Source organism: Mytilus californianus, unplaced genomic scaffold (genome assembly GCF_021869535.1).
Source record: "Mytilus californianus isolate M0D057914Y unplaced genomic scaffold, xbMytCali1.0.p SCAF_9, whole genome shotgun sequence".
In the NCBI taxonomy this organism is placed as follows: domain Eukaryota; kingdom Metazoa; phylum Mollusca; class Bivalvia; order Mytilida; family Mytilidae; genus Mytilus; species Mytilus californianus.
The window spans coordinates 49191846-49263934 of NW_026262745.1; the positions used below are offsets into that span (position 1 = coordinate 49191846).

At 33.0% G+C, this 72089-nt stretch overlaps 3 protein-coding genes across 4 annotated transcripts; 1 reads left to right on the plus strand and 2 right to left on the minus strand.

The window, feature by feature from the left end:
• Window positions 1-7867: 7867 nt before the first annotated feature.
• On the plus strand, window positions 7868-34755 carry LOC127715943 (uncharacterized). The gene is made up of 14 exons (XM_052222049.1): window positions 7868-8064; window positions 10569-10728; window positions 12144-12244; window positions 14915-15040; window positions 16868-17047; window positions 18259-18374; window positions 19289-19410; window positions 20503-20515; window positions 20807-20815; window positions 21478-22320; window positions 23398-23478; window positions 25786-26115; window positions 27589-27693; window positions 33568-34755. The coding sequence occupies exons 1-14, from the start codon at window positions 7992-7994 to the stop codon at window positions 33775-33777; spliced, it is 2469 nt and encodes an 822-aa protein (XP_052078009.1). The 5' UTR covers window positions 7868-7991; the 3' UTR covers window positions 33778-34755.
• Window positions 34756-41747: 6992 nt separating this feature from the next.
• Window positions 41748-45123, minus strand: LOC127714589 (membrane progestin receptor alpha-like). The gene is made up of 2 exons (XM_052220663.1): window positions 45056-45123; window positions 41748-43522 (listed from the first exon to the last, which is right to left on the minus strand). Exon 2 carries the CDS (start codon window positions 43491-43493, stop codon window positions 42519-42521), a length of 975 nt encoding a protein of 324 aa, XP_052076623.1. The 5' UTR covers window positions 43494-43522; window positions 45056-45123; the 3' UTR covers window positions 41748-42518.
• A 6824-nt stretch (window positions 45124-51947) lies between these two features.
• LOC127714587 (membrane progestin receptor alpha-like) lies at window positions 51948-58592 on the minus strand. Of its 2 annotated transcripts, none has more exons than XM_052220661.1 (2): window positions 58449-58592; window positions 51948-54613 (listed from the first exon to the last, which is right to left on the minus strand). In XM_052220661.1, the coding sequence occupies exon 2, from the start codon at window positions 54583-54585 to the stop codon at window positions 53611-53613; it is 975 nt and encodes a 324-aa protein (XP_052076621.1). In that variant the 5' UTR covers window positions 54586-54613; window positions 58449-58592; the 3' UTR covers window positions 51948-53610. The 2 variants fall into 2 exon arrangements, with proteins under 2 accessions (XP_052076621.1, XP_052076622.1); XM_052220662.1 differs by lacking the exon at window positions 58449-58592 and adding an exon at window positions 56642-56789.
• Window positions 58593-72089: the final 13497 nt, after the last annotated feature.

Genomic DNA, 72089 nt, shown 5'->3' on the forward strand with positions numbered 1-72089 from the left:
GTCATTTTGGTTTTGTTAACAGTGGTTCGGTTTTTCTGTTTACTCCGTTTCAGTTGATCGTTTTCGTCGTCACTGTTCTGTTTACGCTGCTTTGGTTTTTTTCTGTTTAGAAATACGCCATTTACGTTGTTCTGTTTGCGCCGTTTTGGTTGTTATGTTTACGCCATTTTGGTTGGTCTGTTTACGCCGTTTTGGTTGGTCTGTTTACGTCATTTTAGATTGTTCTGTTTACGCCATTTTGGTTGTTCTGTTTACGCCATTTTAGTGGTTCTGTTTGCGCCCTTTTGGTTGTTCTGCTTGCGCCGTTTAGGTTTTTCTGTTTACGCCATTTTAGTTGTTCTGTTTTCGCCGTTTTTGTTGTTCTATTTATGTTGTTTCGGTTTTCCTGTTAACGCCGTTTTAGTTGTTCTGATTACGCCGTTTTGGTTGTTTCGTTTACGCCGTTGTTGTTGTTCTGTTTAGGCCGGTTTGCTTGTTCTGTTTACGTCGTTTTAGTTGTTATATTTTTGTTTTTTCGGGTTTTCTGTTTACGCCGTTTCAGTTGTTCAGTTTATTTCGTTTTCGTTGTCACTGTTCTGATGACGCCGCTTGGGTTTTTCTGTTTACGCCATTTAAGTTGATCAGTTTATGTCGTTTTGGTTGTTCTTTTTTCGCCGTTTTGGTTGATCAGTTTACGTAGATACATTATAGTAGGATTTTTGAAAATTATCTTTTTCGGTCCTACCATTTATTGTCTGCAATAGTTTAATACATAATAAACAGGTATTGCTATCTGGATATAACACTTATAGTCCTTCATCTTGTCGATTGTGATATTTTGGCATTGTAAAAAGGCATGTTTTCCGCACACCCGTATTGATGTCAAATGCAAAATCCGTTAGGGATAGTTCTGATTGATATTTTAGACTTGGAAGACGCGATTAATGTATTAGTAGGTAATATATTTGATTTCATTAGCTGCGAGTGTTCTTAGATTGGTACATTGACGTGTCTATTGTCATTTTGTTAGTTTTTTTAACCTTTGTGCTAATCTAACAAGTCAATACCTTTCCAACTGATTAGTACACCGTTTTTATGTTTTGCTGTCACTCCACTGTCCATGGTTAGAGGAGTATTGAGTATTGAGTGCTGTCAAACAATTTAACCCCAATGCATTTTATATGTACCCTTTCTAAGCCTCTTTCTGATTGTTTGCCATGTTTGATTTTCGTTAGAAGCTTAAATAATGCTTTTAGTTTTACCTGTTGTTTTGGTTCACATTTTGAAAAGCCGGTATGACTTTATCTCATTGTTGAAGTTCGTAAGGTAACCTCTGTATATTCACATCCTTGTCATTTTATCTTTCAGTTGAACATTAATTAGAAATGATCGATCCTTGTACTACGACTGTTCATTGTTTTATATTTTAGATGAAATCACAAGTTTGTCACTGTACCCATCGTGTGAGAGATATACTTACATCACTTATATGATACACACCCTCCTGCTTTGTGCTGCATATTACTATTCATCTTGCTATTTCCGTTTTCCAACTTCAAAAATTTTATATATTATCACTTTTAATCCAATTTACAAACAGGTGTAGAAATTAAAGGATATAAACAGATGAAGTACGGCTTGACAACTGAAAGTGAAATACCATTGACGTGCACTAGACTGAATACCATTGGCCATCTTGAGTGCGCAATGTTTTGCGCAATAAAGAGTAGTTCTGGATGTGAAGCAATAGAAATTAGAAGTGAATTAGACTGTTGCTTATTCTCCTCTGACAAGATGGTGAAAAAGGAAAACAGTGTGTCTTCATTGATCAAATATGGTGAGTTTAATTATACATTCTAACTAGTTGCAGTAGTATTTATATTTAGATCTGTTAAAGGAATATTAACATGGAATACAAAAATATGATATTAACTTCTATGATGATTAAATGAAATTTGTTGTTCTGTTTACATTTAATTTTCGACATAGTTTCCTCTATTTCACGGGATACATGCACAATGTACGTCTCCATTATTGTATTTTTTATCTGACTGTCCCCTAAGACGTTTAGCTACAAATAAAGGTGTTTTGGCGGGATGTGAACTCGCTTTAACATCCCGTTCTATCTGTTTTCAATACAGAATGTTGGACACAATTATAAGAATAGCTGCATAAAACAAATGTATATTTGTGTTGGCTCAACTGTAATATACGGTATTTCTTTACCCAGCCTTTGTTTTAATTAAATTAAACAGTTTATTTTATTGATTATCTTTTTTTTTCAAATTCCAGGTGGCCCTTTACATTTCTTTACAACAAACACATATGATTATTTACCTGTTTTTGATGCTGGAATATCATTCGCTGACAATTCATCTATAGTCTTTGAGGTCAAAACATGTAGAGGGGCTCATATTGCGCTGATGACAGAACAGACTGATACTGGACCATTGTATGAAGTTGTCATAGGGGGAGAAAAAAATACAAAAGTTATTATACGTAGAGGAAAGTTTTTTCCTGCAGTACTGTCGGAATGGGCACCCTCGCTGGTAGACTGTGACTCCTATCAAGCTTTCAAAATACAAATAGATGGAGGCTATATTGAAGTCAAACACATTGAAAGTAATAAAGTCTATAACTGGACCGATCCTAATCCATTAAATGTATCATATGTTGCAATTGCTTCTTGGTGGAATGCGACTGGAGAATGGAAGTTTAATGTTTGACTCAACATTGATAGTATACGACATTTACGATGACGTAATACCGATCAACAAATATAATTATTATACTTCACGTTAAAATGCCATATTTTGATTGGCTAATACGAGGGTGTTAATTTACTCTAGTACCCTTCAAGGAGACGCTTGATCAAGTGTGCGCTTTATTAAATACGACTCTATCATATGGCAAATACTCTATTACCCTTCACGGAGACGCTTGATCAAGCGTGCGCTTTACTAGATACGACTCTATTCTATGGCAAATACTCTATTACCCTTCACGGAGACGCTTGATCAAGTGTGCGCTTTATTAAATACGGATGGTTGTTATGTACAAGACGTCATAGTTTATTACTTTGGATTTGAAATTTAATCGACAGTAATAACAGAACATTCAGTATAATAAATTAAATAACACATATCTGAGAGGGTGATAGAGCAGATTGTTACCCCTCGAAAAGACATTGTCAACCTCAGCTTCGCCTCAGTTGACAATGTTTTCTCGGGGTAACAATCTGCTTTATCACCCTCTCAGCTATGTGTTATTTATATAATGTATCTGTTATTTCAACTCTGTTAATGAATTCGCAATTTTAACTGATGAAAAAAAATTGACCACTACTCAATGTTTGTACACAGTTTTTGTTAATGGAATAAAAATGATTTTTGTTTGTTAATGTTTTATCTTCTTAACTAATATTACCTCGGAGTCCATTACCTTCTTAATTCATTTAGCGAGATTTAAACATCGGTAAAATGTTAACATTTACTGTTATTTGTAAATATGGAAGGTATGAGTCCACGACAGGTGCCTTATCTTGAGCAGGATTTTTTCACCCTTTTCACACCTTTTTTCTATGAACCGCAGGTGGTTAAAAAAATATTTTCAGTGTAGTCATTAAAAAAATGACTGATTCTAGTAATTGGAAAGTCGATCCACTTTTAATGTTAGTGATATTGTCTCCCTTTGCCTGGACACAGTTTTATGATCAAATATACACATGTAACAAATTTCAAAATGGTATAATCGATTTCCTCATTTTCGTTCGCAATTATTTTAACACCTTGTGTACGGATACTAGTACAGTGTTTTAAAAAACATGTGTTTTTTATCTCTGATTAAAATATATGTAGGGTCATAAATGAGGCAGCTTTACGAATCGACGTAAAGAACCAAAAGACAACCAAAAGACATTCAAACCTCCCGCCTTCATCTCGAACCTGTTAAAAAGACATAATTATAATTATATGAAAGATTTTAAAAAAAATAAGTACAGAAATGCATTAAACTTTAAATTTTTCGAAAAAACTAAGGATTGTCTACCCCCAGGAATAGATTACCTTAGCTGAATTTGGGAAAACCTTTCGGAATGAATTTGTGTGTTCTCAATTCTCTTCAACTTCGTATTTTATTTGACTTTTTAACGTTTTTTATTCGAGCGTCACTGATGAATCGTTTGTAGACGAAGGCGTCTGGCCTACACAATTTTAAGGCTGCGGTATCTACGATGTGTTTATTTAAACTCTTTGATATAGTCATAAAATATAACACAAAAACACAAGAGGTATCAGCAATTATAAATGAAAATAATAACTAGAATTGCTATTGCTTAATAGCGGATGTCAACACGGTCCTCCAATTACCACGGTAATTGCAGCTAATTTGAAAATTCCAAAGTCGAATAACACAGCTCCACATGCAAGTTAGCATCTCTATAAAGTTTTAATAAGTTTGAAGCATTTAAATTTTTCTACATGTTTGCAGTTTTCATAGCAACAGCGCCCATCTGCATATGCCAGTACAAATTTCTGTAAATTTTCAATGAATCTAAAGCGTTTTGAAATTTTGTTTTTTCCATAGCAACCATGGCCATTTTGAAAAATTTCATAACTTACTCGACAACTACACATTAAAGATTGTTACATTTGATCTTGTGATCTTTAAGAAAATAATACTTTTGTGATTTCACATAGGGTTCTATATTTAACATAGAAAATGTCGCTGCGGTGTAGTTCCGAAGATCCCCAAAATCACAAAAAAACTGTATTTAGTGGACACCTACTTTGTATAAAATTTTTATGATTTTTAGTTCAGGCATATCAAACTCATAATCCTTAAAACTCAAACATTTTATTTTTCACATTGTTAAGTTTCCATGGTTACAGCGGCCTTTTGAAAATTCAAAAGATGCCGTGCACATCTACTGATGGTGATCCTCATTATGGTAAACGATCATCAAGATTGGTCCAATAGTCCCCGAGTAATGTCGCGGACAAAAAAAGTTGGAAGAATAAAAATAATAGTGAAGAAATGGAGGAAGAGCAATATTCTATGCGATTGTCATACAAGTGAGAGATTTAGCTAGCTATAAAACCAGGTTTAATCCACCATTTTTTACATAAGGGAATGCCTGTACCAAGTCAGGAATATGACAGCTGTTTTCCATTCGTTTGATGTGTTTGAGCTTTTGATAATTCCATTTGATAAAAGACTTTCCGTTTTGAATTTTCCTTGGGGTTCGGTATTTTTGTTTTTTTTTCTTTTCACCCGACATTCGTTCTGGGTGGGGTGGGGAGTTGACATAATAATAAATTTTACGGTTGGTAACCGTATCAGTGAATGCTCGCACTGGTATTTTCCTACAATACTTTTCCGGTTGATGATAAATCAAGGTCCTACATTCGTATATCGGCGACTTTACTCTGGTATACACAGCAACATCATAAAACGTAAAATATGATATGATATTGTACTACGCTAAGTTAAAAACTGTCCAAATGTCCAATGAAGAAAAAACAAAAGAAACACTCTTTAGGTCTTGTTTGGAGACGTCGCTTCAACATGCCCATATCCAACCAATGTCAAAAATCATCACGAAGGAAAGGAAGTAAAGAGTAGGAAAATGTGTCCCCTTTGTTAATTTTCATAGTACGAAGGTCATAATATGTACCGATTATCGGGTTGTCTGCATATTGATATTGTAAAATATTAGCTGCGAGTCACAATATGAAGCATTTTGTCGAGTGAGCTCAGCGAACGATTTTAAAAAGGCTTCATATTGTGTCGGGCAGCTGATATTTCACAATATCAATATGCAGACATCCAGATAATCTATTTATTGGGTTGAATTTCCGCATTTTGCATGAGAGAAACAAGTGTTTTCTTTGTTTCACCAGCAAACCGAACTTATCAACGTCGGTTCATTCAAAGCCGTGATGTGCAATTTTATGAAGAGCTGAGCAGAGTGATACAGACAGTGCATGGGAAGAAGTAATATCATGCAAGGTCTAAAACTTTAGAGATAAGAGTAATTTGAGGTGGATAACTTTATTTTACCTTACTTAGTAATATATACATGCACATCTTAAAAATATCATATCTAAAAAATGTGTTTTTAAAATTTAATTAACATTTTCGGATGTACACATTACTAAACTAAGCTGACTGTTAATGGCGTCTTTACACTAAATCCATTGGATGTTGGATGCGTACTGATTGATATTTTAGTCTTAGATACATGATTGTTGTCATTAGTTGTAATGGGCTTTGAACTAGTTGTCAGTAACTGCTACTACTCTCAGATCTGTACTTAGTGTCTTTTTGTTTTTGGGATGTACAAGTACCCGTCCACGTCCACTCTGTGTTTTTGTTAGATGTATTTCTATTTGTAACCATCTGACGAGTTAAGCCTTTTTCAACAGATTTTTATAGTTTGTTCTTATGTTGTACTGTTACACCACTGTCCCAGGTTAGGGGAGGGTTGATCGCTCACAAACATATTTAACCCCGTCACATTCTTCGTGTGCCTGACCCAAGTCAGGAGCCTGTAGTTCAGTGATGGTCGTTGGTTCATGTCTGTCATATTTGTTTTTCGTAAATTGTTTTGTTATAAATTAGGCCGTTAGTTTTCTCAATTGAATTGATTCATATTTTTCATGTCGGGGCCTTTTATAGCCGACCATACGGCATGGCTTTTTCTCATTGTTGAAGGCTGTAATTTGTTGCCTATAATTGCTTACATCCACTTCATTTGAACTTTGGTGGATAGTTGTCTCATTGGCAATCATACCACATCTCCTTATTTTTATACAGTATATATGCGTAGATCTTAACATATTTCAAAATTGTATCTCACTTTAATTCCGAAAATTATGATTGAGATTTGAAATGTTCTGTGAGGGTCTGGATGAGGTGTACAGAATAGATAATTAAGGACAAAATGTGCAAAAAATAAAAAGACAAAATATATGAAGAATAGAAAAATAGGCCACAAAATAAATAATAGAGAATGATGGGGTGCTAAAATATAAAGAATAGAGAATTAGGGTCTAAAAATTTAACGAATGCAACAATGAAGGATCCTCCATCTTGACCCTCTTCTATTGAAACTGTAGATCATTGAGGTGCTAGGTATTTTAATACAACTGGCAAAGTGAGCTTTCAACTGTTCTTCGATAGTATGAAATGAAACATACACGTATTGCATAATTTTATTCTTCACCATAATGACTTATGGTAGGAAATATATTGAAATCATCTCAAATCAATTTTATAAGAATATCATACTTAAATAGTTAGAATATCACATTTAATTAAGTTTTAGATTTTCAAATATTTCCGCCTCGAGCATCACTGAAGAGACATTAATTGTCGGAATGCGCATCTGGTGCATACACATTGGTAACGTTAATTTTATTAATGTGTATGATTAATCAACACTATATTTCAAGTTCATTTAATTATGTATGCACTTTTTTAATTTTCAATTTTATTAGTATTTAATTGATACATATGACTGTGTCAGCGTGAATTGTACAGCTAAAGCAAGCTTATTACCTTTAAGCACATTGCGATTTGATTAAAAAAGACATACAGTTTTACATGTACACCTGCCTTCTAGATTGAAATCGAAAAATACATTTATACGATGTAGAAGTATAAAATTAATTCATAAACAATTTGACATAATAATGTAGCCTCAAATTTGATTGATATAATTTATTAATCCATATTTAAAAGAACGTTAATACACTAATCCTAATGTCGGTGAAATTTGTTCTATTTCCAAAAATCGGCTTAGTCATTAAAAGTTTTAGACTTTGTCTTGGTAAAATTTTATTGTTTATGCATCCGTGACAATACTATTGCTAGGTAGATTAAAACAATGGCCGACACTATAACGTAACTCGTTAACTTTTATGTACAAAACATGAGAAAATGGTTAATTTTCAGAAGATGATTAGAAAATATGGAAGTTCTTCAAGGAAAAGTGAAATTTCCAACATAAAATGATTGTTTGTCAACAGGTGTCCTTCTGGATCTTCTCTTTTATTCTTCTTCTTCAGAATCATGACGTCATAGGTAAGTCTTATTTATTTCTAATCTATGAAAACTTTGATCAATTATTTGGTATTTGTATTTCAAAACAAATGTACAGAAAGACAAGAGTTTACTCTATCCATATATGAGGAGTGGACAGGGGCTCGTACCCCCAACTCCAAATTCACTCCCCCATCTCCCAATTCCCTCAACTACTCCCACTTCCATATCCCATAATTGCCAGACGAAAATCGGTCAAAATCTGTTTTCCAGTAAATTCATATTTTTACTCCACCTTTTCCCTCGGTTCCCACCCCTGACTCCCGCTTCCCTCACCCTGACTCCGGCTTCCCGCACACTCATTTCCATGTTCCCTTACCCCTGTCCACCCTCATATATAAATGTTATTCTGACACCATTATTCTCTGATTTATATCTTCGTTCACACTGGAGCTCATTGTATGTAAACACTTAAGAGTTGCATTAATATCAAAAGAAATACTCCTTCAATTAAGTTATGGACTTTTTTTTGTCCGACAAAAGGTTATAGGCTACCCAAACTTTGCTTGCCAGACAAAGGACCATCAACGTCCGTCCGTCTAGCTGATTGTATAAAGATGTACCAATATTTGTTCGGAATGAAAACGTTAAATCCAATGTCTCATTTCGGGATAATGTCGACACCTTAGGGAAAACTTCCAACAGCTTTGTGGAGGTCCGTAGTGGTTTTTTCCAACCTTAACGAAGATGACCTCATTTTAAAATGGCTTTTGGAAGTTCCAACTATACTACCGTTCCATTCACATGCAAATCGATTTATTGTATAACTGGCTGTAGTCATGAATATATAAAACAAATATTTGACACTGACCGTTAAGAAAAGAACAATCAATTATCATTGTCTTAGAGAAAGAAAGTTCTAATTTTACCACAAACCAAGAAATCAAAAGTGCATGAAACAGACATCTATTTGTCATTTCGGGGCCTTTTATAGCCCACTATGTGGTATTGGTTTTACTCATTATTAAAGGCCGTACGGTGACCTATAGTTGTTAATATCTGTGTCATTTTGGTCTCTTGTGGAGAGTTGTCTCATTGGCAATCATACCACATCTTCTTATTTTATATCTAATATTAAGATGAATCAATAGAAATGATATCCGATTCCACTTAAAAGCGACTTTTAAACACCTGATATTCAAGTTTTGATGATGGTATTCATCAGATTATAGCTGTCTATGTAGTCTTTTGTATAGACTTGTTTAGTCTCTTTTTTCTTTCTCTTGGACATAATTGTAATTCTTCTTTTTATTGTCCTCTTCAACCTATGTTATCTTATATCACACCGGCTCTCAGTGGTCAGACGATCAATTTGAGCTCGCATCTCCTATGACAAAATTGGATGATTTATATTAATTGATTGCTGATTGCTAAACGTCCAGTGACAAATATTTCATGCATATTTGGCAATACATCAAATAATTAATCAAATAGGTAGGTTTTGAAAAGTGGTTGGGCTGCTGTTATGGTCTAGACTGTCACTGAAAATGACTGGGCCTAGAAACGGGGTATCGATTTAACCTCGGCTTCACAATCTGATAGGAAATAGAAGCTTACGATGCTGGTCGGTCAGTTCGTTCGTTCTTAAGTCCGTTCATATAACATTGTGTTGCCGATATTAACAGACAAAGTCAAACGGACGCCCTCCTTATCATGGATGTTACTATAGACCAGGATAAGTCGGGGAAATCATATTGCTATACTTCAGTTAAATTTGATGTAAAAAGACATTTAGTTCTTCACGGTAAAATAGGCTTAATCTCTTTAAAAGTATACCCTTTGTCTAGCTATAAGAAGCAATTCATAAATTGAGTTATTGGATAGTTATATATATAGTTGGAAGTCAAGTGACCATTAAGGCAGCCACTGGATTTAGGAAGGTGAAATAATTGCAAAATCCTTGATCTACCACGTCTCAATGACAATATTGTTGTTTCGTGTAGAGAAAGTACCACGCTCTCTGCACATTAAGAACCCTTGCAACAACTCTTTGTGGCGTCCAAAGGTGGCGTGTTGCAAGGTTATTTTTCTGTCTCTATCCAGTAAAGATACATTTTCCCAGTGACATTTCAAATTTCCCATCTAACAATCCGGTCGATTCCCTATTGTAGAACCTAATCATTGTAATTATTGTCAATGTATCATAAACATGCATGTTATATTTGCCACTGGACGTTAACCAAATAACAACATCAATCAATTAATTATTTTCATGATTGAATTAATAGTTTTCATTTGTTTTACAACGTAACCAGTTAATATAACCTGGTATGTTTGAGACGTATCAGCTCTTGTTTGAACATATATCATATATGACGTCAGTAAAAGGTCGAGTCAGGGTTATTCACTGCAGATCAAACAAATTTGAGTCATATGGCCGACACATTGAATTTTTTAAGACCTCACATGACCGATACAATAATAAAGAAACTCGAGCGTATTTACATTTCTTTCAATTTCTGATTTTCATATCATATCTATTTTAGATGGAGCTTGTCTATTTCCTATGAATAGTGGGACATGGCTGTCGACAGACAAAGGATCGCTTTCCATTACGTCCTCTATAATAATTGACTATCAAACATCAACATTTGGTAGCCTTAGTTTTGAATGCTATACAAGTTCTGGAACTAAATATGTAGCAAGGTAATTAACGTGTTTTTCAGTATAATGAAGAGTTAACTTGTGTGTAAGCCTATTATGTATCTCGTTATATAAAGTTGTATAATGCATTTAAAATGAGTCCATTTCTCACGAAATCTCATCAAATACATGTTTGTATCAAACTAAAGATATGAGATACACGCGCAGTTAATTGGGGTTCTAAATAATGATTATTGTCTCATTGTACAGCAAAATTAATATGATAAACGTACCCTCTTTCCTATTATGGGACGAGAAGCATTGTACTACACAGAAATGAGACCGATTGCTATGCGGTATGGGTTTTGCTAATTGTTTCAGACCGTACGGTGACCTATAGTTCCTAGCATCTACATCATTTGGTCCCTCGTGGAGACTTGTCTCATTGGTAATCATACCACAACTTTTTATGTTTATATTAATTATTTTGACCAGCACGTACGGTATAATATCTAGAGACAAGTTTGAATTAATTTAGATTAAATTATTATTGACATATACCTAACCCCTTTTATTCACATCCATAAATCTATGAAATATTAAAAAAAAGATCTATGTAAATACACGCATATACATGTAAATATGTGATAAAATCAATACAATTTAACCTTGTCTCATCCTGGAGAACAATAACGGAATGAGAAAGACTTCTTTCATTTCAACAGTATCAAACTTCGTCATACTTTAAACAAAGTAAAGTTACCACCAAAATTTTGACAAACTTAACAATAATTGAAAGAAAGTAGCTTGAAATAATGGTGCGAAACTAAGATAATAAAAATGGTGGGAAACTCTATGGTGTGCTATTATGGTTTTATTGATAGATAGTTGGTGAAAAGGCAGACAAAAAATCGTTAAGTAGTGGATAAATTTATTTAATCTCGAACAAAAAAATCATTTCAGCTCGAACAAAAAATCATCTCAGAAGGAAGAAAAAGAGAGTAGTTACAAAGGAATTACCAATAAAACAAGGAAACATCTTATCATAATGAAGTAAAATAAAGATTTTACTTTGATGACGATAACTGTAGACGGGTTTTTTTTTTCTGTTCTTTTCAGGCCAATTATTAGATGCTTTCAAACGTTTAATGTATTTGTTTCTGAATTTTTTTGTTTCTTTTTAGATAGTTTTTAGAAATCTGTTTATATAAGATAAAGGAATTTACTTACCAATATATTTACAAAATGTAATTCATTTTTTCAATGAATCGAATTCGAAGACAAACTGACATCGCCATGGAAAAAAAACGGACAACGTCGAAAAGACAAACAAACAGTCTACACTAAATAGACAGCACAAAAAACAGTGGTTATCTCTGGATCTCTAGAATAATTACCAGATCCTGCTCTACACGTGGCACTTGTCGTGTTGCTCGTTTTAGTGGACAAAAAGCTGCATGCATTTTTTTCTGTTTTAGGTCAACCACGTTTACGCGTTATGGTGTGGACGTTCGAGCTTATGTATGCTTCAAACTTGTTAAAGTCACCACGTTCCAATACTATTACTATGAAGATTCGGGTAGGTCGTTCTTGGTTCAATGTAAGGAAAATAATCCACATGTCCTTGATAAATCCTTAAGTCAACTTATGATTGTAAAAGGTTACCAATTCAACACTCTAATTAGATCTTTGAATATTGTTTTTATTGGTATAAATATTGATTTGTTATCAGTAAATTAAAACCATACTAAATAGAATTTTAATATACATATGCACTTTCACGGTAATACAATCTGTCGATACCTATATTTTGGCATTGTACAAGGTCATGTTTTTCTCTGACTGTTAATGACATCTTTACACTAAATACATTGGATGTTGGATGTGTACTGATTGATATTTTAGACTTATATACATGATTTTTTATGAGTTGTTATTGGCTTTGAACTAGCTGTTATTAACTGCGAGTCCTTTGTGTCTTTTTTGTTGTGAGGGATGTATAAATACCCTGCCACGTCCGGTCTGCGTTTTTGTTAGATGTTTTTCTGCTTTGTATCGATCTGATGAGTTAGGCCCTTTTCAACTGATTTTAATAGTTTGTTCATATGTTGTACTGATACAACCACTGTCCTATGCTTCGGGAAGGGGTGGAACCTTCAAACATGTTTAACCCCGCCACATTCTGTATGTGCCTGTCCCAAGTCCAGAGCCTGTAGTTCAGTGGTTGTTGTTGGTTTATTTCTGTCATATTTGTTTTTCGTGAATTGTTTTGTTATAAATCAGGCCGTTAATTTTTTGTCATTTCGGGGCCTTTTAATGCCGTCTATACGGTATGAGTTTTTCTCATTGTTGAAGGCCGTATGATTGTCTATAATTGCTTACATCCACTTCATATGAATATTTATGGATAGTTGTCTCATTGCCAATCATACCAAATATCCTTATTTCTTTACACATATCCTTATTTTATATACAATGAGTGATTAAAGCATTGAAGAGGCGCACTTTGCTTCCTAAACTGGTTAGTCGTTTCAGAATCTAAACATGCATGTATAAAAAAATATGAAGATGTGGACAATGATACAACTCTCCACAAGAGACCAAATGACATAGAAATTAACAACTATGGGTCTTCAACAATGAGTAAAACCCATACTGCATATTCAGCTATAAAAGGCCCCGAAATGACAAATGTATAACAATTCAAACGAGAAAACTAACGGCCTGATTTATGTACAAAGTAGTGAACGAAAAACAAATATGATAAACAGCAATAAACGACAACCACTGAATTACAGGATCCTGACTTGGGACAGCCACATACAGAATGTGGCGGGGTTAAACTAGTTTGAAGGCGCGCCAACCCTCCCCATGTACATTGTAGCAACGTCCAAAACAATGAACATGAACCAATTGCGTAATGTTATTGTTATGAAAAAAACTCTTATTTTATAGTGTTGAATTGTCCGATGCGAAAACTTTGAGCTGAAAAAAGTTATTGTTGTTCCATTTCAAATTTATTTCTTTTATTTGGTATTTCTTCTGTAGTTACTGCAGTTTGGGTACTATCAAGAAGTAACTCTATCCTAGTATATTCATTTTAACAAGCATGACGGGGACATTTCTTATAATCAATGCTTTGGTGACAAGTCCATGATTATGAATTTTAGTTTGGCTCGACTACCTGTTTAAAAACTAAATTTTCAGAGCATGTGGCTGTTTTATTTCATCAGAATTGCATATAGATTAAATGTCTCCTTGAGATAACCAGATTACCTCTTTTGAATCTTCTCCCACATTTTCCTATAAAGCCTCTGTTTGTAAGAAAATAATTCGTTCGTTTTTATATATTGTATGCTCTTCTATATACCTTATGTTACATACATTATAAATAAGGATGTTTTAGCTAGCTATGAAAACTGGTGTAATCCACCATTTGTTACATAAGGAAATGCCTGTACCAAGTCAGGAATATGACAATTGTTTTCCATTCGTTTGATGTGTTTTGAGTTTTTGATTTTGCCATTTGATAAAGGGCTTTCCGTTTTGAATTTTCCTTAGAGTTCGGTATTTTTGTTATTTTACTTTTTAGTTCTCACAAAGAACTCTTTTAACTCCGTCACATATGCACATGCGTGACACAAGCCAACAAACTCCTCAGTGGTTGTCATAAGTCATAATACATAAAATCGTGGAATATTTACCATTAGACGTTTAGCAAACAACAATCAATCAATCAGTCTTAAGTAATGCCTTTATGAAATTGTGGCAATTTTCAGCTTGACAAAATGTATCGACACATCATTGAAAACCATTCAGGTAATACCTAAAGATGTCATTTTTTTAGTCGTCTGTCTCGTCGATGTTTAACACACAAAGTCTTTTATGCGGGTCTGGGTGGAGTTTATATAATAGATATTAATGGGCAAAGAGTGCAGAAAAAAGGGCAATGAATATATAGATATAGAGAAAAAATACCAGAAAAAAATAGAGAAAATGGGGTACTCATATATAAAGAGTAGAAAATAATAGGCTAAAAATAGAGAATAGAGAAAATTTACAAAAAAAAGAATACAGAAATGAAGAACACCCATCCAGATCCTCTTTTATTCATATTACTTTCATGAATGGGAGGTTCATTGAATGTAAATAATTAAATACAAAAAAGGGGGAACTGTAAATGAGTAAATAGTTATAAGTTGCAAAAAACGATATTTTGTGTTACTTTAAAAAAAATCTGTATTTACAGTCGAAGAATCAACATTAAACAACGAACGAATGAAGACAGTAGCAAATACTGCAACTGTAACGGTCGATGATATCTGTGACAGAACGGCGTACGCATATGGTTCATATAACATTATGGTGCAAGATGGTAAGTCATTCGAGTGAGTGAGTGATTAGTGAATGACTGGTTGGTTGAATGGCCTGGAAGACATATTGACTGTATTTGAATAAAAATGCTGTATCTAATAAGTGCAAGTCATCTTCCAGGGTTGATCTACATAATATTGGTTGTGGTTTAAAGAGGAAACTAAGGCCATATTCACCCTGAATTGGTTTCACTCATATCTGCAAAATCAGAAAGTTGTTTAAAAAAACGTCTCGAATTTGAATATAAAAGAGATTAATTTATTTATATACTCAAAACATTTTTCAGCACTTTTACATTTTCCAATAAAGTCAAATTAATATTAAGTGATGAAAATTGCCGTTGAAGGCAATATTGCAGATTTATATAAAAATAAGGAGATTTGGAATGATTGCCAATGAGACAACTAGAAAACCAGAGTTCAAATGAAGTGGATATAAACAATTATAGGTCACCGTACGGCTTTCGACAACCCATCCCGTATAGTCGGCTACAAAAAACTCTAAAATGAAGTATGTGAAACATGTTAAAAATAAATCCATCGAAGGACACATTTAACCAAAATGCATTAAACATAATGTAGTTAAGGATGCCTCATTGTCCTTTTAATAAAGTTTTTTTAGGTTGAAGGTATGATTATTAAAATGTTTGCCAAACTCTATCAAACTATTTTAGTAAAGATTCAAGAACTTTTACAAAATGGTACTTGTGTGAAATATCATCATTAAAACTAGTCCCTACTTCTTTGAAATGGCTAAATAAAAGTACGAAAACATTGACGTACAAACCAAAACGAGACTATTCTAACATATGGCAACTTAATTGTCATGTTTTGGCACCTTAGCTGTCGCAAAAATTACTTCAGTCGTAGTTTGAACTACTTTATTACATGTAAACGATGTCAACGGCGACGACCTGTTTCAAAGAAAATGACATCATATGAAACATCCATCATAAGAGAGAAGCGAAAGATACCAAAGGGACATTCAAACTCATAAGAAGAAAAAACGAAGTGCATGACAACGCCATGGCAAAAATCCAAAAACGAAGTGACAACGAAGTGAAAAACGACCAAAAGACCAACAACAATACTCAAAACACAACATAGAAAACTAAAGACTGAGTAGCACGAACCCCACCAAAAATCGGAGGTGATCTCCGGGGCTATGGAAGGTAAAGGAGATCCTGCTCCAAAGTGATTCAAAATCAGTAGTCTAACTTTTAAAGTCAGTTATCCTTTCTTTCAGCGTACTCTGGATTATTCTCTATTTGCTTCATATTTGAAAAGCCACTTAACTGTAAATGTATTTAATAGTTTTAGTCTGATATTAAAATGCATTTGATGTGATTTCATGGAGTACGGATTCAATCGAAAAATGCATTTTACAAAATTTATATTACACGAATAATTTCAGACATAAGCAAATTAAGTGCCCTTTATTTCTAAACTGACATATTATAGTGTACCGGTACGTTGGCAAACACAAGATATATAAGATGTTTAACAAATACTCAATCAAGCAATCAATCAATTAAAAAGGACCAAATAATAGTTGGATAGTACAGTCAAATTTGGACCATATAGAGTGCATAGTAAGGCCATATTTTGATATCATTGAAACCCTTTGTTGTACCTACTATTTCATTCAAAGAGAAAAAAGAATACCCTCAGAGCAATGTAGGGCTTGCCAGATTGTTAGAAGTCATCCGGTTGTTTTTGCTGGGTTGTTGCCTCATTGAAGTTTTCACCACATATCCTTTTATTAAGAATGAAAATAAAATAATGCAAATATATGATAAAATTTACAAAGCTTTTAATATATGTTTTAGGATACGCATCTGAAGCAGCTTCGACCTGTTCCAGTACCATCCAGGGTGACTGGTCCTATAACTTTACTGACAGTTCAGGGAACACGGCGTGTGATTTTGATTCCTCTGTAGACATCTGTACAGATAAAAGTGCTTTAGCTTTTAATTACACACAATGTCCACAGAATATCATGTATTCAGGTAGGTGCACGAATAAATCTTTTTTAGTAGAAAATGAAAATAACATTTTATAAATTTTCTGCGTTCAAAATGCTTTTCTGGATTTACCTTCATTAGGAATACTCAAACAAAAACAATTGAATGACAAGGATGTAATACAAATTTTAATACTTACGAAGCTATATAACCAAAAGGGGGCTACAAATGAATAACCAAACCAACCTAAGTTCTGCTTTGCCTGAGGGAGTTGGAGCCTTTGTTTCTTGATAATTTCTAGATTTATTAAGAGAAAATAAAAAAGGTGTGTATCTTAAGTCTTAGATACATGATTTTTGTATTAGTTGTTATTGGCTTTGAACTAGCTGTCAGTAACTGCGAGTACTCTTAGATCTTTACTTCGTGTCTTTTGTTTTGTGGGAATGTATAAATACCCTGCCACGTCTGTGTTTTTGTTACTTGATTTTCTGCTTTGTATCGAACTGATGAGTTAAGCCCAATTCGACTGATTTTTATTGTTTGTTCATATGTTGTGTTGTTACACCACTGTCTCAGGTTAACATGTTTAACCCGACCGCATTCTATATGTTTTTGTCCAAAGTTAGGAGCCTGTAATTTTTATTGTCTTGAACATAAATCAGGCCGTTAGTTTTCTCGTTTGATTTTTTTACATTTGTCAGTTCGGAGCCTTTTATAGCTAACTATGCGGTATGGGTTTTGCTCATTGTTGAAGGCCGTACCGTGATCTATAGTTGTGAACTTCTATGCCATTTGGTCTGTGGTGGAGAGTTGTCTCATTGGCAATTGTGCGTTCGATTCCGATCTTAATTTATAAGATTGACAGATCCCCTGCCGATGTATAATGGTTCTCTCACGGACTCCGGCTTCCTTTGCCAATAAAAACGGGTCGCCACAGTAGTACTTAAGGTACACAACCACTTATTCGGGCCCGGTCGGAAAGAATATACAAGAATTAAAGTAGTACATATTTTAAACAAAATAGTTTTGACATGAAATGACTGCCACTTTATTTGAACTTAAGACAAGTAGCCATTAATGCTTGAAATTGCCGAATTTAACATAGAAAGCAATGGGCTATGAATTAGTGGTGTAATACCTTAAAGAGACGTTAATTAGCAATAATCAACCAATCCTTTAAAATGATATTTTGACTGCAATATTTATATATATTTTCTTATACAATATGAGTTCAATGCATATTGCATATTTTATAGCACAAGGAGAACTGTATTGTTTATATTCATCATCTGGAAACTCCATGACATATCAACATGTACTTAATTTGGACACAACAACGGATGAATCTACCACCTACAGAATATCATGTTTGGTAAGATCGCCTCTCACTTTGTTTAATAGCTCAATTTGTTATTTGATACTTTTCATTCAAACGTCTATAAACAATGAATATCCAACCTAAGGCTTAGTGTTATTTTCTTCCAAGTTAACAAACGATGAAATTACTTGTGATCCTGTACAACCAATCACGACGTATTAGTGTACGTATTTGGAAATTCTCAAAAAAATGCATTAGATTCTAAAACATCAAAAATTACAACGACAGTTCAAAGTAATTTCAAATATATTTCATATTAAAAAACTGTTTTGTTGAAGATAAAATATGTCCCTTTATTCAATGCATTATGTAACCATTCAGAAAGCGTTCATTACTGTGTGTATAAGTCACTGTTTTTGTTATTACATGTACGTCAGTTTGGTCTCTGATGCATAGTAGTCTCACTTGCAATCCTACTACATCTCCTTATTTTAATTTAGTTCTTCAAAGATAGCTACATGTAACTGCCGTGAGGGATGGGGCTGTTAAAAAAAAATATTAGGAATTTATTTTGAACTGATCAACAGTACTAACAACTAGTCTTATACATGTAGAAAGATGTGTACTCTGTAAAAAAGGCAACAGAACATACAAACAATTCCCCTCCCACTGTCTAAGGTTGAAGAAACTATATGTTTGCCTCACACCCTTGATCTGTTCATTCAAAAATTTTGTAAAGCCGTTGAATAAAAGCAACAAAACATTGTACTTACTTACTTACTTATAATATATTTACCTTTGAAACTCAGAAAATTCTACTTAGTCATAAGTGTAGAATAATGGAAAAACCCTTTTGTTTCTATTTCTCACACAACGTTTTCTGGAACAGCTTTCGCCCCCTTTTCTCAAAAGCACCTCCTTCCGCCATTGGTTTCAGTGGAATGTCATGTTTTTGTTGTTTTATTCAGGTAATATCATCCGATGGGAATACACGATACATGACACAATATCCAAATAATTGTTATGACGGACAGACTTCAAAATCTGTGTCATCTCCAGGTGCTTTGATAGAATTTTCACTGACAAGTAAGTGTTCATCGCTAACTTAACAAACTGACTTAAATATTTTACATTTATTATTTATATTCTTGATGGACATCCACTACTAAAATCTCGGAGGAGGAATTCGAGAAATGAAACTTCAACGAGACCAATAGCTTTTAATTTAACAACCATCATTTATTGGCTTATATATATAGGAATTCAATAAAATGTGATATTGAACATTTTATGTAAACAGTTCAAAATATTTGAACATATATATATATATATATATATATTTATATATATCTAAACATGTGACAACTTTATAACAGACAATCTCCATCGGACAACACGTGGTTATACAGGGCTAACACCATAATACATATATATAATGCGTCTCAAATTTAGCCCAACAATGTTAGATCTGTAAATTTGCGTTCGAAAATTTTTGTTCTTCCCTCAGCGGGATTCGAACCCTTGCTTCTGTGACATCGTGACAACTCCGCCTGCACTGTGTCCAGCGCCCCAGACCACTCGACCAACTAGGCTTTTTAAAGATAAAGCTTTCGTTAGTCGAGTGATGCCTTTCCTCGTCGGCTTTATTTAGGGCTGTAACACTGTACATGATGTATAATGGCAAGTAGGAAGGTATATCTTTAAGATAAGCTAATAGATGTTTTGTCCGTCGTAAAGGATGATAAAGTAATTACCGTGCAGTCACATCAAATTATAATTTTTTTCATTATTATAATATATATATGTACGTCTAAACATGTGACAATTTCATGACAGACATGTTGTTTGTGCTGTATTTAGACCCCTCTACCAAGAAATTTGTTTTGCATGCACACGTAAAAAAATTGCGGTTTTTATCCAACGCAATCATAGGTTTGAAACTTGTTTTCAATTTAGACTTGTTTATATATACACATGTATATATATATATTTAAATGATAATATTTAAGCAAAGTGGGATACTCAAAATTTAGGAAAGCAACTTTAAAAAATATTTCAGAAAAGAATCGTCATTTCATGTAAGGAGTGAAGGATGAAGATGGTGTAGACGTTAATATGACAAAATGTCTAGCATATTAAAATACGAGATGAATATCTTTACATTTATATGTACATTTTATAGAAAAACAGTAGCGGTATTAAGATTGAGTTTTTGACACCGTGCAATATTTCGTTACGTCAATAAACTAGATAATAAAGTGTGGTTTAATTTGCGTAAGATGATTTTGCTGGTTTTTTTTAAGCAATACCGCAAATCTGCCATTAAGCAGCAAACAAGTCTAAAGAAATACTACTTCAGTTATATATTAATGATTTAATCTTAGACATTGAAAGGATATTTTAAATGTAAAGTTAAAACATTTTACTTGACAACAAAAAAAACATACAATCTGTTCTACTTACCATGTTTTTGTTTATTTTTTCAGGTAGCTGTCGTAAGTGTCATATATTTACATTTAGTTTATTATAAAAGGATAAGTAAATTATTTTGTTGTCGTTTTAACAAAATCGAATGCAATTATTCTTTTTGCATTATCATAACCAATACATTTAAATTCTTTGTTCAATGTATGAGATAAACCAAGCACAAACAGACAGGAAGGGAAAATTCAGAGCATGTAAAGTTATGAAAATAAGAAGATGTGGTATGATTGTCAATAAGACAACTCTCCACCAAAATGGCCAAATGACGTAGAAGTTAACAACTATAGGTCACCGTTCGGCCGTCAACAATGAGCAATGGTATTATAGTTCTTATGTATAACTGTTACAGTATATAATTAAGAAGGAGAACTAACTTTAACCTTTAGTTATTTTTGCCGTGCCGGTTTCCGGGTCCGTTTTTATTATTATATACATGTAAGTTGATATTGTGTTGAGCTTTGAAATGAATATTAACTTTAAAAAGGCTTTTAAGAAAACCCAGTTCAAATCAGCAGTGATTAATTTTTGCTTTTTTGGTGTTGGTTAGTATCATGATAAGCTGATTATGAGCTATAAAGGTGCATCAAAGAATTGATTTAAGAAAAAGAATGGATATGACTAAAATGCAAGCGAGTCAAAAATGGCTTATTTATCAAAGCAACATCGATTATAGTTTACTATTTATCGCTCTCGCTCTTTTAAATTAGCTTACACAGAGGAAGAAAACTTCACGGCGGCAATAGCACTTGGGGTTATTGTTCCATTGATATTGATAATAATCATCGCTGTTATTGGCTACAAACTTTATCAGAACTATAAATTTTACCAAGAAAACAAAGAGGTTGACACGCCAAAGCCAGATCCAAAATACGCAAATGGCGAAATCCGTAATAAACGTATGTGCAAAAGTAACGGTGTTATGATTGACGAGAAAGCACTGATTAACGACACACCAAGAAGTGTTGAAATTCAGATAGAGGAAAGACCTCGACCGGATTCCACGCTAACTACTGGTTCACTTCTGTCGGCAGGAATTAGGCGCGAGTCTTCGATACTTCTCGATATTAACCCGTCAACTCGGGGTACGATGGTTGCAGAGTCTCTTCCGGAAGTAACCGAACCGATCGATTACTCATCTGAATATTCGGACTCCGATGATGATGACCAGGGTAGTGACAATTTTTTGCAATTGCGATCGACTGGTGACTTTCTGGATGGTAAAAGAGACGAAGGTTCTCAAACGCCAAATATTCCTCAAATAGTATTGGACAGTATAAGTCAAGGTGGAGACATTCACCCAGACCTTATATCACCTATTGCCGTTCCTCCTGCAATGACGACTATACCGGAGCATCAGTCTGATGCAACCCAAACAGAACAAGGAGGAACAAACAAGAAGAAAAAGAAACGGGTCAAGAGAACCAAGAGTGCATCTTCTACTAGAAGAGTAAGCTCAGCTTTGAAACGCCGACCTGGTAGCAGCATTAAAAGAAAGGGAACTTCAAAGCAGAAACCGGTACATATATATATGTAATAAAATTTGCGTTTATGTCGTTTTAACTAAACTTAAACTAATATTTTATGTTGTAATGTGATTTGTCTGTTTATATTATATGTTTCGTTTGTTTTGTTTTTCGTTGTCACTTTGTCTCTTCACTATAAATGTTTGACACATGAAAACAACAGTGCATTAAAATTCCCCTGTATGTTAACTTTTAAATGGGAACTTCTGAATAAATTATTTGTACAATTTGTGCCTTTGGAATTTTTGAATGTCAACTTTTTCCAGCATCATAGATACAAAAGATATTATATATATATGTATATTATGAATAATAATGATCTAATTAGATAATTAAAGTTGACCTGTCACATCAACGAAAATCTTTATTTCCTAAACACCGTTACTTGTCTCTTGCATCGAGTTCCACATGTTTTCAATCCTTAGCAATAGGACAATCATTTTTGATTTTCTGGGGCTCCAGGAGAATTTTTAGTGAACGGAATATTTGTTTTCACCTATTACAAGGCAACCTTATCTTGGACAAGATTATTTATTTTCAATCTTATCAGGGAAGTATATAATTTTCACCCCTCCTATGAAAATCAAATGGTAGTCATCTAATAAGTCATGTGCAAGATAGAGAATGCTACAGTATTCGCTAGAATATATTTTAGACAAATGCTGTACAGTTACTATATTTAATTAGACCAAACGACATCTTATTATATATTTTCGGCTTAAAATTAATTTGTTGAAACCATTTTATAAAAATAATGACATATTGACACACTGTACTGGTTTCAATACACCTTATCGCTATTCCCGCTTGACCCGAGAATCTGTCCCGCTCGAACTTTTGACGTCATACAACAATCACTTTTCCATTGTGGCGTCAGACATTTTCTATTATGACGTCAAAATTTTACGGGAACTTGTGTGATGTCCAGTAATGGCGGACAAATAGCGATAAGGTGTATTATCTATTCCGATTTTCTACTTCTGTCGTAAAAGGGAAAACATATAAATTAATGAATTCGAACCGCATGTCTGAATAAATTGAAAGTAAAACCCTGATATTTTATTTTCTAGGATCGCTATGGTAATACTGACGATAAATTAGTCTTTGGTACCCGGATAAATATTTTGAGGATCCGCCCCAAATCATTCAGGGTAGGTCACGCACTCACTCTACTAACACGCGTTGCGGCTTCCTATATTAACATTTGTAACATTCTTTATCGTTTCGATTTATTTTTCTAAAAAATACTTAAAAATAAAGTGTGAAATATTCAACTGCAAAAAATATATTGTATTTATTTCATAAACGAAGTAAAGTGATTAAGCAACTGTGCAGTCTCACACATGTTCGCCTCAATATACATATATATCTTTATACCATTAATAATGCTATTCTTCTTATACGTGATAAGTAAAATGATTTTGCATCCTTACATGTAATAGTAACATACTGTTTATTTCCTATGTAAAAAATAAGTTGTGAAGAGACATTCGATTTATTATCTTACAAATTCACTTAAGTAGATGGAGTATAATTTTTTATAATTTTTTTCAAAGTGGGAGGGGGAATGATTTACGAGATTATCAATTATTCAGATGTGATATTGTGATAAATTTGGCATTCGCTCAAGTAATCTAAATGAACATTTTGATAATATCACCAGGCAAAGTTAAGCTAAAGTGAAAAGGACTGTTTTAGACGAGTTCGGGTTTTTTTCACAAATTCTTTCTTCACTTTCTTAGGTAAATAACTTTGGCCTACTGGATAAAAGTTAATAAAAAAAAGAATTTCGAAGGCAATATACATTCGTTTTTATATTGGGGTTTTAACTTTAGTTTAAACTTAATCCCTTATCATCATAAGTTAATTCTTTAACATACTTAATCTTCAAGATATTTGTAATCTTGTTAAATCAGTGTAAGTAATAGATGTTAAATCAGTACATGTGATAGATATCTATAGAATGTATTATTTGAGAATTATAGAGTTGTTTATTATAAATAAATGAATTCTAACCTAGGTAACCTTATTTGATCTTAACAACTGGATAAAACAAAATATATTCTCCAATTTTTGTAAATACATTTTATTTAGCTGTTCACAACAATGGTATGTCGGTGATTTGGCTAGAAAGTACATGTAGGTATGCTACATTGAAACTCAAGTACTCGCCCTGGACCAATATTAAGTGAAAACATTGACAAAAAAATTAGCAGATACACTAGAATTATTAATCCAAGCTTAGTTGACAGGTGCTGCTCACAATGTACCAGTCTTGAACACCTTTGTTCATCCTATGTTTTATGGGGTTCGTATTGCTCTGGTCTTATGAGGGGGTGGACAGCTTTTGAGGGAGGTAGGGGTGGGAGACAAAAAAAAAGATTCTAAAAGTGGGAGGTGGGAGGTGGGAGAAGGGTACCCCCCTGTCCACCCTCTAGTCTCATGTTTATATGTGTTTTTTAGGGTTTTATGTTTCGCCAATAGAAAAAAGTCATTTTCATTGCCAAGTTATCATGTATGGAAAATTAGCATAATAGCATAGAAAAGATTTTCCACCCGATGACAGGAATAAACTATTTTTCTAACTGACCGGAAGAATAGGCACTGCCTAAAAATATCAATCATGCTGAAAACTACAAATTGAAGTCAACTAGTGCTTTGGTAAAATAAGATTACCTACCGACCCAATCCTTAGTCGTGATTAATCCAAATCGTCATGTATTTAATTCCTCAATAATACAGACGATTTAAAAGTTATGTCATTATCCCCCTCTTTTTCTAACTTAGCTAACATCATTAGCAACATTGCATTTGTTGGTAAAAATCTCTAAACGGTAAAGACATGCAATGCAATATATCACACTATGGAATTCTTTATCTTTTTGGGTTGTACGGTAAGATCTATTTATTTACTTATCTTTTTTATATTTACTTATCTATTTGTTTACTTATTTGTTTATTTATTTGTTTATTTCTTTAAGTTAGAGAAGAAATGTTCAGTAAAAATTTGAATATTTTTTTCTTTCTTTCTTTCTTTGCTTATGGTAATGTAGAGATTTCAGTGAAAAGTTTGTCAGTAAGAAGACATCCCTTTCTTTTAAGCACAATAAAGGAAAATTCGACTTCATGATCTTTAAGTGTAATAACCATATACATTTAAAATATGAAGGAAAACAGATATTTATGATTTTTTTAATGTAAAGCTTACCGGATTGGGCTGTCCTCATGGCAAGCTACATTTATACAAGAATAAGGAGATCTCAGTGGAATGATTGCCAATGAGACAACTATCCACCAGAGTTCAAATGAAGTGGGTGTAAGCAATGATAGGCCACCGTACGGCCTTCAACAATGAGAAAACCCATACCGTATAGTCGTATAGTTGTCTTAATATTTTATTATATTAGTGTTTCATTGTCTTAGTTTCTATAAATTGTTTGTATTTTGTGTTTCCTCAGAAAAAGAAGCAGGTTAATCCACTAATTACTGATGAAGATTGCCCAATTGATCCTAGTTTAAACGACCTAGATATGAGTCAAAATGATCAAATCATTGTACATTCAAATGGCACCAACAATGATAACAACACTACAGAAACTGGGGAGGAAAAAGAAATAGACGACAACACAACAGATGATACATTGAATTCAAATCCAAGCAAGTCTAACTTAAAACGAAACGAAAGTATGCTGAGGGAGAAAATATATAGACATACAAATAGGGATATCCCGTCTTCGAAAAGGAAAAAGAAACAACCAAAACTTCGACATCCTCTTGAACAAAAGAAGGTATTGAGGTTAAACATAAATACATTACATGTATGTTTCATTATAATACGTTATTTTGATTGGCTAACAACAATCTCGCGTCATTCTGAAATTATCCTTCATTTCAATATGAAATGTAACATTCGTGATGACACGAGCTTCCACAATAAAGTGCATAGGTAAATAAAAGAAAAACTTGAAAGAAATCGTGTTTTCATGATCATAGCAAAAAAATGTAATTATAAGTATTGAATGCTTCTTTTAGTAATTTTATAGGGTTGTAAAAGCGTTGACCGTGCGCACATTTTTAGAATAAAGCGGTTCCGCGCTTCATACAAAATGTACTTCGGTCAACGATTTTACACCCCAATTAATTTACAAAAACATGCATTCAATTCTTAAATGAAATCTTATATTTATATGCAATTTACTGTATAAAGCTATATAGTGTAAACTTGTTACACGTTTATTAACGTATGAACATGACCAAATAGAGATGTGAGGTTATACGTCAATTAGACAACAACCACAAGACAAAGAAGGTACCTACAAGTAAACATACGGGTTTCAACAATAAACAAGAGCTACTTCACTTTTAAATTTAGTCCAGAAAAGCTAGGAATAAATTTAACAACGACTTAAATGATTTGCCATCAAAACTGTATTTTCTAAATGACATTTAAGTAATTAAACCTTTAAAGTTGTTTTTATTGGTGTCTCTGTATTGATAAGCAAAAGGAGCATAAGTGTTTCTCGTTTCTCGTTTTTTATATAGATTAGACCGTTGGTTTTCCCGTTTGAATGGTTTTACACTAGTAATTTTTGGGGCCCTTTATAGCTTGCTGTTCGGTGTGAGCCAAGGCTCCGTGTTGAAGACCGTACTTTGACCTTTAATGGTTAACTTTTATAAATTTTGACTTGGATGGAGAGTTGTCTCATTGGCACTCATACCACATCTTCTTATATCTATAGACAGCATAAATTTTCACTTGAGAGCAGACAATTGGCGTAAGGCATACATTTTGTAGGCGACTGATTAAATCTGATTATATCCTTATTTTATGAATTATATGCATTTAAGAAATCTGTAGTAATGCCAAATTTCAGAAATTTATAACACGATTTCAATTAATTTCGGTTTTCTTTGCAAACGATCGAAATACCATATGATTAGTGTATTTAGGTTGATTGATTGTTTATCTGAGTTGCAATGCTATGTTCCGGTCTTTTTGTTGTTCCTTCTGTCTGTCTCGTATCATGCTTAAATTTTTATTTACGGTAGCTTACGATAAAGTTGTTGTAACATAACTTGAAAATTAGTTCTAAAGTTAATTATGATGTAAATTTCTTTAAATTTATACAAAATTAGGTTAGGCTCCATATTTTGCGATTCGTTGACTACGGAAATGTCATAGTGCTAGCGGGTCATGGTATCATATGGACACTTTTTATTTTGTAGTAACATTTAACCGCAGTCTTACTTTTTTATAACAGGGAGACCAAGAACCTCTGTCCGACTCTTGGTTTAAACATAGGAGCACTTCTGTATCTAGAACGCACAATACCTCAGATAAAAAAGACGAAACTGATGGTGAAGGGGTGAGTTTTATAATAATCAGATATATGAGTCCTCTTTATATTGAGAACAGAAATCATCAGCTATCTGTATCACATATTTGTCTTGTGTGTTACGGTTGTTGAGTAGTAGCAAGTTATGTAGTAGAGGCTTGTTTTTTAAGGAAGAGATTTTATTTTAAGATAAACCAATGGACATGAAAGCATATCTTACTTTGAACGCATTGAAGGCTTGTCCAGTGAAAGTTTCAATTAAAAAATTAATACAAATAGCAATTTATAGACCAGTTGTTAAAGGATTGGACACCAGAGAGGGTACATAATATCTTAAGCCTCTCCGTGTGTACGAACGATTTTAAAGTCCAAGTGTACCCCTTTCAATTGCTTTTTGGTGTTATAAAGAGGTGTTTCAACTCATCTTTGATTGAAACAAATGGAAGAAAACAAGGATAAAATTGTTTTGTCACATAAATGCATAAAAGCACCGAGTGTATTTTGTTATACTACTGCAATACTAAGTCGATGATTTTGATTTTTAGGACTTATCTGAGTTTGAAAGTATAATTTGGAATAGGTGAGACTTGCACTGCATTTGACACGATATATATTTCAAACGATATAGATAAACCGACATTGAGAACCTTTCTTGTATGGAATATATTATAAATTGTTTCAGATAGGCAATAATGTGGACAGATTTTGAAAAAATAAAAATAATACATCTCTGTTTAAATTTCGCTTAATGGTACAGTTAAGCAACATAACCAACAATACAACCTCTAGGACTAGCAAAACAAACACACCGACTAACTAAAAAAATCCTCTGACTAACAATTAATACAGCCCATACGACTAACAATACAGCCCCTCCGACTAACAGTACAAGTCCTTCCGACTAACAGTACAAGCCTAATTTCATGATACTACAACCACTGTACTGTGGAAATACAGTTTTGAGTTTAACCATTATTGGTCAACTAGTATAATGTTGCTAAGAGAGAGAGTCTGTCTAATTGCTTTATATATCGTGTCAAATCATGTTTTGCACAGAGAGCTTCACCATTTCCAAATGAATTGTTTTGAACGTTTATTTAATAGTCACGTATTTAGTAAATAAGACTTTGTATTGTAATAGTAAACACAATAACCGAAATACACAATATTAAACACGAAAGTCAAAAGTATTATTTTTTTTCACCATGCAAAAACATAACCAAGTCGGCTTCTTTATAAACGTATTTCAACAAAATGCTTCAATTTTACCTATTTTTTATATGAAATATCACAATTTTCAGTAGAGGTTTGAAGAAACTTCAACTTATTCAATACTTAAGATATTCCGAGAACCAAAAAACAAACATTCAATTCAATTCAAACGAAACGTCTTTAGTTATATACAGCGGTGTTGTTGCTGAACACTATCAGAAGTAATAGCTCCTAATAAATATAGAATATTAATAAATCATTTAACAATAACCGTATTTTGGGTTTAAGGTATTTTTTTTTTTTTGCAAATGATTATATGAACAATTGTATGATTCTGAAACACTGAAATTGTTTACATTTTTGGTTTAATTTTACACATGAGATATATTTGTAAATAAACGTACATTTGGTTGTTTTTTTATTTTAAATAATCTTGAAAATGACAAAAAAAAATATACAGTCGTATGTTTCTCGTGATTCGTCAATTTTGAGCCTTTGCTGTTCCTGCATGCAACTTGATCCGTTCACTTTCTTACGGATGAATATTTTTATGAACTCTATAATTGATTAAAATTATTTCTATTCAATTTTCTCTTTTTCAAAACCCCTTAAATTTGCAGCCACAAAGTTGACATTGCTAGATATTAGGAGTTGCTTACTGTCACTGCTTTTTTTCTCTCATTCAGTTCACTTTTCACATAGCACATGATATCTCAATCTTTGATCTGAGTTTACTTTAATGTGTAGTGACTTTATTTAACAAAACTTCTTTCCACTAAATGCGTTTAACCTTATTTTAACTATTTTTTTTTTCAAAATAGAGATTAATTTTAAGTTTCGAGCTGTAAAAAGTTTATAATAAGTTATGAAGACTGCATTTCATCTTTGCTTTGAAATTAAAGAATGTTTTGTTCAAACTTAAAGCATTATATTTAAAAAATGTATCATAAAAATCAAGAACTTTAAATTCATTTTACTCACTCCTCATTATATTTTGGATAATAATTTTACGAATTGTAAATTTTATAAATACTCAAATTTGTGGTCTTTATACATAAAGGTCTGATAGACTCCAAGCGTCTGCTCCATTTGACACTAGAGGATTGTTTTCTGGAAGGTAGGTTGTGGTCTATCCTATTCTTTTATAAACAAACAAACAATACGTGCATAATACAAGGAGATGCGTTTTGATAGCCAATGAGACATATAGCAATAAAGACCAAAAGGAAAGAATATGATATATTTATACAAGTAACCGTAAGCCCTAAAGGTACATACATGTATTGTAAAGATTGATATGTATGCTCTTCTGTATTTTTAAAGTTATGGTGTATTTATTCTTGGGATAACTTCTCTTATGTGTACCACATCATTCTCTCAATTTTAGGCCAGTTTGTATACTAAAATTTTCATAAGACGCACACCACCTATTCTTGGCCCTCAGTACTAGTCCTATCCACGTTAAATTTTTCACTTCAAAACATTTTATGGAAGCGGGATCAATATACCTGTATTTATACATCAGACCGTTCTGCACTGGTTACCGGTGAATGCCCTCAATTTTAGAATTCATTCATACATTTTTGTATTATTCAAAATTATCAGTAAATTGTGTGTTCTACAGGATCATCATTCCTTCACCTTTCATCTGATATCTTAATTACTAAAATATATGCTACATAGTTTAAGATTTTCCCTTATGCGTAGGAACTATTTTGTTTTAAATATGAACTACTTTCCAGTATGTTCTTTTTTTACCGGGCCCGATTAGGAGGTGTTACATCTTACAAAGTCTATCCAAATTATTTTTGCAAAGAATTCCGCTCAAGCCGGTGCTAGGAGCCGTCTTAAACTTTGCAGTGAGGTGAGAGCTTTTTTGCTCCGTGTTGAAGACCTCACTGTGACTTTGAGATGAAGAACTGCAATAAAAGCGCCGTTCCTTTGCTTTTTGTGTGTTTTTTGCTGTGCATGAACTGATTTTGTGTCATGGATGGCTACCATATATCCTTTGTTTTTCTATTATGTAAGTGCATGGATGAATGAAAGATTAGATAGGCAATCGGGTGTTGTTTAAGTATACGTACAAAACATGTAGGTTAATTCATTGGTCGAAACATTCTTTCTCTGGAGACCTTTGTATGTGAGAGTGTTATATGGGGTGGATGTTCAAATGCTTATTTACAGATGCAGCGTGTTTCGATTCGGTTCATCTACTGTTGACAGAATTACGATTCTCATTATAAAAGTATGATACAGTATATGACCGCAGCATGACACAAAAAAAATAAATAAATATGAATGATTGTTCCAGTAAATAGTCTGGCCTGTTTTGATTGAGTTGAAAATTGTTATGTAGTTGTAACAATTAAAAATTCAGTCTGTGTTTTTGATCAGCCAGAATTTCTGTATTATCATAATATAATATATATTCACGTCTTAAAATGTATTTGGTTTTTGCTATACTGTCATGTATAGTTCTCAAATAGGTAGTTTGTACTTTTTAAAACCAATCTACAGATAAAATTCACAAAATAATTAAGTTCATTTAAAAGCCAATATATACATGCCTTGATTTCCGTATATTTGTTGGTTTGAATAATAGAACCGTCTAAAGGTGAAAAAGAGCGACGGATAACATCAAACATGGCTCAAATTGAGTTATATCTAGTTTACCATAAAAAAATCTTCATGAGAAATAACTAAAATATAAAAGATAGCTTTAAATGTGAGAAAGGAAAGATTTTTAGTTTGAAAAATTTTTATGTTTCTTTTCCGGACCGTCCGACGTCCTTAACTAGTACAATATTTATTTTAAGTTTGGTGATATACATAACTTTCTATAGGATTAATATTGACTGACCAGACTTAAACATAAACTAGGAAAATTAGTAAAATTACACATAATTGCATTTTCTTTAAGCATATATCTCACCAAGACAGTGCATTGTATTGATAGCTTTAAATAGATATTCATACAACATAATATACCAAAAACTATTTAAAAGACATTTTCTAAAAATAAAAAAAATCGTATTTTTCGAGAAAATCCCTTAAACGTCTGAACTGTTTCCACCAACAATCAGAATGTTTATTTACTACAAGTGTTTGTATTGCATTACTTAATCCTCTTAATTTCCCATAATGTATTATCGCCTTAGCTTATTCAAAGATATTAATATGGATAATGGCTACACGAGTTATTTTTAAATTGGACAATTAAAACTGAAAAATTAATACGAATAAAATTACAATGAGAACGGTTTGAAAATATATAAATGAGTTTTAATTGCTCGATACGACAGACGCCTTAAGTTTATTTTCACCGTCGACATCCTATTTAATATAGGACAGCATTCTATGAAGTATTTTGATATGGGTGTGGAGTTGGGGAGGGGGAGGGGGAGGGGGGGTAATCAACTTTAAAGATCTTACTACTCCATAATAAATATATTGATAGTCTTCTTTTGTAAGTGAAGAGTGGCCCTAGAGGGAGGGGGTTTTACTGTTTTTCCGTCGAAGGTTAAGTAAATGGATTAATTTCATGTTGGTCACTGGTGAACAAGTCCAAAATGTTTTTTCTGTGTAATATTTGTAGTTTTAGTTTAGTTTTCATTTAATTTTTACCAGGTGGAATTACTTCTGCAGGTATTTAGCATTGTTTAGAAATATAGTGACCAAAACATATGGAAGGCTTCTTCACACGAAACTGATAAATTGATAAGGTTTTGCTTAACTTCCAGTTGCAAATACTTCATTCATAATCAAAACGATAATGAATGAACAAAAAACAGGGTGAGAATTTCCACTGTCACTGGATGATGAGGTTATTTTAGATCGGGTAAGATAAATTTTTTTTGTTAAAGGCCTCTTACGGACCCCTTTTCTAAGAGTTGTTGAATAAGATCTATAACACAGAAAGCGTGATATTCCCCCTACACGAGTCATCCGATTTCACGTCCCCATTCCAAACAGACGTGGTAGCGTATTCCAAAATATTACTTGCGCAAAAATATACCACAAATTGACAAATTTCCAGAGATCGTTATTGTTGTGTTCAATTTGAGTAACCCATAGCCGTTTATATACCGATGAAGCAATTCAGTACCACTATCTTTCTATATAGCTACCGGTACATGTATTTAGGGGCGGATCCAGGATTTTTGAAAGAGGAGTAATTCCTTAAGGCTGTTCGCTCCTCTTGTTTTTGAATTTTTGCCAGATTTTTGGAATCCTCTGGTTTTATCCATGTTTTGCCATTAAAAAATTTTGTCCACTAACTCCTACTTTTTTCATAATTTTATTACATAAAAAGCCATATTTGAAAATCTTCCAAAATCCTTGTTATTGTTTCATAGTTTTTAAAAGAGAAAAGCGGACAATGTTAAATGTATGAAAAATCTAGAGAGAATCATTTCCCGCCAAATTTTCAGTTGCTTATATCTCGAAAACAAGCACACGGACCCTTCATTTTTTTCTGCTTTTTAGTTCCTCTATTTATGTACTATCAATTTATAACAGTCTCTTAAAAAGCTTGTTATTTTGAAGTAGAGTAGCGAACATCCTTAAAACGGATTATATGCCAAATCTTTTTGGAAGATTTTATGCTAAATATCATATAAATCGTGAAAAGCATGATATAATAAATTTTATTGGCGATCCGCCATTGTGTATATGTCATATTTTCTTTTTCAGCAAGTATCACCTGAAGTAGATGAGTACGGGAACCTGTTACCGCAAAGTGATAATGACTCCTTAGAACAAAAACTACCCTTAACGCAGCAAAAACCATTCATGAATCCTAAAGCGGAGACAACGGAGGAAGTGTTCGAAAAAATTAAAACCATGTGGCAATTTGGAAATCGGTGGCTTGGAAATACGTATATTGCTCACAGTCCTAAATAGTTTATGCATATAGTAAGGAACTGAAGAATTATGAGATACATCATCCATTTCGGATATTTCATGTCATTGTGAACGTTTTTTAATGACCTTTTGATTTTTCTATCCTCATTTTTAAACGCGTTATGTTTTGTTACCAGTTGAAAAGTTTGTTGTCATTTGAACAAGAACTTTTTCTTGAGTTGCTAATCAGATATACATGTACCATTTACTATGATTGATCGTGCTTTTCTATTTGAACACTTAATCATCCTAACTAAAATATAATGTTTATAAAATTCAGTCTTTTTAAACTGCAAGTGAACGAGTTGTTTTTACAATAGACATTGTTCGTCAAATTTGAATTATGATTGTGTACTATATACATTTTATTTTATTCATTTCATGTTTTACTTGTAATGCTTTAGTTTAACCTGGTTTGAAATAAACTACATACATGATAGATATGCTCATTTGTCATTATCACTGTCATGTCGCACAAAAGCATCAACTGTTTGGTAAACATGGTAAATTTGATGAATCTTTTTTTTTCTTCTTTCTTATTCTATTAATGTAGTCTTATATTATGCTATGGAACCGATACGGATGTTATTTATTACTAAGATTATTGTAAACAGCTTGTTTTCCATTGTGAAGAGAACAATTAGATTCAGTGCAAAAAATTCGAAGTAAGCTACCAAATGTGTTTTTACAATATAGTTATTATGTTGTGCATGCAACCAAAGAACAATAACTGGATTATGTTTGAAAAGTGGCCACGTTAATAAGTTCATAACTTTTAATAGTTAAGTTAATATCAATATCAAAGATGCTCTCTCGGGTATAATCGTCATGTTATGTCCTTATCGAACCCAAATGCGATAAAATATTTCTACTTAGACAATGGAATTAAATTATTTTTGAACTTATGAATTTTATCTGAAAGCTTTTACATGTACCAAGTTAATAGTTATTTCATTAATAAAATATAGATATATGCGTCTTTCAATGTTATAAATATATTTGTTTCCAAATGTATGACTGCATTCCTGAACACTTTTTTTGGCGATTCAAATTTGCAAAAATTCCTTAATATATATATGATAATATCGTTATAAAGTTGATATGGCCGAAGCACTTTTTTTGGATTTACCTATGCCTTCATCAAGAACGCTCAAACCAAAACATTTGAAAACCAATGATGCATTGAGTATATTAAAAGATGATGAGCTATATAACCAAAAGGAACGTAATCAATATTGTCAAATCATTTTAAGGTCAACTCGATTGCTCGCTTATCAAAATCACGAATGTGTTTTGGGATATCGTTAAGATGAAATCGCTTTTTATAGTTACAAAAATGGTAATTTGTCCAAATTTAGCTTTAAGTTTTTACATAGAAACAGAAAGATCAATGAATCTTGTTTTTTCTTTTCTTCTATTTATTGTATCTTTATTCATTTTGCAAGAAGTTCTCACTCCATGTAGAAAAATAAATACAAATTTAATGTATGAAATTATATCCTTTCCTTTTTAGCTAAATCTGTAATATTCTCTGTCTAGATTTATTATTATTATTTCAATAATGTGAAGAAAACACAAGAAATGAGAATTATTTTTTCTTTATCGTTATATTTTTAGTGATGTAAATATCCTTGTAAATATTTGTTAAGTGTTAAACCTATATCCCAAGTGGGAGTGCGGAGGATCATACCTGTAAAGAACAGAACAGATATATGTATGTGCTGCTTTTAATCAGTATTATAAATACAAGTTTCAGAAGGTGCATTTGCAAATTTCGCACATACAAACTCAAACAGATCGATATGGATACATTTTGGTAATTTCATTAAATCAAACCTCTGTGTTCATTTCTCTGATTCCGATAGTTCTTATAGTATAACGTTGTGTTTAGGATTGTCGAGGCGGGGGAAAGTATCCAAGTTGCAGACATAGTACACGACTCGAAGGGTCCAATATTGTCACTTTATCGTAAGCCAAAAAGACAAGTATATTCTTGCCAAAAGGGGGCCGTTGGCCGAGTGGTCTAAGTAGTCGAGCTACTGTATCACTAGCCTGTCAACACTGAGGTTGTGAGTTCAAATCCCGCACTTGACAGGTGCACTCGGCTCCAATCTAAATTGACTAGGAATGTTAGTTTTCCGTTTTCCTACCAAGGTCGGTAGTTCTCTCCAGTTTCTTCCGCCAATAAAAACTGACAGCCACGAAATAGCGCAATAGTAATGAAAGTGGCGTTAAACATCAATCAATTAATCAATCAATCTTCCCAAAAGTCAGGCTTCTGCAGCTGTAATTAACATACAGTCTGGAGCCTGTAATTTAGTAGTTGTTGATGGCTTATGTCTGTCATTTTTGTTTTTTCATCAATTGCATTGTTTAAAATTAGGCCGTTAGTTTTCTCGTTTGAATGGTTCACTTTTTTTCATGTCGGAGCCTTTTATAGCAAACTATATGTTGAAGTTCGTACGGTGACCTATGATTGCTTATAACAACGTCATTTGATCCCTTGTGGAAAGCACAATTTGTTTAGATGCACTTCGTGCTAAAAATTTGTTCATGATCAACCCTATAAAAGCATTCAATTCTTATAATTACATTTTTATGCTACAACCAAGAAGTTATATACATTAAGCTTTTAGTTTGTTTTCCTATGCATTGCTGTGATATTATCATAGGAAGCATGTGCAGTTATAAATATTGTATTTTATTAATCGGGTTGAACGGGTGTCACATGTGGAGCAAAATCTACTTACCCTTCAAGAGCACCTGAGATCATCCCCGGTTTTTTGTGGGGTTCGCGTTGCTCAGTCTTTAGTTTTCTATCTTGTGTTTTGTGTACTGTTGTTTTCTTTTTATATGCGATACCTCGTTCTTCGTGAGTCACACGCGTGCTGTACGTTTAACAAGCGTGTACACACTGAACTTTCTCGCATGTGTAATAGAGTATGACTTTATGTTGAACGCCTTTATGATCAAGGTCTTAATATAGGTATAACAGAAATATAACATTATCAATAATCCATGATAAAAAGTTCAATGTCGGACAAAACCTGTCACATGGACACGTACACTTTTATTACAACCATTTTATGGGTACAGTATATATATATATTACTTTTAGACACTCTCACGAACCAGGAAATTGAGGTCTAGGTCGAATGAACCATATAAGACGGTCATATACATCATAAAATCATGCCAGACACCAAATATAGTTAGACAAAAAATATAGTTGAGAACTATAATAATTGCTTTTGGTATCAGGGAGATGAAAACTGCCCGTTGACCAACGAACCATGGAAATGAGAACAAGGTCAGTTGAACTCAGTCGCCCGCAGATATCTACAATCGTTCTATCCATCCACTGTAGTTCACCTATTACTTATAGCATCTGGAAAACAGTCATATGCATAATCAGGAAAAAATCACGTTGACAAATGAACCATGACAATGAGGTCAATGTCAGATAAACCCTGTTAATCAACAAGTGCACCTTACAATCATTCTTGTAAAATATTGATGAGCCATTGCCTATAGTATCTGAAAAAGGGACATAATCACAACAACTTAACTTTACTTATGAACCAAGAAAGTGAGGTCAAATGAATCATATAAGACGAACATATATACCAAAACCACAAGCAAAACACATAAAACATAATAGGCAAATACTAAGTATAGTTATCCTTTTACATAACTTTTAAAATCTCATGCTATAAAAAAAAACCAGACTGAACAATGAAAAAGAGATCAAGAGCAACAGGCATATGCGCTGTCTTCAGGACATAAGGCATATTCAAACAGAATGTGAAGAACACCGTTATTTCACCTGCTTAAATATCAAGATTTATATACATAGACCTACCACCACGATTGGAATAGCATTATTCTTTTAGGTCGCATTCTGCGATACTCGTCACAGGCAAGACAAAAAACTAGCATTCCGATGTTTTGCATTCTGAGATATTTGTCACAGACAAAAAAAAAATTCAAATGCATTTTATGTTTCAGAAAATTAAAAAAAACTTTACTTGATTTTGCTGTGCCCTTTTTGTTTGTTCCTGCAGAAGGTAGCAAAATTAACATCGACTCCTTATTTTTTTATATACATAACCATTAATAATCAGACTGTAGCCGGATTATGCCACCCTTTGTATCTGAATCTACCAACTTTAAGCACAGTAATAGCCAAACTTATAAAAGTTTCAAATCCCCAAGGGTGACTGGGGAAAAGAAATATGGTATAGTAAAACCCTTGCCAAAGTGGAGCGTCCGTTTTGGCTATACAGGATGAACAAGTACGCAGCCACGTCCGGTCAGAAAGGGGACGTTAAATCCGATGTCTCGTGTAAAGAGAGCTCCACGCTCTCTGCACATAAAGAATCCTTGCAACAACTCTTTGAGGGGTCCAAAGGTGGCCTGTTGCAAGGCTAAATTTCTGTCCCAATCCAATTGTCCCCTCATTTTCCAGTGACAGTCCAAATATCCCCGACCTTCATCCCGGACGGTCTTTATCACAGGACTACCTATTGTATGTGTTGTTCATTTGTTCTCGTCCTGAACATGCATGAAATATTTGCCACTGGACGTTAAGCAACCAACAATCAATCAATATAAAGTTTCAATAACTCCGACTAAATTTGTATCAACAATCTTTCCTCCTGCTACTTATCGGGCTAAAATTCAGTATACGAGTTTGTAATCCAGTGGTTCATGTCTGATAAATAAATCCATTTTTTTCAAAAGAGGGACGAAAGATACCAGAGGGACAGTCAAACTCATAGATCGCAAACAAACTGACAACGCCATGGCCAAAAATAAATAGACAAACAAACAAATAATAGTACAGATGACACAACATAGAAAACTAAAGACTAAGCAACACGAACCCCACCAAAAACTGGGGGTGATCTCAGGTGCTCCGGAAGGGTAAGCAGATCCTGCTCCACATGTGGCACCCGTCGTGCTGCTTCAACATGTCAGGGTCTTTTATTATAACAGCTGACTATACGGTATGGGTTTTTCTCTTTGTTGAAAGCCGTACGCTTAACTATAATTGCTTAATATAATATAGTTGTTTTATTGGAAATCATACCACGTCTCCTTATATATCTATTATATATTCTGTATATACACATTCATAATCAGACTGTGGCCAGATCATGCCACCCCTTAATTTTATCTGAATTTATCAACTTTAATCACCGTAATAGCCAAACTAATACAGTTCATATAATTCGACTTAATGTGTATCAACATTCCTTTCCTCCTGCTACTTCTCGGGCTCCGGAACAATTTAAACATACATGTGGATACATGTATTCGATATATGAATTCTTTTCATATCTTTATAGGTTTTTACAGAATTCTTATATATATATATGTATTTACTTTTCAAATTTTTGACAATTATTCTTTTAAAGAAAGCTTTTAACTACTAGTAAGCTATTTTTCATTATTAATGTTCGTCATATCTATTTCAACTTAATCAGTATATACTTTGGAAAATATTGACAGAAAATCTTAATTTGCATTGAATTTCACAAATTTTCCATGTTTCCTGTTTCCGGAGATATCATGATAAAAATCTTAGTCTTAAAATAGTAATTTAAGGTCATCAAATTTGTTTCCGTATACAATCAGGATTGTTATCTTTAAAATAGAGCTATATTTGACAATCTTTGACAAATTTTCTTTTTTCGGAGCTTTTATGATAAAATCTTAGTTTTTGTCTTAAAATACAAATTTTTGGTAATGAAGTTTTTATCAGTTTCATATTACAATCATGTGTGTGATGCTTCGAATAGAGTTTTATTCTAGTAAAAGATGCTGCTAATTTTAAAATGCTATATTATAGTATATCAAGTAGAATGACATCCTAGACACAAAAACACTAATACGTAGTTTCTATTGCAAGTTTATTTGTGTTTAAGCTTTTCCTGCATAAATTGATTTGATAATAAGTCATAAAGTGATCGAAAAGTAAACGATTTTCCAGGGGAAAATATGAAAGCAAAATATTTCAACAATAAACTGTCGTCGCAAAATAATCTCCAAACTTAACCCAATTATAATACAACTGCATACCAACTATTATCGATTTAACATTAGTGGTTCCCCTTTAACTGACATTATCACAAATTTCTCACAAAGTTTCGCCTCAACGTCTTCGAAGAGAAGGTGCAGAAACGATTACTCGTGGTTAGATTTTGCTATTAAAAACATATTATAAGATATTATAGATTATGTAGTCTGGATTGTTGCTTGAACTGTTGTACGTTTATGTGAGGTCTTCTTGAATTATTCGAATGGAATATTTATGCCCGAATATTGCCCGTCTTAACATCGTTGAAAAACTTAGAAATTGTGAATCTTTACTGCTTTTAAATTCGCATTCTTTTTTTGGTGATATGTTTTTTCTTTAACTTCTCTGTATTAGTTTCATATACATACGGATAATTGATGTGTTCCTATTTGCCAATTTTTAACGATTTTCACATAAAACTCCAGTAGTCTGTTATACTCATTTTTAGTTTATTTTATAGGAAAATGATTACATTATATTAGAACTCAGTATTAATTTCCCTGACCTCAATGAATTCCATGAATCTGCACTTAGAACAACTATTAAAATTCCTAAACTTACGACACACTATACATCATACAAGTAGAGTCTTTACATTGTGACACGGCTAAAGATGCTGGCTGTGATTATGCTGGATGTTTTGTCAAAAAAGACATGTCAACTCTAATAGGCCCCATGTTTTCTTACTAGAAGCAGACAATACTTTGCTCTTAACCTTACAAATGTCTAGTGTTTATGGAGATGTAGCAAATACCACATTTAAGGGGATCTGATGAGATTTACAGAAAATAGAATAATGGCCAAACAAATAATGAATAGATAAAAATGAGCAAAAAAACTAAAGTCTAAAGAATAACTTGGGAAAATAAAAGAACTAGGTGATTCAATACTGATTACAGAAATGAATTATGTAGAGGATAAATATATCATATAATTACAGAACAAAATAATAGTAAAATCTTTTTAAAGAGAATGTTACAGAATAGGCATCATTTTTAAAGATAATGATAAATGCCCTCAAAATTTAAAGAATACATAAATTAAGGACCCTCCATCCTTTTGATTGAATTGGATGAAAACCAAAAAACAAACAACGCACTTGATGTGTGCACGTTACTACTAGACTCAGCTCAATCAATTAAATAATAAGTTGAGAATATAATAAAAGGACAAATGAAGAAATTCAACATTATATAGATTTACTGTTTATTCACTGTATAGCAGCCAGTAATATGTCTATTATAACAAAAAAACAAATTTCTCCTATTCACAGTATTGTGACAAATATGTGAATAACCAGTCTTGTACTGGGCAGCAGATATTCAAACCAATAAAAATACCCGAATCATCAATTATGTGTAATTTGCATACTGACGGACCCTTTAACGGCGCACCCGTTATCACAACGTTTACAGAAACGTTTCTGAATACAACGTAAATGGTTAACGGGTGCTTTATGAAATATAGCCCAATATCTTTTTTACACTCGAGGCAAATATTAATTACGAAACTCATTAAGACGATATAAAGCAACATTTCTGACCATAAGACAGGTCCGATAGTCGAATTCCCGCCATTCATTCATATCAACACACGTTGCAGATCTTGCCTGTAGGAGTAATAACTTATTGTTAATATTTTTCAGTCTTGAAAAGTTGCAATTGTCTCACTAACACAATTCCGGAAAAAAGATCAACTAATATATCGTACTTAATGGTAAGTTAATTTAATTTTTGGAACAGCCTATCATTAAAGTATAACAATAATGACGAACTCCAAGATAAATTCAAAAAGAGGAAGTCCATAAAAACTGACAAAATCAAACGCTATCAATCAACGGAAAAAGTGAAAAACAACAGTTACTGCCATATTCCACGGAATAAGATCAAGTTTGACAAATCTCATGCGCATGAACAAATAGTGCGCATTTAATTTGGAAGAGAAGAGAGGTGGAATAAATACTTTTTAATATGAAAACTGTCAAAAGAATATTATATAGTAGTGTTTGTAAGATATTATATTTATTTTCTGGATAATACTTGACTAGTAAAGACAAAGTGATCATTATAGGTAACCTAAGCGCAATTTACTATTGAGTAAAAATCTTAAATTCTTAATAGACTTCATACGACATTTTTATTACATGCAGACGACGATGGTAACCCTTTTTAACTTCTGAAAGTCCTTTAAGCATTCCTTTCATCAAGCTCTTTGTTGATACAGATAACTATTGCGCTACGCTGCAGCTACTTGCGTGAACCTACAGTTGATCCATCTGTATTGTTGAAAAAAGGAAACACATATTTTGCTATTTTATCATCAATCTAAGCAAGATGGTCTTAGAAGGTGGCTTTAGAAATAGATTCATTAAAGAATCGAATTGTGACCTTTTGGATAATTTTTGATCAAGTTAAATTCCAAGGCCATATTTTAGTAAAAGTGAATCTTTTCCTTTCACAGAGATAAAATCACCCTATTTCCTAAAGAATAAAGAAGAAAAAACATGAAGAATTCACAAAGACGAGTTTTATGATTTGTGACAGGCACATGACCACGTGGCGGTGTTAACCTAGCTTCTCAATATCTCATTTCTAAATCTTTTCTCATTTGATATAAATATATTTTCCAATTTAAGAATGAGAAAACAACTCTATAGTGTTTATTTTTCTTTTTTTGTATTTGGTACTGGAAAATATATTCTAATGATAAATACACATATAACAGTGATAATACCTAAAGAAATAGTTGATAATATAAAGAGTGATGACAAGGATAGATGTCCATATGAAGCGTTTCCTTCTGATATTTCAAAGTGCACTGCGCGTATCTGTAATATCTGTGTCAGTGTTGCAAATATGTGGAAGATTTGGTGGCTTTGTCCAATAATATCAAACATGCCTGGCAAGAACACTTCTGGCAAGTGACAACCGTACGATACTCCTACAAGAATAAATGATAAATATATCCAATTATAGTTAGTAATTGACGCTAAATATTGGTGGTTTCCATTCAGTAAAAGCCAATATTTTCTTGCTACTGTTGCAGATAAAAGAATTGCGTGCAATGAAAAAAACAAACATAGTAGACCTTTCCTTGTCCTCTGTTGGTCTTTATGTCCAAAGTTCGTTTTCATTATACACAAAAGAACAAAGCCACCAAAAGAGAATATCCAATGGGCAACTAAGTAAACATTTACGATCATGCCATAGGTGTATTCATCTGAAAAATAGTAAATGGCTATCAAACCGGAAGCATATCCATACATATACACGCCTGCGTAATCAAACAGAAATAAGCTGTAATGGGCATCAATGTTTTTGCTATGAAAAATATGTGCTATTACACTTATTGTCGTCGAATATATACAACAAACACTAAATATTAATAAAGTCCATGATTGATGTTCACGATAAAAATTGCATTTCTCGGCATACTGGTAAATTAAACTCAAGTGAACGAAAATGGCTATCAAATGCGACCATATATTCAAGGTCTCGTTGTGAATTTGAAACATGCTTCTTGCATAATAACTCCACGGCTGATTAATCTGACGGTAACCAATAATGATTCCTGGTTCCTGCATTATAGCTGGTATTTTAGAGGCTCTGAGTGTGTTAGCTAGGTTCCAAAACATTTTTGATTATTTCTTAACCAATATAAAATCTGGAAGATAAAACATAATATAAATATATTTAAGACAGACACCATAAACATACTATGCATACACAGGCCAGAGTCTGAGCTTGATTTGCTATATGATATAAAAACTAAACTGACGAAAAAAGGTTATTTATTCAAAATCATAAAATGCAAAAAATTCATTTTGCAAATAAAACATTTGACATAAAAGTTCATATTCAATATGAAATAATAATACATAATTAATATGAAATTACAATATCATATCAATTGAATAAACGACAAAGAATAGCAAAGGTGGGGAGAAAAATCTGCCCCACAAATAAACATATATACATATCTACTTCAAAAGATAACATTAAGGGAGTTATGTGGGTGGGAATTTTTAACAAATAATTTGATAAGAACCACAAGTTAACACATCAAATGCTGATGATAAAAGGAAGTGATCACAACGCACTTACACGTGAACTCGTGCTGACCCCGTAGCATCTCACCGTGTTTCATGAGATGACTATTAATAATTGAGCTGTACAGTCATATAAGCAGTCCTTCATTTTGACAATTACTGCAAGGTCTTAATAAAAAGAGTCCACGCTTCATCGAAGTAATCAATTGATGTAGGCTGTAATTTGGTTTGGTGTTCTTGTCATGAGGCTTTATATTATGTGTTTAGTGTAGTTCCATCAATATTTCATTTTATTCATTTATTTTTTTAATAATGATTTATTCCTTTATTTGTTTAAACCTTTAAGTATACATTTCAGTTATTTTTGATATAATATCCTACACTGTCGTAATTTTTATTTAGGTGGCTAAGTCATATAATTTGCGACATTGAACAGTAAAAATATCCAGCACTGAAAAATTAACTATATGTATTTCAATATAATAACGTCGAGGACAGTTTATCAAAACTGCAAAGAAATCGTGAATATTTATAAATTTGAATGCCACCTTTTCTGAAGCGAGCTGATGTAGACGTCACTAGTAAAGAAACGTTCATTTTGAACTAGTAGGTTGATCAAAAACGCCATTTTACACTTTCAACGACGATGGTGAGATGTTTGTAGTTCTTATTCTTAAAATTACAATCTAACTAATCGAAGGTATATATGCGTAAACTATATGAAAAAAGCACGCAAAATCCCCCAAAAGGGGAGAATTAAATGAAAGGGACAGGAAATTAAAAAAAATGTAGTTATATGTTGTTTTTTTTTAGATGAATTCAACATATGCTCTTTTCATACTGCCTAGAATTACCACATTGTAACATCATCTAGCAAGTGAAACTGTCATCACTTTAGCTACGATACTCTGTTGGAACTCTTACAAGTTGAAGACAGCAAGATGATCTTGTAGGTGTATGTATATTGTTTGTTTTTTACAGGTAATTTTGACAATCATATCCTAAAGATTGTGTTTTATTATACGGTTTTATACTTGTTCGATTTAGTGTACTGCCTTCATTTTTATGTTTGTCCAGATGCAAATAGTGTACAAGAATACAATATATTAATTCCCACATATAATGTATAGACATACAAACGTACTTACCAGTCTCTAATTGCATCTGATTGAGAGGCGTCTTCTCTCATCTTATAAATGTAAAACCGGAAAAAATATCATTAAAGCTTATTTAATGAACCCGGACGCGAATGTATGTCATTTTCAACGGATCGACAATCTATAAAGCAATGAAAAGAGACTTTTAAATGTTAACCTGTAAACATTATTGACAGGTTTTTAAAGAATGATATACCTGGCCACACAATATATCAACAATAACCGACGCATTGTTTATGCTGACATACAAACCATCGTTAAGCTTCACCATTTTAAGCACTAAAAACAAGTAAACTATTGGGCGTTCGAGAATATTGCTTTTTAAATAAGTTGTAATTGCCGTGTCCTGTATGTAGGTTTCTATAATTAACACATGGTATGAAATAAAGTTCTTAATTTTCGGAAAACTATTACTTTATCGATCTTTGGATAGGTTAGGGGCAAACAAATATATCTAAATTTTTAAGAAAAATTCACAAGGAAAAGGAACAAATGCAGTGATTTAGTGATCCCATATTACAAATTGATAGAGGATTACTTTTGCGCTTTCATGTTAATTTCTTGCTGGTGAAGATTATTCCAGAAACATGTCTTGTGCACGTGGAAATCAGTATCATATGAATTTAATCATTTAATTACAACCACTTAGTCGGTGCCACTGCAGTAGACTGTCGGTCTCCGTAGGAAGAAATAACTATTGATCCCATACTGACATGATTAAATCGAGGAGAAGTTTTTTTAATTTTCAGTTTATAAATTTTTCAACTGTGCTAAATCTGAGGTTGTTTGCACTAATCTTTTGACGACTTTTACTGTTCTGTAAAGTTGATGTTGTTTGAACACATGTAATGCGCACACAAATCTGCAGCATAAGTTGTAATCATCCTTTTATCGAATAAATGTAACTTTGTAATAAGGCGATTGTGTAAATGAACATTATGAATATGATGAGTCCCAGGGATAGATCTGAAAACAAAATATTTCAACTGTAAACTGTTGTCACAGAACTACAAATGTATATCTCACCTTTTCGTGTATATAATTTTGATAGTATATTGCTAATATTGAATTAAATGGCAGTATTTCAACATGTAAACTATGCAAAACATACAAAGTCATTCAACCTTGCCTTAAGATGCAGGGCCAACTAATGTCTAATAAGGGAGCAACCATTTAACTTCAAGGGAGGGGGTATGGTTTTTTGTCTAAGTCCGAATATTTTTTTAAGAAAAAAACATAACCTCCCCCCTACCCCCCCCCCCCCCATCCCCCCCCTCCCCGCCTTTGAAGTGAAATGGTCGTTCCATAATACCCAATTGTTAATACAATATCATTGACCTACCATAAGTCGTTCCCCTTTAAATGACATAATCACACACCTAAAAATTTAAACGCCCGATGCAAACATTATTTAAAAACTGAGGTAGACGATAAAAGACTTTATTTATGATTGGTTTAATTATACATACATCTCAATAAAGAAGTGTAGATAATAAAATAAAATAATGCTTTGCTGTTCGTCGCTCGTCGTCTTTGCCCCTGAATCTGCCCTTAAAACAAATATCAAAATTCCTAAACTTACAACACAATACACATCATACAAGTAGAGTGTATACATTATGACACGTCTTAAGATGCTTGCTGCAATTATTCTGGGTGTATTGTAAAGAAGACATGTCACCCCTAATAGTACACATTTTTCTTACTAGAAGCATATAATTCTTTGTTCTTACTCTTAAAAATATTCAGCGCCTAGGGAAACTTAGCAATACAACATGTAACGTCTTTGGTTTCACTTGGACATATCAAACAACGACCCGGTACCACAAGTCTTGTAATGAGCAGTTGATTTCTTAAACCAATGAAAATACCCTGTTGACCGATAACTCCTTATTTGTATACTGCCGGACCCGTTAATAGTACACCCGTTATCACAACGTTTACGAAAAAGTTTGTGAATACCACGTTAATAGTTAACGTATGATTTGTGAATGTAAAGCCCGATATTGTGTTGACACCCGATGCAAACATTATTTACGAAAAAACTCAGGTAGACGATAGAAGGCTACATGTACATTGCCGACCTGTAGACAGATTGCTATGGTCGAAACCCACCCCCCCCCCCCCCCTTTCATTTATATCAACCCACCTTAGAGAACTTGCCTATAGAAGTAATAATTTATTGTTAATATTTTCTCGTCTTGCCTATGCAAGAAATATTGGTCACTTGGTGTTTAGTAAAGAACAATCAGTCAATTAAAACATTTTGAATTAATGTGTCCTTTGCAAATAACATTGTATTCGTTTCAAAATCTAACAAGTTTCTCAACAGACTCGTAGTATTGGTCTTTAATTTCTTCATCCTTGATCAATAGTTCAAAGGAAAACATCTCTCTGAAATCAGTCACATCTGTCCCAACCATTGGAGATGACAACATTTAGTATCCATTGTGTCTGGCGTTTTGACTAACCAAAATTTATTTCTAATGTTTACAGTACAAAACCAGAACCTTTTCAAAATCTGGAGTTATGTTTGTGTACATTCACCAATCCCGACAACAGTGATTAGTTTGTACTAACTTGATCCGAGCATATTATAGCTAGTGCATGACGTTTTAAAAAGGCCGTATTTAACTGACAGTCAAAGGCCTATAACTCAGCGGAAACTTTTTTAAATCGAACGGTGTGTTATGTTCATCAATTTCAACAAATATGTAATATATTTTACAATTCAAATCCCGTAACTCTGAAACGAAAAAATAGAAAATTCCAAAAATCGAACGCTTCCATTTATCAATCCCAACAATTACCTTCATTTTTAATGAAATCAAGTTAGTACGCAATACGTGGAAAGTTGCCCTTATTTTACAGTGATGTTGTAAACCGAGCCCGGAAATTTAGAAACGATTCGTGTAAACTCATCAATCCTTTAAATAAACTTATTCTAAAAGTTTACCTATTCAACACTGAAATTAAATCTTTGAATATTGTTTTTATTGGTATAAATATTGATTTTGTTATCAGTAAATTAAAACCATACTAAATATTACACATATGTACATTTACGGTACTACAATCTGTCGATACCTATAGTTTGGCACTGCACAAGGTCGTCGATTTTCTCTGACTGTTTATGACGTCTTTATACTAAATCCATCGGATGTTGGATGTGTACTGATTGATATTTTACTCTTAGATACATGATATGTTTTCATTAGTTGTTATTGGCTTTGAACTAGCTGTCAGTAACTGCGAGTACTCTCAGATCTGTACTTAGTGTTTTTTTTTTTTTTTTGATGTATAAGTACCCGTCCACGTCCACTCTGTGTTTCTGTTAGATGTATTTTTATTTGTATCCATCTAATGAGTTAAGCCTTTTTCAACTGATTCTTATAGTTTGTTCTTATGTTGTACTGTTACACCATTGTTACAAATTAAGGGAGGGTTGATCGCTCACACACCCGTTTAACCCCGCCACATTCTTTATGTGCCTGTCCCAAGTCAGGAGCCTGTAGTTCAGTGGTTGTCATTGGTTTATGTCTGTCATATTTACTTTTCGTAAATTGTTTTGTTATAAATTAGGCCGTTAGTTTTCTCAATTGAATTGTTTCATATTTTTCATGTCGGGGCCTTTTAGTCATACGGTATGTGTTCTTCTCATTGTTGAAAGCCGTACGGTTGCCTATAATTGCTAACATCAACTTCATTTGAACTTTAGTGGATAGTTGTCTCATTGGCAATCATGCCACATCTCCTTATTTTTATATTAATTCAAACGGTTATACTTCAATAACTCTTGCACGGAAAAACAGAAAATTAAAAAACCGAAAAGGAGCTTCCTTTTGTCAATCTCAACAATAATGTAAAGTTTTGAGAAAATGAATCCAGGAACACTGGACTTAGTGCGCTATAGGTGAAAAATTGCCTTAATTTAACCCCAAACGGTTAAAGTCCCGTCAAAGCAAAAAAAAATATCGTAAGGAGGCATTCTCTCGTCAATACTAATGTTAACATATGTTAAATGTACATAAGAATTGGTTACAGCAAATATAAGTTATCGTACGAAGTGTTGACGGACGGACGGACGGACATTGGTATTCCATAATACGAACACATGACGTATAAAAATGAAACAAAAACCATTATAACCCCCTCACATTTAAATGGTCGTTCCTTAAACAAAAAATGTGTCATCATGTATTTTGCAGCCAAACTCATATTTAAACTGTTTAGATAAAGTTTTTCTTGTCCCCATTATATTATTATTGTGTTTACATCTTAGATATTGTACTCTGAATCTTATCTTTCTAAATTCACAATTATGTTGAAATCTTTTAAAACATAATGACTTTGTGTTTATTTTTACCAAACATGCGCTAAAAACGAATATAATTTAGAACCTGTTTTATGGAATACCGGTTAATTTCTGATTATACTAATAACACATTTTCCTCACAAATATTTGGTCTGACTGGCTTTCAGTCGGTCAAATGAATCATTGCCGTTTGTCTGACCAAATGTGTGACAGTCCTTTGATAAATTTTTGGAAGCCTGCCACTAATTTCTATTCTTTCATTTTTCTCTCTATCTTCAAGACAACTTCAGACATTATTGCCTAAAATTATTTCATACGTTCCCAACAAAAAGGATTGAAGGTTATTCTTGTCTTTTGCACTTTCCTCAAAAAGCTTAAAACAATAAAATGGATTGCATACGATTTGAGACGTTCTACACATGTCTAGTTGGTTGCTTACAAAAATCATGTCACACGATTATTTGATGGCCTCAGATACTCTATCAATTATGAACGTGTCTTTGAAAAATTCATTATATAGCCAATTGTTTAACATATGCTATTTTAAAATAAGAAAGATCATGACATGTAAAAGATACACAGTTACACATAAAATTGTATGATAAATAGCACAGGCGGATTTAGGGGAGCAAGGTGCCTCCCTCCTTTCTCTTTTATGGAGCTACATATATGGTAAATGCATTGACTTTAACATGTCAAACTCTTAGAATTGCCTAACTTTGGGAAACCTTCTTCAAAATCCTGGATCCGCATCTGATTAATAAATCCGAATGAAAATAGTGGTGACCCAAATCTTTTCGGTTCAGCTACTCATTTCTGTTTTAAGTAATACAGTATTTGCATTTCTTAAAAAAAGGATTATTGCTTACTAGCAAATAGCAATACGGAACCAAAATAAAATTTAGTAAGAAATAATGCTTACCGTAATATCTGAAAAACTATCTTCTTAAGAAATAGGTCTAAATATAAACTATGGTCAAGATTTATTTGGCAGGAATGACTTACTTCACACTTTTGCTTCATGGCATAAATAATATATATATTTTTGAAAAACTGATTAACCGATATTAATTTACATCTAGTCGGTATACTTTAATAAAGGATTAATTTTAAGCAGAGCAAATTCAATTGTGTGGTGGCTCATTATTTGTGATCGTTTCAGTTATTCAACCAATCAGCAGAATTATAATTGTCATGATTGTAGAAATAATATATTTTGGATGTGGATTTCGCATGCCTTAAAGTAAATTATACAAAAATGGGTCGTTTTAATAAAAGATCAAACAGTGACATATGGAACATTTGACCAAAGATGGATTGGATTTGGGTTGCAATATCATTCAACCATCTTTTGTTACCCTTGAAAAAAAACCAGTGTATTTTCTGAACAATTTGGCTCACCACAAACAATATTTTTTATATATACATTTAGATGTAACAAATCATAATGATTAAGTTGACTTATGAAGAGAAACAACAGTTTTTCCTAAAGGATGTACTAAGACATAATAATAGAACGTGCATGCATAAATGAAAACTCGGACAACAATTTATATTGACATTGATACTTAGTGTGGAAGAAGTTGATCCACTCGATCTTCGATCTACGTTACCTTATTACTTTCAAATTCATATAGATAAAAGGAGATGTGGGTTTATACACCAATGCAACAGCAACCAATAACCAAAGATACCCAAAAGATATATAAAGAGGGCAACATATAGTCTTCAATAATAGACAGCTGTTTATATAATGGGTCGATTCTTAATTGAAAGCACTATAAATTCAGAAACTATTGCAAAGTTTTTATCAATGTGAATAATGCGACTGAATGAGTATTGCAATGATAGGAACTTGCATTCTAGCTTATATATGATACATATAACTGTATTCAGATTTTCCTGAAATCCCAATAATCAATCTCACATTTTAGTCCATTCTTCAAAATTTGGAATTAAAAATGCACGCAATTATTTCTGAATTTACAGTAATGAACATAAAAGTAGAGCTAATTTACCCAAAATATCAAACTACCGGTAACAGAAAATATTTAACTATGACATACGACATCTTCTAACTTAAGACATGCGCGGAGTTATGTTAGCAAAAATAACTGAAATCCCAAGACTTAATGTATACAACTTCAATATATAGAGTTCTTGGCATGGCAAAGGATCAATACTGTAGTAGTATTTCAATTGAAATTGATATCATTATTTGTTTAGATCTAATCGGATGATTAAGTTATGAAATCAAAATTTTGATAAACTTACTTAGATTATAAACTTTTTATTTCTTTTGTTACAAATACATTTTTTAAAGTTATGAGGTCTTATTCAAGAACTGGAAGAAGTTTTGAGAACGGAAAAAACTTCAATTAGAGGCGCATATAGATATTGAATATTTACCCTTCCGGAGCATCTGAGATCTACCCCAGGGTTCGAGATGCTCAGCCTTTAGGTTTTCTATGTTGTGTTCTGTATATTGTTGTTTTTGCCATGGCATTATGAGTTTATTTGTTTGAATATCCCTTTGGTATCTTTCGCCTCTCTTTTAAGGACAAGAAGTTCAGAAGAATATTTTTATTCCAATTAAAGGCCCCGAAGGGCATAAACATTAGACATGGTAATACCATTATAATTTGACATTAAACAAATAACATTTAATAAAATTAATTAATATATAACTTAATAAATATTTAAGCAGATTCAAATTTATAAACACAATGCAAGTGTGGCTGATAAAAGGTTCATAATTATATATTGAGAAAAAAATAGAAAAAAATAATAATAATATGTAGTGACATAAAAGACATACATAAAGTTTTCTAGCCCAAAAGATTAAGCATGTTATCAGTCTTCCCCGTGTCCGCAGCAAGTCAGATAGCAGTGTGGTATCCTCAATGCAGCTGACACCAGGGATAATACCTTAACACTTACTGGTATGCTAAATATATATGTTGTCTTTATCATACTTGTATCAAAAGCATAAAAGATAGAAGTATAGGTAACTTGAATGCAGTTGACACCAGGGACAATGTCACTAGGATATAAGAATATTTTCATTTAAAGAAAGAAAAAAAAAAAAAAAAAAATTTAATAATCAATAACAATATTTATCTTTTTTTTTTTAATAAATGTGTGTTTGACCGTTTAAATCAATAAGTTAATACATTCAAAATTTAAAGTATGTATGAATATTATAATCTTAAGAAAGATTTGTGTATATAATATTGCACATTATTTTAGGTAAATCAACATTTTATACACTAAAAAGCAAACTGATTTTGTTTGGACTGTCCAAATGATTCATAACACTTAGAACCTTATTCTATTATCAAATGGTATCCAGATTTATTTGTGTTTGTGTAATAGTACACAGGGTAACTTGGAATGGAGAAAAATATCCAGATCATTGAAAATTTTAGCATATTTAAAAGTGTCTAATGATTGCAAGTAATGCTTAGACTTGAAATCATTTTCGTTTACTTTTGTTATGACTGCCATCAGAGACGTACAATTACATATGTCGTTGCTGCCATGACGCAAGTGCAGGCTCAGCATCATCAACTTAATTACAAAAAAAGATTCAGAAAACAGCAACCTGGGTGCGCTTTTTCGGGATAATACTTCACCAGCAAGACAATGGCAGCGTTAAAGGCAACTCAAGCAAAGCGTACTTTACTATTGAATAAAATCTTAAATTCTTAAAAGACTTCATACGACATTTTTATGACATGAAGACGACGATGGTAATTCTTTTTAACTTTTGAAATTTCTGCAAGTATTCCTTTCAAAAAGCCCTTTGTTGGTGTAGATAACTATTGCGCTAGACTGCAGCTAAGCACGTGAGCCTGCAGTTGAACCACCTGTATTGTTGAAAAAGAAAACCTATATTTTGTTTTGTCATCAATCTAAACAGGATGCTATTATCAGCAAGCAGGATTTTGAAATAGATTCATTAAAGAATCAAATTGTAACCTTTTTCATAAAGTTATATTTCAAGGCCATATTTTAGTTAAAGTTAATCTGTTCCTTTAACAGATATAAAATTAACAACTGTCCTATTGAATAAAGACAAATCTCTGACGATATTTCTGATTTGGGACAGGCACATGAACACTTGGTAGTGTTAACCTAGCTTCTCGATATCTCATTTCTCAACCTTTCCTCAGTTAATATAATGTATACATTTTCTGATTTTAAGACTGAGAAAACGACTCAATAGTGTTTATTTTTCTTTTTTTAAATTTGGTACTGGAAAATATATTCTGATGATTAATACACATATAAAAGTGATAATACCTAAAGAAATAGTTGATAATATAAAGAGTGATGGCAAGGATGGATGTCCATATGAAGCGTACCCTTTTGATATTTCAAAGCGCACTGCACGTATCTGTAATATCTGTGTCAGTGTTGCAAATATGTGGAAGATTTGGTGGCTTTGTCCAATAATATCAAACATGCCTGGCAAAAACACTTCTGGCGAGTGACAACTATACGATAATCCTCCAAGTATAAAATATAAATATATCCAATTATAGTTAGTAACTGACGCTAAATATTGGAGGTCTCCATTCATTAAAAGCCAATATTTTCTTGCTACTGTTGCAGACAAAAGAATTGCGTGCAATGAAAAAAACAAACTTAGTAGACCTTTCCTCGTCCTCTGATGGTCTTTATGTCCAAAGTTCGTTTTCATAATACACATAAGAACAACGCCACCAAAAGAGAATATCAAATGGGCAACTAAGTAAACATTTACGATCATGTCATATGTGTATTCATCTGAAAAGTAGTAAATGGCTATCAAACCGGAAGCATATGCATACATATAGGCGCCTGCGTAATCAAACAGAAATAAGCTGTAATGGGCATCAATGTTTTTGCTATGAAAAATATGTGCTATTACACTAATTGTCGTCGAATATATACAACAAACACTAAAAATTAATAATGTCCATGAGTGTTGTTCACGATAAAAGTCGCATTTCTCGGCATACTGATAAATCATACTTAAATGTATGAAAATGGCTATCAAATGCGTCCATATATTCAAGGTCTCGTTGTGAATTTGACAGATGCTTCGCGCATAATAACTCCACGGCTGGTTTATCTGGCGGTAACCGAAAAGGACTCCCCGATTCTGCAATAGAGCAGGTATTTTAGATGCACTGAGTGTGTTGGGTGGATTCCAAACCATTTTGATTATTTCTCAACCAAAGGCAAATCTGGAAAATAAAACGATAAAACATATGAATATAGTATTCCACTATCATATTTAGACACATTGATTAAGAGCAATCGAAAATACCAACGAGTACAGCAAATGAAAATAACACGCTATTAATTTCATGCGTTCGAACGCATACCCGGATTAACCTTCACCAGGAACACTCAGTTCTAAACATCTTACAGTCAGGATGAATACGTATAACTGTTCGGAGCTACATAACCAACAGCACCCTTTACATAACAGCCAATTCACCTGAAGTCAACATTGAATGAATTAATTGGAACCCTAGTTTAAGAATAATTTCTTCTTGAACTTACCGGGAATATTAGTAAGTTATGAATATTTAAATCATGTCTCTCGTTATTCTTAATTTAGTTTTTTCCTTCTCCAAAAAGTTGCACACGGGATAGAAGACACCTGTTTATTTTCTACAAAAAAAATACCATATGTCGTTCTTTTAGATATAGAAATTGTAGAAATCATATTTGTCGTCATTGTGATGTACTTATTAATCATACCGAAGTATAAGTTAATTTACTGAATTAGTTCGTTCTGAATCCGTGTTTAATTCTACGGAAACTTGTATACTCGATAAGATTAATCCACTTTTCACTCTCTAAATGAGAAAAAAAACAAACATTAAGGTTTGATGGAGTTATTGTTCTCGCTTTATCTTTAGTTTTCTGTATGAACATAAGAAGATGTTGTTGTATTTTTGTGTTGATATCAAGTCTCCACTTGCCGCTCTGTCTCCAATCTGCGGATGTAACGTCTTTGTTGTAAGTGTTTAAAAGTATAATGTACACACACTTGATTCACAAGAAACTAACTAGCTCATATTTTCCCCCACGAATGATCTGTAATAACAGAAGGAAAGATTTGTTAACGAAATCACATAATTTGAATAGTTCTACAGTACTGTCTAGTCTCATCACCTTCCAGTATGTTTAAAGTGATGTCCTGACCTAATTTACATAAATTAGCATAGTATTACCCAGAATTATGATTAGAGTTATATCATCGCAGTTTAATCACAGTACACGCATTTTTTTAAATAAGAAGTAGTTTTTCGGTTACTTGGCGGTCATTTTTTTCATTTCCTAGAGTAAGGGAAATAATGCACGTATTGTTATCCTTTATCTGCTGGAGGCGTTCAAGTACGTATCCATTAAATCACTCAATACACATGATACACAAGAATATAAAAAAGTGGCGAACGATACAAAAGGGACAAACTCCTTAGTAGAAAATAAACTGTCAACGCCATGGCTAAAAAAGAAAGGGACAAACAGACAAACAACAGTACGCAAAACATAACATACAAAACTAAAGACTGAGTAACACGAACCCCACCAAAAAGCAGATCCTGCTCCACATGTGGCACCCGTCGTGTTGCTCATGTTAGTACAAACCCGGTAATAAGTCTAATTCGGTAGGTCACATTCGGGGAAAAGGGGACTGGATTGTAGTAACGACAATTGGAACATATCCACTATCATCTGTGAAACGTATATTCCATAAGGGTCAACCAACTCATGATGGCGTCCGTAAATTACGAAGGGATGAATTCAACTTCACCACTTGGAACTCTTGGTTTAATAGCTTCCTCGTGGGCAGCAATCCTCTATTAAGGAAATTATGATGGGAAATACCAGCCCTGGAATATTGTATCAACTGGGATATATATACTCCGTAATATATAAGGTAGCGATTGTAGATAAAGATATCGGGATATGGATACTTAGTCAAATCTTAACAGGAAGCTGTGATAATATTGAAAAAAAAACCGGCACGGATAAAAAACCATGTCAAAAATGTTCAGGCTTGAACTTAATCTTTATTTCGGTAAGTTAATGCAAGCATACGATCTGTATTTTTTCTTAGACCGTTAGAGGCAAATGTTAAAATAGAACATATTATATATTGTGTGAACACGTTACTTATGAGCTATGAACATCAAGTAGTTCGTGCATCATTCTGAGTAGGTTTTAAAAAAAACACTTTCATCAATTATATGACTTACCTGCATGAATATTTGTGTGGTGTAATATGCATAAGGAATGTTTTTAAAAAGGTTTATTTCCTCCTGTTCCTACATTGTAAAATCTGGTATGTCATTTGTAGAAAGATCCTTGTAGGAGGTTCATTCAACCTATGCCAACATTTTAAATTTTAGGTATAAAATTGTATGAAAACATATTGGAATAGGTTGAATAATTTGTAACAGATTACGTGTTATAAAAACACAAAATCAATTTACAGCATGTTTAACCTTCATGTTTAAGTGTCCTCAATACCATTTTTGTTACATGTAATAGTGAAAATGTCGGTAATTATATGTGTTTAGGATCTCTATTTCATTAGGAATTAATATAAAATTAATATAATAAAACAATGGAAATAAAGATTTCTATAATTTCATTAAAGAAATAATCAACTATTCATATCAAATATATACTAATGTCATTCTCGTGAATAATATAAAATATATGATCAAAATATTTATTGACGTTTCAAATAGATACCTTTGAATACATTGACTTACTGACTATCATGAATATAACACTATTGAAACACATATTTAAATTTGAAATATTCACTATTAAATCCTACAATATTGACAGAGTCAAACTTCACTATGGTTGTCTCAACAGTCTCAAAAAGTCATATAGCTAATTAATATGTAAAATTCATGATACTGCATCTGCATACTCAACTAATATCATGTTGTTATCCTGGAGTCTCTGAATTATGTCAAATAGCCTGTTGTCATTTTCAATGCACTTTCTTTTGTTTTCACGACTTTTATCACCTGCTGGATACTGTATTATTCTAAACTCAATAGCTGTTTGCTGTTTCTTCAATAGTTTACCTTGAGTTAAATATGTTTGGTTGGGGTTCTATACATGATTCTTTAGTTAATGATGCCATCCTTCTAAGTGGTTGTTTGTTCTTGGGTCTACTATTTCATAATGTTTCCAGAAGTGGTGGTTACCCTCAAGCCAGTACAAAAATAACAGTGCATCTGCCACGAACTTATCTAAGGAATGTTTATTCTTGAAGCCGTAGTATGGTAATTAACTTAAATTTTTAATCTTGTGCATACTCCATACTGGTTGTCTTGATTAATTTGCTTAACTTGAGTCCCCAAAGCATGTACATGCATGCTTTGAACATCCCCCCTGACACACAACACACACACACACACACAGTGAGATAATATGATTGAAACCTACATAAAGTATTTGAACTATTTTCCATTAATCACCAAGACTGGCTAAAACAAAATATTTGGAGCGAAATTACCTTTAAAACTATTTTCCTCCACTGAAAATGAATGTTACTTTATTCAATTATAAGTACTTGGTTTGCCAAATCTACTAATTTTATTGGTTATTGGGAATTTTTATGACAATATATAAAAATACTATATAAGGAATTGAAATGAAAAGGGGTGGAAATTAAAGAATGTTGTAGGTCATTAGTGTTTTCAGGTGAATTTATGCTCTTCTCGTACTGGCTAAAATTTCTACGTTGTTACATCACAAAGCAAGGGAAAATGCTATCACTTTAGCTACGATACTCTGTTGGCATTCTGACGAGTTAAAGACACGCAAGGTGACCTTGTAGGTGTATAGATATTCTTCGGTTTTTGACATGTAGTTTTTGGTTATAATACCCAACAAATTGTGTATTACAAATTGTGTATTAGTGTACACCTTGAAACGCCCGTGTGTACGTTTTAGTGTACTACATGTATTTTATTTTTGTGTACAAGAAAAAATACATCAAATACCACCCATTATGTGTAGACATACAAACATACTTACATATACCTGTATCTGTTTAACTTTAAGAGGCGTCTTCCTTCAATTTATTATGTAAAACCGTTAAAATTACCATTGAAGCATATAGTATGTAAGTTTAAATTTTATGACATGAACCCGGACGTGAATTATTTTATTTTTCACACATCGACAATCCACCAAGCATGTAAGGTTACTTTTTAAATGTTAACATGTTTAACCTGAATACATTATTCACAAGCTTTTTATAGAATGATATACCTGGCCACATTTTATATCAACTAACCGGTAATATTTGAAACACACGTTATTGTACACATTGCTAATGTTGTAATAGCCAAAACCATTAAATGTCACTGGTTTTAAGCACTACCAGCGAGAAAATCTGTATACATAATAATACAGATCTATTGCAAGCTTTAAATTGTCCAGTTACTTGACCGTAAATGTATTGATGGACGACCGAGAATATTGCTTTGTAAATAAGTTTTGTTTAATTTTCTTGTCATATATTACTTGGCATTAACTAATGATATGAAATAATGTTCATAAATGTCGGGAAATTTCTTATCACTCAGAATTGATACGAAATTCTGAATATAGAAGATTTTATTAAAAAGATTTGTATATGAATTAAGCCGTCAGTTTTCGCGTTTGAATTGTTGTCATTTCGGTTCCTTTTATAGCTGACTTTGCGGTATGGGCTTGCTCATTGTTGAAGGCCGTACGTTGGGCTATAGTTGTTAATTTCTGTGTCATTTGGTCTCTTGTGGAGAGTTGTCTCATTGGCAATTATACCACATCTTCTTTCATATTAAAAAAAATTATGGCACTGGATTTTTTTCATATTATCAACAGGAGCAATAAGTAAACAGTTTTTTTAATAAACAAGTATGAAAATTATGATCGAATCAAATTTTCCAAAAAGATAATTCTGCATTTTTGTAATACGGTAAACAATTGAAAAATTGAAGAAATAGGGGCAACATATACAATTTTACAACAAAAGCTCAAGTTTAAGTCGGAAAAGCGATTCTTTCCAACATAATTTTGCGGATTTCCGATATGTAGGAAACGAATAATCCTATTACGTTAAATTGTTAACGTTAAGATTATGTGTTTTAGATAAAGAGATAAAATGAATGTAGTTGTGGTGAAGAGTTTTTAAAGTTATTAATGTGTTCTAAAACAAAATTGATAAACACTGTTACTGTTTAGTACAGCACTATGATGATCACACCTGATTTGTGCTTATACGTGTATTTGAATTAATTTGAGAATGCCGTATTTTTTGTTTGAACAGTACACTTAAAAATGCACGAGTCTGTTTATTAAACATGCATAGCACTGAAACGGAAAAAATTGCGAAGATTTCCTACATGAGGTATTATACAAGATAGAATAGAGAATGGAAACGGCGAATGTGTCAAACAGACAACAAATCGACCAGAGAGCAGAAAAATAGCACATGGCCACCAATGGGTCTTAAACGCATTGAGAAAACCCGGCCCTGGAGGCTGGCTCAGCTGACCCCTCTACAATAATGTATACTAGTTCAGCGAAATGGACGCCACACTAAACTCCCAAACATACAAATGAACCAAAAATTAAAAAAAAAGCACACAAGACTAACAAAGGCTAGAGGTTCCTGACTTGATACAGGCGCAAAAATGCGGCGGGGTGTAATTGATGGTTTACGTGTGTCATCGGCCAACAGTTGTTTTAAGACAATGCATATTGTCGAGACTGACATTGAAAAAAAGTACTTAAAAAAGAAAATAAATCATACGATAAGCGTGTTCTTAGATATAAGTTTTCCATATGACATCTTTGTTTGATTTTTCTTCTTTTTTGTTTGTGGGGGAGGGGATTTTGCTTCTCTGTTTCGCATTTTATTTTATATCTTTCAAGTTATAGTTATAAGAAACACAGATTATCTCAACTATGTTTCACTGTGTTTCACATAAATGCTTTTAACGAATAGATATTGATGAAACTGACGGTTACAAAGGCATTGCTGATTTAAAGGGCAAATTTCCATACATGTAACCAAGATCTGGCTACAATTCCTAATACTACAACAGACGAATATATAGACAGACTTACACTCACATCACGGAAAGGACTCTACTGAAGTTTAATTATGTTGGCTGTGACTGTTCGATGTTGTTGTTTGTGTATATGTAACTGTTGCTTAGATATGTGTGTGTTGTTAATGCAGTCTCGGAATTGTAGTGTTATTCTGGATTTTTATATCTGACATTGTCAAACTTAACTTGTTAGTTCGTTAATGTTGATATTTATTTACACAAATAATATCTGATACCATTGAAGGTTACATTGAGAGTGTTACCAGCTTATTTTGATTTTGATTTTTTTTTTCGATGTGTTTATTCCTGTAATTCAGGCCGTCCGGGATGAAGGTCGGGTGGAATTTGGACTGCCACTGGAAAATGAGGGTATATTGGATAGGGAAAAACATTTATTTTGCCTTTCAACAGGCCACCTATGGACCCATCAAAGTGTTAACGTTGTTGCAAGGGTTCATAACGTGCAGAGAGTGTGGCATTTTCTTTTCACGAGGCATCGGATTTAATTTCCCCATTCTGAACGGACGTTGCTGCGTACTTGTACATCCCGTACAGCCAAACGGGCGCCCTACTTTGGAAAGGGTTTTATTGCTGGTCGGAAGACGACCAAGAGTGACCATATTTCTATTCCCCAGTCACCCTTGAGGGTACAATGTACTCCAATAAGGGATGAACTGGCGATTTATATGTGATTTATATAGATTCGGCTATGTTAACTTATTTGACGATCTTTTAACAGTTTCTCTCTCTATCTATTATAGTATTTAAGACATCAAAACGCATGAAAATATGATAAAAATCGTCAATAAAGGGCATTAACTCCAATAAAGAGTCGTCTGATGATTTCGATAATTTAACTTATTTGTAGATCTTGTCTTGCTAATCATTTTTGTTATGTAAAGTTTCGCTCTAATTATTACATTTTCAAGATAATCATAATAATAGGCAAAATTTTGGTAAAATTCATTTAAGGGAAATAACTCCAATAAGAAGTCGTATGAATGTTTTGATGTATATAAAAAAGATATGTAGATCTTATCATTTTGAACGTTCCGCCCCTGTAAAATTTTCTCTATTAATAGCGGTTTTCAAGGTAATAGACAAAACTTGCATTTTACACCCGCCCCCCCCCCCCCCCCTTTCCTGTTCTATCTTTAGTCATGTCAGCCATGTTAGTAAGCAGGCAGGTTAATCCCGGACAACTTAGTTTAACTAGATGATGGTTGTGGGCAAGTTATGTGAAATTTAGCCTAGTAGTTTCAGAGGAGAATAATTTGTAAAGTTAACCACGACGACGGACGTCAAGTGATGTGAAAAGCTCTCTCGATCCTTCGGGCCAGGTAAACTAGACTAGAGGCTCCAAGGAGCCTGCGTCGCTCACCTGATATTTTCATTTACAATTGATGCATGAAATAATGCAACCGTTATACATTTGCTTTAGTTTCAGAGATTTAAGTCAAGGCAGGGTCATCGGACACATTTTTTAAACTAGATACCCTAGTGTTGATTGTGGCCAAGTTTGGTTAAATTTGTCTCAGTTGTTTCAGAAGAGAAGATTTTTGTAAAAGATTACAAAAATTTACGAATAATTGTTAAAATTGACTTTAAAGGGCAATAACTCCTTATGGGGTCAATTGACCAGATTGGTCATGTTGACATATTTGTAGATCTTACTTTGCTGAACTTTATTGCTGTTTACAGTTTATCTCTATCAATAATAATATTCAAGATAATAACAAAAAACTGCAAAATTTCCTTAAAATTACTAATTCAGGGGCAGCAACCCAACAACGGCTTGTCTGATTCGTCTGAAAATTTCAGGACGGATAGATCTTAAACTGATAAACATGTTTACCTATTGTCAAAATTTGCTCTAAATGCTATAGTTTCAGAGATATAAGCCAAAAACTGCATTTTACCCCTTTGTTCTTTTTTAGCCATGTCGGCCATCTTGGTTGGCAGGCGGGGGTCATCGGACACGTTTTTTTAACTAGATATCCTAGTGATGATTGTGGCCAAGTTTGGTTAAATTTGGCCCAGTAGTTTCAGAGGAGAAGATTTTTGTTAAAGTTAACGGACGACGACGACAGACGACGGACGCCAAGTGATGGGAAAAGCTCACTTGGCCCTTTGGGCCAGGTAAGCTAAAAAAAAGGAATGGCAACTTAAATTTCCTTATCTTTTATCTTTTCATGTATTATTAGTTTTCTTCTTCTTTTATTTTCTTTTGTCTCTTTGAACCTGGATTTCCGTTTTCTCTTCTTTTGTATTTGTTTCCTTACAGAAATATCGCAGTATAATAATCAACTCCTCATCAATATGTTTTATTTTCAAAGCGTATTATGTCATTAACCATTGTTTTTTTTTAATATTTCTATAAACAATTTCAAAAGATCATGCAAATATTTTTGATCAGTTGTTATGCAAATTTATAATAATCATCATTTAATCCTTTCAAAAATTATGTTATACACAGCAATAATTGATGAATGCGTCACATATGAACTGATATTCAAAGTTAGAAGGACAAACTGATCGGAAACGTACTTCTGGTATTGTTTATGGACAGAAAGAGATTGTGGGATGAATAACAACAAGACAACACGTATCTAAAAGGTCAAATATACGGTCTTCAATAATACACAACTTTGTCTACATTGTGTGTCAGCCTATAATTCGCAGCCGTCGCCGGAAAAGCAATCACTATGTCTCGCTTTCCACGACTTTCGTCTCCGGCGAGACAAACACAATACTGTATCAAATTATGCTTGTATTGGTGAAAACAAATCACAGTACGTAGTCACTACACAAATGTTTGCATTCCCAGAACAAATCTATGCAGAATTTGAATGCAGAAAAAAGAAAAGAAACATTGTAATTCATATAAGGGGACGACCATTAATTTTTTTATATTCGGAGGGAAAAAGGCTTTGCTGCGCGAATATGTATTTGCACTTCTGTACATATATGATTCCTGCATTGTGATGAGGAATCTTCATTGTCATCATCTTACCAAGCCAAGTTATTAATTTTCAAAATCGTCATGTTAACTCCCGACATTCTACAGCTGGATATTTTGTAATATGAAAGTGGCAAAATATCCCGAGTACATATGGTCTTAACAACCTCAGGAACAAAGTGTTTACATATATGACTGGGTTGCTTGAAACTTTTACCCACTAGATAACTGTCGACTAGTGAATAAAACATGTTGAAAACAGTGTAACTTATCCAGTGGACAAGTCTTTTCCATTGGTCAACTGTTTTGAGCATCTGATGTGTTTTGGGCATTTCCCTATTCAACTACTAATCACTAATTGATTAGCAAATCATGGAAAATACACACCACCTGAAAGTTTTGGAGTATGACATTTTTAATCAATTAATGTTTTAATCAGTGAAAGATATTAAGTATGCGTGTACGTTAGAAAATGATAATTAAGTACGAGCGTTAGCGTTAACATGTAATACAAATATAGAATGTTGTAAAGTGCTAAAAAGCATATCGATGCGTCATGTTTAATTCCAACAGTTTCCATTTCCTACATTTTATCACAAATATAGAGATTTGTTATAGGAATTTAATAAATAGTGGTATTTCACACCCTGCGTTTACTGTGATAGAATTTATAAAGCAAACAATGTATAATGATTTCCGATCAGCAGATTAATGATTCTCAGCTTTTTCTCAATAAAATTTATATGTGTTACTTTGTTACCAATTGTGGTACTTGTAATTCTTTAACTGTTCGTTTCTTATTACTTATAAATAAAAAAAAAAAAAAAAAAAATATCTTATCTTACTTATTTTAAATCTCAACATTATTAACAGAAACATTATCAAAAACTTTAGATTCTATTAATCGAGATTTAATTACGGTCGCAATTTGTTCATGACTATATTTTTCACTATTGGCAACAACATTTTGTTTCAAAAAAAATGTCTTTCCTTTTAATCTTTTGAATTATTTCCATTAATGGTATATTGTCTTCCTAATCAGAATGTTTTCTCTCTTTTTAATATATCTTTTTGAAATTTGCTGTAAAACTTTGGCAACCTATTGCCTATCCCTTATATAAATTACAGATCTCGCATCTTAAAGACAATTCATTGTTGTTACTATGCTCATTTATGAATTAAACAAATTTCTTAAGATTCATTTTCTAAATCTTAAATTATTAATTTTCTTATTATTAATGTAACCTCTGTTGATAAAACCTCACAAGTGTTAATGTCTTTCATATGTTGCAAATATCATGGCAATCTATAACAAAATTACGTAAAATCCTTGAGGGCAAGACATATCATTTTTTTCCATTTATGTGCTATAATCTGAAGATAATTCGCTCGTATTCATTAAACATTATGTAAAACAGGTGTAATTTAACACCATACAACAACCTGCACCGTTTTCATAACTTAACATCACATGTTAATCATCAGAAGAAGGGGTTGGATTCTAAAGATATAGACTATTTGTTTTCTCTAAACAAACGTGCTAATAGCATTACCCAACTGCGTAAACCATGATCATCAATGGCTATTAAATCGCAAACATATGTACCCTTAACTTCATCTACAAAAGGTTTGCTGACATAGAAATATCTTGATTATTCATAAAGAAAAAATGAAAGTTCTTACGTTTTATATTTCTTTGCGCTGTTTTAGCTGGAATCTAAGTCGATCGTGGTCAAACGTTTCCAAATGTACGATGTATAAGAATTAAATAAAGAATCTTAACGAGTATGAATTCTGGTGGTGACAGAATTCCTGTTTAAGTTATAATTGTTCAATTCAATGTTATTTAGTGTCCGCAGGATACTGGTGGTAGCTTACATTTTAGGTTCCGTGTTTCGGACAAAGTTATCATTTGCCCGCAAGATACATGTTATAGTTAAAGATACATGTTATAGTTATACTGGAGTAATATTCACTTAAGTTTGTCAATGGTCACTTCTGTAATTGTTTTAATCACCATACGATGAATTGTCTAAATGTTATTTTATTACTATTGTCCAAATAATTGTAACACCACATGTATGATGAATTACACATTTGGCATTATGTAATTAGATAATTTTCTAACCCACATTGTGTTACATTTGAACAGATCTAGAATTCCTCTGAAACCATTTGCCCGAACATTTACTTTGTAGGATTGTTTGAAAACATATTCCACAGTTACAGAACGGCAGGTATTTCGCAATTTGTTTAGCATAACAATCGTGTGTAATTGATGGTAACCAGATGTTTTGTTTGAGTTTCAGGAGTATTCTGTTGAAATTTTGCAAATGAATTCAAACCAAGATCTGTCATCTTTAAATATGAACTAGCGTGTGTGTAGTGATGTCATAGATTTTAACGAACGTAATCAATGCATCACTGGTAAATTATTAAGTCAGGAATTTCGTTACCATAAATTACGTAAAACTTTTACTAAATTCTTTCATAGATACAAAGATTTGATTAGTAAATTTGGCTGTACCTGTAGAAAACTGATTAAAAACGGTATTTCACATCCTAAATTTTACGTTAATATTGTACTTAAAGCACGGAAATCACTATGTGATCCGTGTAAACTTATCGAACCTTAAAACAAACTTATTAGTAAAGGTTATCTTACCAATGTTGTAATTAGATCTTTGAATATAGTTTACATTGGCAGTAATATCGATTTTGTCATCAGCAAATTAAAACATAACTAAATTTGTATTCTTTTCAAACGGGATGTATAAAGACACACCCACGTTCATTTTCATCTATAAAGAGGTTAAACTCCTAAGTATTCTTCTGCCTGTCGATACATTTATTTTTGGCATTGCATAAATCATGTCTTCTTTGACTGTCCATGACGTTAAAATACTAAATCCCTGGGATGTGTTTTAGTTGATTTTAGTCTCTGATGCATGATTTTTTATTATTAAATTGTTTTTGGCTTTTAACTAGCTGTCAGTAACTGCGAGTACTCTCACATCTTTCTTGTTTATTTGACCCGTTGATACTAATTGTAATGCTTTTGTGTTATATAATGTTATGCAGGGTTATATCTGGTCTATATACCAGCTTTGATAAGTGTTTGGTATTACTATAAATTTTCACTTCGTACTATGAACATCAAAATTATTTATTTTTTAAAAATATTTCCTTTCTCTATTTGAACTGTACACGTATACCTAACAACAAAATTATTTTTATTTACCTGTGTTTAAAGTAATTGCAAATGGCTGATATTTTAGTTCGAACATATTGTTTTTCTTAAATTGTTAAACATTTCATAGCGGTATAACATGTTACTTTTATTATTCTTCCCTTAGTTTATTTATTTTGTATTTACATTGTATCATAGGTCAAATTTATTTGTTCAGTGTATGTGGTTAACTGGTGTTAATATGTCCTTTGATTGAGTTAAGCTATTTCAGTTGATATGTTATAGTGTGTCTTTCTATGTTGTGATGTTACACTATTGTTTCGGAAAAAGGGTGAATGTTTGGTACCATTGAAACGTTTAAACCCGCCGCAATTGTTTGCACCTGTCTTAAGTCAGGAATCTGATGTTCAGTAGTTGTCGTTTGTCGATGTGGTTCATAAGTGTTTCTCGTTTCTCATTTTTTATATAGATTAGACCGTTGGTTTTCCCGTTTGAATGGTTTTACACTAGTAATTTTTGGGACCCTTTATAGCTTGCTGTTCGGTGTGAGCCAAGGCTCCGTGTTGAAGACCGTACTTTGACCAATAATGGTTTACTTTTATAAATTTTGACTTGGATGGAGAGTTGTCTCATAAGCACTCATACCACATCTTCTTATATCTATAGAAAGCTCTTTTGTTAACTCTTTTTTATGTTAACTGATAAAATAAACTGTATGCATCCAAGGTATCAATCTTCAGTATCACTTGCATGTCCCTATTGGACTTAATCATCAAACCTATTGGACTACATCATCAGACCTATTGGACTACATCATCAAACCTATTGGACTACATCATCAAACCTTTTGGACTACATCATCAAACCTATTGGACTACATCATCAAACCTATTGGACTACATCATCAAACCTTTTGGACTACATCATCAAACCTATTGGACTACAACATCAAACCTATTGGACTACATCATCAAACCTATTGGACTACATGTTCAAACTTATTGGACTACATCATCAAACCTATTGGATTACATCATCAAACCTTTTCGACTACATCATCAAACCTATTGGACTACAGCATCAAACCTATTGGACTACATCATCAAACCTATTGGACTACATCATCAAACCTATTTAGACTACATCAACATATTTGACTACATCATCAAACATATTGGACTACATCATCAAACCTATTGGACTACATGTTCAAACTTATTGGACTACATCATCAAACATATTGAACTACATCATCAAACCTATTGGACTACATCATCAAACCTATTGAACTACATCATCAAACCTATTGGACTACATCATCAAACATATCTGACTACATCATCAAACATATTGGACTACATTATCAAACCTATTGGACTACATCATCAAACCTATTAGACTACATCGTCAAACCTATTGGACTTCATCATCAAACCTATTGAACTACATCATCAAACCTCTTGGACTACATCATCAAACCTATTGGACTACATCATCAAACCTATTGAACTGCATCATCAAACCTATTGAACTACATCATCAAACCTATTGGACTACATCATCAAATTTATTGGACTTCATTTTAACCATCGACATTCAAAATGATAAATATGCTTCATATATTTAAGGTATGACTATCATCATAGTGTAGTTGTGGCTCAGGCTATACGTGGTTCATCGGCCAACAGCTGTTTTAAGACAATGCATATTGTTGAGACTGACAACTGACATTAAAAAAAGTAATTAAAGAAGAAAATAATAAGAAACACAGATTATCTCAACTATGTTTCACATGAATACTTATAACGAATAGATATTGATGAAACTGAGTTACAAAGACAATAGTGACTTAAAGAGTAATTTTCCATACATGTAACCCGGATCTATTCCCTTAATTGGAGGACTTCTGGGTACTATTCTTAATACCACGACAGACGAATATATAGACAGAATGACACAAACATCATGGAGAGGACGCTACGCTACTGAAGTTTAAATGATGTTGGCTGTGACTGTTCAATAAAGCCTTTCTTCGAGGGTGGTTATTAAAGGGTTATTTTCGTGAAACGTGATCGCCGTTTTTTATGTCACGTTCAACGTGTTTTTACTTTTTCATTTGACATTCAGTCGTGCAAAACAGGTGCCTTGTTCGACGTATTCTGCTTATTTAATTTAACGTGCATCGTGATTTTCAAATGCTTATTTCGCGTGCTCGATATTTTTCAAATAAAATTCAAACACTTGGCAAGGATCGTCAAGAAAAAATGGATTCAATTTTGTGTTTTGAAAAAGCGGAAAGGCCTTTGATGTTGTTCCTTATCGATTTTGGAGCTTCCAAAATAAACGTACTGGTTTCTAGTCTTGGTAAGCTATTCTATGTAATCGGCCATCTATACACTTCTCTGCTTGATAAGACTGCTAGCCTTCCCGTTTTTGTGTATTGTAAAACTAAGGCAGGGACACGGGAATCGACATAAAAGACCAGTTACTATCAGAGGTAACTTTAGTACTGTCGTGTTTAGCGTGTTTTCAAAGATATGCCATAGACCTCAATATTTTGAAGAAATCTAATAAAATTTATTGCCATAGTATATGCAGGAATTGCTTAAATTAAATACAGTGTGTTCTGATTGGATTGTGCTGTTACAGGACATACATGTATACACTCTCCATTAAGAGCATGTGATAATTGTATTACCAAAGAGTCACAATGCATGAAGGTGGAAGTTTTTCTTTACACAGCTGACTGCGAGCAAGTCAACAAATCAGCATTTGAGAAGATAATAGCCGATAAAAAGTCATAATCATTAGATCCTCAATTGATATTTTTCTTACTTCCAGATGCTGTATATGTTGGAAAAAGTCTAAAATATGAAAACAACATATAATTCCATGCGTTCGAAGCGCTTTTCTGGATTTACCTTCATCAGGAACGCTCAAAGCCGAATATTTGAAAGCCAAGGATGTATAAAGTTCAAAGTTCTTTATTTTCCAATTAAGGGCCCCTGACGGGACATAATGACAACAATACACAATACATTCTCATTCATAACACATAAACATATAAATGAAGATAAAATTAAAATTCACATGAAGTAGATTAGATTATCATAGAATATATATATAATCATATAAAATATCACAACATAAAACATTTGTTATTGTATAAGAACCGAAACAGGTGAAGAGCTATATAATCAAGAAGGAACTAACATAATAGAGAAATTCTTCTAAGGCCAACTTTGCCTGAGTTTCTTAATAATTTCAAAATTTATAAACGGACAATTTTAAAAAGGTTACCGAAGTACTGACTACTGAACTGATGAATTCCTCGGGGACTGATAGTCCACCAGCAGAGGTATCGATCCAGTGCTGTAAAACCAAGTTTTGCAAACTGGCATATATTGCTTGATAATGATAGGTCGAGATTACCAATGCTACGCACCCGTAGAGAGAACAGTGATCACCTAAAACTACTTTTACCACGTGATCTAGTGTCATAAACAAAGAACGGATGGATGTTGATTGTAATATGCATTTGACAAATGATAATGTAATAGCAGAAATTGAAAAGCAAAAATCAATTGTGCACACCATAATTCCCGAAAAATACGAGTTATGCGATTCGAACAAAAAGAAATGTACAAACACCCTGTAGACATTACCACGACAGAAAATAATAATATCTTTGCTTTAGATTATGATGTAAATCTGAACGAATCTCGTCTGATTGAGCTTAGGCTTCATGTTCCAGTAGATGTAATTGTACATAAATCATACCATAATGCAAGATGCTTAGTTGCTGTTAAAGATTTATAATTTATCTGCAATCATAACGAGGCCATTTCCGTTTTACCCGGTACGCAGGTAAAACCTCAAACGATAAACAAAGCGCAACTCGTAGATTTTTTTCCAGTGTAGGAATACAAACATTAGAAACAGTTGAAGAATTACGGCGGGCATTGGAAACACATCTAAAAACATGAAAGCAACGTTTACAAGTCGCAATATCGACACATCCAAGGTATGAATGACACTCGAAATACTGCCAAGTACCATCGCAAAGGCATCTGAAGATATGTTGCTGGTTGCAACACGCAATTTTAAGCCGCGTACAAAGATGGTATTGCATTTTCTGACTGCGAAACACGTCAAATTAGATTGTTTTTCAATGTAGAAATATGCATCTAGCGGGGACAGGAAAAGAGGGAAACCAGAATGGTTCTTCACTAAATGTATCATTTTTGCAGTCTATGGGGAAAACGACAGATAAATCTGGTTCTATCCTCGTAACAGATTCGCAATCGTAATGATTATAACACGGGTTGAAGGCATTGTAGCATTTCTTTTGTGATTTTGATTTTGATTTTTTGGTGTTTTAACGCCACTTTTAAGCACCTGGGCTATTTCGTGGCGGCCAGTTTTTATTGGCGGAGGAAGCTGGAGTGCCCGGAGAAAACATTTCTTTGTGTTCATTTAAAGAACAGACTACGCAGTAAAAAATCAATTTAAGCAGCAGTGGTTTTATAAACGACTGCAAGAGATACTGCTTAAATAGTCATGTATCAAAAGTCAAGATGATGCTAAATTCTATAAAATCAACAAGTGGCCCAGAAGGTAACGCGCTGCAAAATCAGTAAAATCGGTCGAAATGATTTCATCAGAGCTAGAGAACTTTAAGTCGACCATAAAAATGTCAAATTCAACATATCCAGTACAGATGCGAACATTGCTGAATGTGGCTGTCGAAAACTTACATGCTGTCAGTCATTTTAAAGATGAAACCCAAGCTATGTAACAATATTCTCGGAGTCTCTTCAATACAGTTTATGAAGGCTTGAAGATGTCAGTTACCTGATCAGCAAATAATAATATTCACAGGCTTTCATACTACCTTATACCTGAAAGCAGGATGACTCTAATCAATTTACCGAGGTTCCCAAATAAGAAATATCACAAACAGCACAGTGACATCCAGAAATGAAAAATTAAGCAAACGATTTTGGAAAGAGTATGAAGCAAACGACAGGAAACTCCAAAGTTCAAAGTGAGCAGGCACTTTACCACTAAATCTGTATGCATCAACTGACAATGTTAAACAGGATTATGTTTTGTTTCCAAAGGGGTCTCTTACAGAGGAGATTTATGCTATAAATGAAAATATAAATGAACAAGTCAGATTACGAGTATTGTGATTCAGACGTAAGTGACATTAAACAAGAAGAAACCACAAATCATGAAGAAAGTAATGACATAAGCGACAGACCGGATTATATGACCTTTATGCTAGGATGTCAATCGTTGTCAAATAAGAAATATCACAAACAGCACAGTAACATCCAGAAATCAGAAATGAGAAATTGGGCAAACGATTTTGGAAAGAGTATCAAGCAAACGACAGGAAACTACAAAGTTCAAAGTGAGCA

Coding starts and splice junctions, on each gene's coding strand:
- LOC127715943 (XM_052222049.1), top strand. CDS start 7,992: ATGATTGTTTGTCAACAGGTGTCCTTCTGGATCTTCTCTTTTATTCTT. Junction 15,041..16,867: donor TAACATTATGGTGCAAGATG/GTAAGTCATTCG, acceptor TATATGTTTTAG/GATACGCATCTGAAGCAGCT. Junction 26,116..27,588: donor ATCCTCTTGAACAAAAGAAG/GTATTGAGGTTA, acceptor TTTTTATAACAG/GGAGACCAAGAACCTCTGTC.
- LOC127714589 (XM_052220663.1), bottom strand. CDS start 43,493: ATGTTTTGGAACCTAGCTAACACACTCAGAGCCTCTAAAATACCAGCT.
- LOC127714587 (XM_052220661.1), bottom strand. CDS start 54,585: ATGGTTTGGAATCCACCCAACACACTCAGTGCATCTAAAATACCTGCT.